The sequence below is a fragment of the Balaenoptera acutorostrata genome, chromosome 1 (assembly GCF_949987535.1).
Source record: "Balaenoptera acutorostrata chromosome 1, mBalAcu1.1, whole genome shotgun sequence".
NCBI lineage: Eukaryota > Metazoa > Chordata > Mammalia > Artiodactyla > Balaenopteridae > Balaenoptera > Balaenoptera acutorostrata.
In genome coordinates, this window is record NC_080064.1 from 28,431,500 (window position 1) to 28,487,317 (window position 55,818).

At 38.0% G+C, this 55,818-nt stretch overlaps 1 protein-coding gene across 13 annotated transcripts; it reads left to right on the forward strand.

Annotated features, from left to right (window-relative positions):
* Positions 1-3,900: 3,900 nt before the first annotated feature.
* On the forward strand, positions 3,901-32,916 carry ZMYM1 (zinc finger MYM-type containing 1). Of its 13 annotated transcripts, XM_057548747.1 has the most exons (12): positions 3,917-3,995; positions 4,640-4,681; positions 16,312-16,481; positions 18,010-18,082; positions 18,287-18,536; positions 24,850-25,024; positions 25,114-25,326; positions 28,011-28,164; positions 29,047-29,184; positions 29,369-29,406; positions 29,766-29,997; positions 31,597-32,916. In XM_057548747.1, the coding sequence occupies exons 3-12, from the start codon at positions 16,386-16,388 to the stop codon at positions 32,070-32,072; spliced, it is 1,845 nt and encodes a 614-aa protein (XP_057404730.1). In that variant the 5' UTR covers positions 3,917-3,995; positions 4,640-4,681; positions 16,312-16,385; the 3' UTR covers positions 32,073-32,916. The 13 variants fall into 13 exon arrangements, with proteins under 13 accessions (XP_057404668.1, XP_057404673.1, XP_057404730.1 ...); XM_057548685.1 differs by having other exon boundaries at positions 3,901-3,982; positions 29,766-32,916; XM_007182495.2 differs by having other exon boundaries at positions 29,766-32,916.
* The last annotated feature ends 22,902 nt before the right edge of the window (positions 32,917-55,818 follow it).

The window sequence follows — 55,818 nt, forward strand, 5'->3', positions numbered from 1 at the left end:
GAGCAAGACTCACACAGAGAGTTTCGTCTGAGTTTATTTGTGTGATAACCAGCAAATAAAATCCAAAATATATTTCAAATAATTGTCCTGAGACACATAATTAAGGTGCTTTTAAAAAAAATTTTTTTTAGCATAAAGAACTTTGAGGAGGGAGAACAGCTCTTCAAGGAGACAAACAGAATTGACGCATTCTTACTCTCCCTGTGGCACATTGTTCCACTTATTGCCAGTTAGCTACGAACTCACAAGCTGGTGAAATCTCACACTACTGTTTTGCATCCTTCTTTGACTCTTGATTTTCTTTCCCAACAAATTTATGAGGAATTTTTTCCCCATTATAAAAGTGATACAAGGTTACGGTTGGGGTGGTGGGGGAGATAAATAAATAAATAAATAAATAAATAATTTAAGTTGTAAGGGAAAAAGAAATCTACCCTCAGTCTCATTGTCTCAAAGACAACAATTCTTTACATTTAGCGTATTTTCCCTTATCTTCTTTCCGTGAGTTATTTTTGAAAATGTATTTGAAATCATGCTACTTATGCTGTCCTCCGTTCCTACTGTCCTCACTGTGTGGTAGCCATGTGCTTCAAATAGGACTGATACTACCACTCAATTCCAAGGGTTGTCCCTGATTGGTATAATCCAGTAACAGTATCCTAGACTCCTTACCACACTAATTGGTTCAAAATCAGCACAAGATCCCAGATAGGCCAGCTGGTTGTGAATGAGAAAGTATACTCCACGGTAATGAGCTTGCTACCATGAAGGAGGCCAGCTTGAAAATAAAGTCAATCAAAGAAGGCAGAGCTATCAGCTTGGTGCTTTGTGACCACATAGAGGGGTGGGATAGGGAGGGTGGGAGGGAGACACAAGAGGGAGGGGATATGGGGATACATGTATATGTATAGTTGATTCACCTTGTTACACAGCAGAAACTAACACAACAATGTAAAGCAATTATACTTCAGTAAAGATGTTTAAAATTTTTTTAAAAGGCAGATCTTCATTATGTAATGCACCTGAAACTAACATATGTAACTCAACTATATTTCAACTAAAAAAAAAAAAGAGGGTAGAGCTGAGAGAATTACAGAAAAATACAACCTAGTCCAGACAAGTATTGAGTTTATCCTCTTTCTATACTGTTCAATTTTATGACTCAGTGCATTCCCTTTATTGTTTAAACCTGTTAAAGTTGAGTTATATAATACTTGCAAACAAGCACGCTAAATGGATATACTACCCAAATGGGATAATCAAATGAAGCAATTTTAACACTAGACTTTAAAAAAATAATGAAGCCTATTTTGGGGGGGGGCATAGAATACAAAGAATAAAGTTGTGCTATTAATTCCCATTCTTTCTGAACTCCTACTCTTGGGCCAAAAGCAGGATACTCTTAATATCTAGGTGTTTTCCTAAGGGTATGAATGTCATTGATTATGGATGAGATCCTGAGGGCTTTTCTTGGACTATGGCTTGACTCCTACTGGGCTTCTCTCTTTAGATACTTATTTAAAAGAGGTAAGTCAAGGAAACAAGTTGGGTTCCCATGCTTCATCCAAAAGTAACAGGTATGAATTTTAGGGCATATGCAGGTATGGAGGAAATAACTTACTTATTTTCTCATAATCAGCTTAAATCTAAATCTGAGACCTCATGCTTCTACACTGGCAGAAAATTTAATCTCAGTCATTATTGGTGTTCCCAAGAAGAATGCCACTAGAGGTATGTATAGGTCTCATGGTGGGTCTTACTCGCCACCAAAGCACCATGGAATCTCTGCAGCTATTAGCTCAGTAGTCCAGACTGGTTACATCAGAGATGACCATTGCCCCAGTCTGCAGGTTCTCATCAGGACCAGTGGCTTGATCATGAGTATCTTCGGCAAGGATGTAAGTCCTTATTCTCAGGGTCCAGCACTCTCCCCATAATGCGGTTGAAGAACATGTTGCAGGTCCCCTAAAATCACAGAACTATAGATCTTCATCCTCTTCCTGTACTTCTGAAATCTTTTCTTCCTTGGTTTCCTCTAAGGCACGTCTCTGCCTCCTGTCTCCCCAAACAACTCTCTCTCTCTCTCTCTCTCTCCCTCCCTCCCTGGATACTTTCATCCTCTTTTCAGTCAGATTTAATTTTTACAAAACACGAGACCAGCTCTTGACTTCCAACAGCTTCTGCTTTTGGTCCTCCTAAAATCCCTGAGATAATGATGCAAGGCAGGAAAAGTGTACAACAAATAACACAAATTAATATCTCAAAAATTAGATAACAAAAAAAAAATTAGATAACTGTCCCATGAACAAGCAGTTTGCACACCCGATGGAAGTCCTCACCCAGAACCAGGATTCAATTTTTTTTATAGTGTTTTTTTTTCTTTTTCCTCAGTCCTGTTATCAGAAGCAGGGGTATGCACTCACTGCTCCAGTTCTCTTAAAGTTGCTACACAAAAGGTAAGGCTTATCTCATGGATATTTTTTACTCGTAAGAGTCATTCATTAGAAACAGGAGCCTATGCATCTTATAGCCTCAACTGCTTTATCTTGCTCAGTGAGACAAACTTTATGAACCTAGAAAGTAAAACACATTTATTGTTAGGAATTGCTCATGAGTACATTTATTAAAAGACAAGATTTTGTGGACTTCCCTGGTGGTACAGTGGTTAAGAATCCGCCTGCCAATGCAGGGGACAGGGGTCCCATCCCTGGTCTGGGAGGATCCCACATGCCACGGAACAACTAAGCCCGTGCACCACAACTACTGAGCCTGTGCTCTAGAGCCCGCAAGCCACAACTACTGAAGCCCGTACTCCATAACTACTGAAGCCTACGTGCCTAGAGCCCGTGCTCCGCAACAAGAGAAGCCACCACAACGAGAAGCCCGCTAGTAGCCCCTGCTCTCCGCAACTAGAGAAAGCCCATGCGCAGCAATGAAGACCCAACGCAGCCAAAAATAATAAATAAATAAATAAATAAATAAATAAATTTATTTTAAAAAAGACAGGACTTTGTGCTGCAAGTGACAGAAAACCAAGTCAACATAGGTTAAGTACAAAAGAAAACCTAATGGCTCACATAATTTGAAAGTTCAAGAGTTGGACATCTGGGACATCCCTGGTGGCGCAGTGGTTAAGAATCCACCTGCCAACGCAAGGGACAGGGGTTCGAGCCCTGGTCCCGAAGATCCCACATGCCTCGGAGCAACTTAGCCCGTGCGCACAACTACTGACCCTGCACTCTAGAGCCTCCCAAGCCACAACTACTGAAGCCCGTGCTCCCCAACAAAGATAAGCCACCACAATGAGAAGCCTGCTCGCTGCAGCTAGAGATATACTGTGCGCAGCAACAAAGACCCAACACAGCCAAAAACACAGTAAATTTAAAAATTTATTTTAGGGCTTCCCTGGTGGTGCAGTGGTTGAGAGTCTGCCTGCCAATGCAGCGGACACGGGTTCGAGCCCTGGTCTGGGAGGATCCCACATGCCGCAGAGCAACTGGGCCCGTGAGCCACAACTACTGAGCCTGCGCGTCTGGAGCCTGTGCTCCACAACAAGAGAGGCCGCGATAGTGAGAGGCCCGCGCACCGTGATGAAGAGTGGCCCCCGCTTGCCGCAACTGGAGAAAGCCCTCGCACAGAAACGAAGACCCAACACAGCGAAAAATAAATAAATAAATAAGTAAATTTAAAAAAAAAAAATTTATTTTAAAAAATAAAAAAAGAAATGTCCAAATCTGGCTGCCACCTATAATAGATAGGGCTTCAGGGCTAAACTCCTAGTCCCTAGTCAGGGATCTAAACAGCCCCCTCACCCACCCCCAAGGTTGCCTTTTCCTATTGACGGAAAAGTGGCCCAGCGCCTGGGTGGGTGGGGCGGATGCACTGCGCATGCTCGGCCGCAGAGCACGACGGGGAGGGGGTGGGGCCTGCGCGACCGTTTCCCGTTGAAGTTCTTTTGAGAAACGTAGCGCGGCGACCGTCGGTGAGAGAAATTAGTAAGCCTTCTTAAGCGCTTGTAGTGTCGGTCTTTATTTCTGTGCTTTACCAGAGACGGGCGGAGAGTTTGGCCAGTCGGAGGAAGGATGAAGTGTTTGGGAGGGTCGGGGTTCTAGGGACTCAGCCCTGCGTGCGGATGCCGCCATGTGGGGGCCGGGAATTCAGCGTCAGGCCCCTGGATAATGTTTGTCGTCTCCTTTAACCTAGTCCGCAGAGAGTCGGGGCGTTTTGCGCCCCCCCCCGCACCCCCCCCCCCGGCTTCCTGCGTTTCTCGCCGCCGACTCTGCTCCTGCGCCGTAACTGCGTTCAGCCTTCGGTCTTTCTCCATGGCCTCCGTTTCTAAAACATTATTTTGATCACACCTGTGGCTCTCCCTCGTTAAGCAGTGATTTTTTTTCAAACTGAAAAAAATATCATGGAACTCCTTTTGCAAATAGAGTTGTACATGGCATCTTAAATAAAAGATATTTTTTAATTATTATAAATGGCTCGTCATGAAATGGGATTTGAAATTTTGATTAGATGAAGGTGCAATCTTTGTCATTTTATGTTAGTATTTAGCTTTTGTGTACAAGATTGAATTGAAAGTATCTTGGTTGCATGGACTAATGTTTACAAACGGTGACTTTTTTAACTTTCTCAGGTTGCAATCTCATACTTTTCAATTAAACTGACTGGAAAGTAGGTAAGTGGAGAATTTTCTCTTTAAGAGTTGAATCACTGATAATATCTGACGATAGCTTGTATTCCTCATCACAAATATATAAAACAAGAAGCCCCCGAAATTTATAACAAGAACTACATTTAGTCCCAACACTTTGCGCATTTAACTCTTAGGTTGAGGCAAGAGTATTAGTTAAAGGAGTAGATGCCCTTGCTAAAACAGTAAATTCACTTCTAGGATTTTCCGTGAGTGGACATACACAGTTCAGAACCCAAAAAGTATAGGTTCAAAGCTGTAAACTTCCTCATCAATGACACAGCTACAAGGCATTGAATTATATTCACCCTGATGGCAGGAAAAGCTATTTTCTGAAGGTCTCTGTTAATCTAGCACAAATTAATGCTTTGGAGGTCACCAAAATACTTCACATTTGGTATGTAACACGCTTAAGTGTATCTCATAATTTTATTAGTTTTTTTAAGTAAATTTTTACTTAAAAGAAATATGAAGTGTTTGCTGAACCCCCAAAGCTACTGATGTACAAGACTTAAGTTCAAGGTCTTTGGTATTTAAGGACTTTCCGGATATGAACCACATCTGCTTTTCCAACTTCATTTCCTTCCACTAACACTCTTGCATTTTATCTTCATCAATAACCCCACTTCTTATAGTTCCCATATGTTTGTGTTTTTCCACATACTGTCCCTATATCTGGAATATCCCCCATCATTGCTTCATAGACATCTACTTGAAAACCTAGCTCAAATTTAACCTTCTAAGACTTCTTTGACCATCTTCTCTTACCTCATTTCTGCTTTGTACCTCATATATGCTTACATTGTGCTAGGCAGAGTGTTATGAGAGTCTGCACATGGTAATTATCTCTATAACCCCAGTACCTATGCACTTCATCAGTAGTGGCTCCCCATTGCCTACAGAACTAAAAATGGACATTTTAGTTTGGTTTGAGAAGCATTTAGCCTTCTGCCTCCAGTCTTCCTATCATTCCAGTAAAAGAGCTTGCAGAACTCAACAAATAATACAAATCTTTGGTAAGTGTAATGTGTAAAGAAGTAGTTATAATGCAAAGAAATAAGAGTATACCTGCTTCTGGACTCCTACATTACTCATTTTATTTTTGCTTGTGTCCATACCATACCATCTTAACTACTGTAGCTTTTTAGTAAGTCCTCAAATTTTTTTCTTTTTTGAGATTGTAGTGCCTATTCGAGGTCATGTATACATTTTATGTACATTATGATCATCTTGCAGGTTCAACAAAAACTGCTGGGATTTTGATCTGTAGCTCAGTTTGGGGAAAACTGACTTAATATTGAGTCAGTCGCTGTCTGTCTCCATTTATTTAGATCTTACTGTATTTCTCTCAGCATTGTTTTGTTTTCAGTCCAGAGATCTTGACGTATTTCATTAGATTTATTCCAATATTTGATGTTTTATGACACTATAGAAAATAGTTATTCTAAATTTTTAAATTTCTAATTGTTCTACAACAAAGAAATATAATTGATTTTTTTTTAATATTGACCTTGCTAAATTTACTTAATAATTTCAATAGTTATTTGGAAATCCTTTTGGATTTTCTGTGTACACAACATGTCATCTATAAGTAATGACGATTTTAGATTTTTTTTCTTGTATTATTAACCTGGCTAGAAACTCTAGTACAATGGTGATGAGAAGTGATGAGAGAGGAAATTTTAAAATATTGACCTTGAATTAACCTATGATCCTGCTGAATTCACTTATTCTAGTAGTTTTTATTGGGGTTGGGGAGAGGAAGAGGAGATTCCTTAGAGATTACTGTATACACAATCATGCTGTCTACAAATAAAGATAATTTGTTTAGTTTTTCCTTTCCAGTCTTTATGCCTGATTTCCATTGAGTATTTCACTTGAGCTTAAAGAATTCCCTTTAGCATTTCTACAGTGTAGTTTGCTAGTGATAAATTCTCACCATTTTCATTTATCTGAAAATGCCCTTATTTCACTTTTATTTTTGAAGGATGTTTTTACTGACTATAGAATTTTAGATAGTTTTTTTTTTCCCCCCAGCATTTTAAAGTTATTCCATTGGCCTGTGGTCTTCATTGTTTCTGACAAGACAGCCTTCATTCTTATTTTTGTTACCCTGTATGTTAATGTCCTTTTTTTCTAGCTGCCGTTAAGATTTTCTTTTTATCTTTGGTTTTCACCAGTGTGATTATGATGTGCAGAGTTGTCTTTTCCTTATGTTTATCTTATTTTTATTCACAGAACTTCTTGAATTTGTGTGGTTTGAAATTTTTGTTCATTTTGGGGAAATTGTCCAACCAGTATTTCTTTAAATGTTGCTCCTGTTTTATTGCCTGTTTTCTCTTATTCTCAGGCTCAGTTTACATGTGTGTCAGACCATTTTGCTATTTCCCACATATTGCTTACATTATTTGTATTTTTATCCTTTTATGTATCAGTCTGACTACTTTCTACTAACCTGTCTTCTAGTTCATTAATTTGATATTAAATTCATCTGTTGAACTCTTTTTTTTTTTTTAATTTATTTATTTATTTATTTATGGCTGTGTTGGGTCTTCGTTTCTGTGCGAGGGTTTTCTCTAGTTGTGGCAAGCGGGGGCCCCTCTTCATCGCAGTGCGCGGGCCTCTCACTATCGCGGTCTCTCCTGTTGCGGAGCACAGGCTCCAGACGCGCAAGCTCAGCAATTGTGGCTCACCGGCCCAGCTGCTCCGCAGCATGTGGGATCTTCCCAGACCAGGGCTCGAACCCGTGTCCCCTGCATTGGCAGGCAGATTCTCGACCACTGCGCCACCAGGGAAGCCCAATCTGTTGAATTCTTAATTTCCCTATTTTACTTTCCAATTCTCAAATTCCCATGACTTTTTAAAAAATTGAATTCCAGGATTCTGCTGAACTTTTCCATTTTTTTTCTGTATTTTCTTAAACACATCAAAGTTCTTGCCTGCTAACATCAATATGAGTCACACTGTGGGTCTGTTTCTGTTGTCTTTTTTCCCCTTGGTTTTTAGTTTTGTTTTGTTTGATTAAATTATTTATTTGGTTGCGCTTGGTCTTAGTTGTGGCAGGCGGGCTCCCTAGTTGCAGCATGCAAACTCTTAGTTGCAGCATGTGAACTCTTAGTTGTGACATGCATGTATGATCTAGTTCCCTGACCAGGGATCAAACCCGGGCCCCCTGCATTAGGAGCATGGAGTCTTAACCACTGTGCCACCAGGGAAGTCCCTTCAGTTTTGTTTGTTGGGGGGAGTTTGCTCATACATTTTTATTCTGGACATTGTGGGTGAAAATTTTGAGAGACTCCTCCAGAGAGGACTGCATTTAGGCGTGCAGATAGTACTAGCAGATTACATTGATCCTGTAGAGGGATTCTGTTAGGCATTAGTACGGGCTGATATATTTAGGTTTGTCCTTTCTTCTAGGAAGTAGTCTTTTCTCCTGGGTTGTGGCCCTTACTCTTAGGGCTTGGCCTCCTGGAGTCTCAACTGAAAGTCCACATCTTTACCAAGTCCCCTCTTCCTTAGCTGGGCTTAAATTTCAACTGTTCTTAGCTTTGCAAAGCTACTGTAATCTCTTTTAGCCTCCCAACTGCTGTTTTCTGCTAGGTTTTTTGGAGTCTTGCTCTGTAGATGTGCAGTTTAGGGGTTAGCTAATAAGTGGAGGAGGGGAATATTTGTGTGCAAATTTGGGGGCTTATTTCTCTGAGGTTCTTTCCTCCCAGATTGTGCCTCTTGAGTTCCAACTACTTAGGCACCCAGAACTCCTATCTCCTTAGCTCACTATGCTGCTATTCTCTGCTTGGGCATTTTCCTTTATTCTGGAAGGTGCCCTCAGAGGTAAAGCCTGTTAATTTTATAATTGTTTCCAGTGGAAGAATTTAGCATACTAAAAGCTATTCTGTTATGCCTAGATTTATCTTATCTAGATATATCTTATTTTTAATTCTTGCCAGTTTGATAAAATCTGGAGCTGAGTTGGTTTAGAAGCTGAGTAGAATTTGAATAGGCAGAAATGACTTTGCAAGTAGAACAGTAAGAGCACAAGTATAGTGGGGAGGGAAATTCTCTCTTTCTTAGATTGACAATTGATTAATTTTTCATCGACAGGTTTATGTGTGCAATATTGTACTAATTTTCCAGGAGGAAAGTGTATACATTCCGTCTGGAGGTCTGTGTGTCTAGAAGTAACTCCTAATAGCTTGCAATTTCTTTGCAGTCTCAAGGGTTTTTGTTTGTTTGTTTTATTGAAGTATAGTTGATTTACAATATGGTGTTAGTTTCAGGTGTACAGAGTGATTCAGTTATATATATATTTCTTCAGATTATTTTCCATTATAGGTTGTTACAAGATATTGAATATATATATATATATATTTACTGTGCTATACAGTAAATCCTTGTTGCTTATCTATTTTATGTATAGAGGTTTATATTTGTTAATCCCATACTGCTAATTTATCCCTCCCCCTCCCCTTTCCTTTTGGTAACTGTAAGTTTGTTTTCTGTGTCTGTTTGTTTCTATTTTGTGTATAGACTTATTTGTATTATTTTTTAGATTCCACATATAAGTGATATTATATAATATTTGTCTTTGAGTGACTTACTTCACTTGGTATGATATTCTCTAGGTACATCCTTGTTGCTGCAAATGGCAATGTTTCATTCTTTTTTATGGCCTAATAATATTCCATTGTATATATATACCAATCTGCTTAACCCAGGCATCTGTTAATGGGCACTTGGGTTGTTTCTATATCTTGGCTATTGTAAATAGTGCTGCTATGAACATTGGGGTGCATGTATGTTTTTGAATCAGAGTTTTCATCTTTTCCTGATATATGCCTGGAAGTGGAATTGCTGGATCATATGGTAGCTCTATTTTTAGCAGTTTTTGGGGTTTTTTTAAAAATTAATTGATTATTTTATTTATTTTTGGCTGTGTTGGGTCTTTGTTGCTCTGCGCCGGCTTTCTCTACTGGCAGCAAGTGGGGGCTACTTTTCGTTGGGTGCACAGGCTTCTCGTTGTGGTGGCTTCTCTTGTTGAGGAGCATGGGCTCTAGGCGCACGAGCTTCAGTAGTTGTGGCTCACAGGCTCAGTAGTTCTGGCTCGTGGGCTCTAGAGTGCAGACTCAGTAGTTGTGGTGCATGGGCTTAGTTGCTCCACGGCATGTGGGATCTTCCCGGACCATGCCTTGAACCTGTGTCCCCTGCATTGGCAGGCGGATTCTTAACCACTGCGCCACCAGGGAAGCCCTATTTTTAGTTTTTTAAGGAACTTCCATACTGTTCTCCATAGTGCCTGCACCAATTTACATTCCCACTGAAGTGTAGGAGAGTTCCCTTTTCTCCACACCGTCTCCTGCATTTATTATTTGTAGACTTTTTGATGATAGCCATTCTGACTGGTGTGAGGTGATACTTCATTGTAGTTTTGATTTACATTTCTCTAATAATGTTGAGCATCTTTTCATATGCCTGTTGGCTATCTGTATGTCTTCTTTGGAGAAATGTCTATTTAGGTCTTCTGCCCATTCTTTGATTGGGTTGTTTGGGGGTTTTGATATTGAGTTGTATGACCTGTTTTTATATGTTGGAAATTAAGGCCTTGTCGGTCACATCATTTGCAAATATTTTCTCCCATTCTGTAGTTTGTCTTTTTGTTTTGTTGATTGTTTCCTCTGCTGTGCCAAAGCTTTTAAGTTTGATGAGGTCCCGTTTATTTTTGCTTTTATTTGTTTTGCCTTGGGAGACTGATCTAAGAAAATACTGTTATGATTTATGTCAGAAAATGTTTTGCCTTTGTTCCTTTCTAGGAGTTTTATGGCGTCTTATCTTATATTTAGGTATTTAAACCATTTTGAGTTTATTTTTGTATGCGGTGTGAGGGAGTGTTCTAATTTCATTGATTTACATGTAACTGTCCAGCTTTCCCAACACCAGTTGTTGAAAAGACTGTCTTTTCTCCATTGTATTTTCTTGCCTCCTTTGTCATAAATTAATTGACCATAGGTGTGTGGGTTTATTTCTGGGCTCTCTATTATGTTCCATTGATCTGTATGTCTGTTTTTGTGCCAATACCATGCTGTTTTGATATAGATTTGTAGTATAGTCTGAAATCTGGAAGCATTATGCCTCTGGCTTTGTTCTTTGTCTTTTATGGTTCCCTGTAAATTTTAGGATTATTTGTTCTACTTCTGTGAAAAGTGTCATGGGTGTTTTGATAGGGATTACATTAAATCTGTAGATTGCTTTAGGTAGTATGGCCATTTTAACAATATTAATTCTTCCAATCTAAGAGTATGGGATATCTTTCCATTTCTTTGAATCATGTTCAGTTTCTTTTATGAATGTTATATCGTTTTCAGTGTATTGGTCTTTTACTTCCTAGTATAAATTTATTCCTTAAGGTTTTGTGGGAGTTTCTGACATGATTTTGAATGAGATTTTTTTTTTAACTTTCTCTTTCTGATACTCATGTTTTCCTTTAAAAACATGTGAATTTTGTTTTCTGCTCCATGATACATCCCTCTTTGGTTTAAATTAAAATGTTTTAAATTACTTATTACCAAGTAGTACTAACTAGCAGAAAGATGTTTATCCTATGACGACTATTAGTCTCCAACATATATAGTTTAGCCCCAGTTTGGGAAGATGGGTGGGACTATGTTAAAAAGAGGTCTCTAGGACTTGTTTTACTCCTTTGTTCATTGTATTGAAAAAGGAAGTAATAAATTTGTTATTCGTATATGTCTTTTGCTCTTTTTGGTTTTTTAGTAGCTAAAGAAATGTTATATACCATTTTCCTCTACCTCAGAAGTATATATACTTTTTTAATATTTAACTGCTCTGCCTTTTTTAATACTTTGTTTATTTATTTATTTATTTGGCTGTGCCAAGTGTTAGTTGCAGCACGCAGGATCTTCATTGCCGGGTGCAGGATCTTCATTATGGCCTGCGGGATCTTTTAGTTGTGGCATGTGGGATGTTTAGTTGCAGCATGTGAACTCTTAGTTGCAGCATGTGAACTCTTAGTTGTGGCATGTGGGATCTAGTTCCCTGACCAGGGATCCAACCCGGCCCCCTGCATTGGGAGTGCAGAGTCTTAGCCACTGGAACACCAGGGAAGTCCCAGAAATATATTTTAGATTAATTACACTTTCAGGGTACTTTCTATTCTTTGCCTGTGTGATGACTGACATGTATGAAGGGGTTCCTAGATGTTTTATTTTTAATTGATCTTTAGACTTACATAGCATATTTACTTTCAGGTGAAGGGAATCTACAGTCTAGTAGTTAATTTCCAGTGAGTTTTGCTTTGCTGGTTGTATGTAACGCTCAAATGGGTTGAGCAGAGACTATATGAGCTTTTATTGCACTTCACAGTCAGGCCTTATTTAATTTTCTGCCTTGGGATAGGAGTATCAACTACAAATTAGCACTTGCCATTGGCACTTGCCAACTACCTTTACAAGGATTAAATCATGTGCTGCTGCAGCTGCTGACTTTCAACACCCCCTGAAAGGAGTTCAGGGTGGAGAGCAGAAATGAGACACTGTGCTCTGGGAGAAACTGGCAGAACAGGTCTTCAGATAGTTAGATATTTTCAGGAGCCGATTTTATGAGCCCAATTCTTGTTATCTCCTCATATCTAGAAAAGCACTAAAATCCTTCACGGTGATGACTGCTCCTCATGACTAGCAGAAATGTACTCCCCCTTCACCAAAGTCACATATATACTGACCTTCCCCCCTACCTCTTTGGAGCAGTTTCTCAGAGCTATCTGAAATGCTGTCTCCCTGGGCTATAGTCCTCATTTTGTCCCAAATAAAACTTAACTTGCAACTCTTACGTTGTGCATTTTATAAGTCGACAGGAGCTTTCAGTAAGAGCTGAGTTAAAGATCAGTGAGTTGAGTGGCCGAGTCCCAACCTCAAAAATAAAAGACAGGGCTTCCCTGGTGGCACAGTCGTTGAGAATCTGCCTGCTAATGCAGGGGACACGGGTTCGAGCCCTGGTCTGGGAAGATCCCACATGCCACGGAGCAACTAGGCCCGTGAGCCACAACTACTGAGCCTGCGCATCTGGAGCCTGTGCTCCGCAACGAGAGAGGCCGCGACAGTGAGAGGCCCGCGCACCGCGATGAAGAGTGGCCCCCGCTTGCCACAACTAGAGAAAGAAAGCCCTCGCACAGAAACGAAGACCCAACACAGCCAAAAATAAATAAGTTAATTAATTAAAAAAAAACAAAACAAAAACAAATAAAAGACAATTACAGAACTTCGGGGTTTTCAACGTACTAACTCAGAATAAAACCACAGACCTGGAGATACTCCAGTAAGAACTTTAACTTAACCATATCTGTTTTACTTATCTGCTACCCTCCATAATCATTAGTTGTAAAGCCCTTTTTTTAAAAAAAGTATCCTTTTCTCTTGGAGGTGATTTAAGAGGAATCCAGGAGACTTGTCCTCTGCAGCCAAGTTAGGATTGCAGGAAGGGAAAGAGTTCCAAAGGATTTAGAATTGGAGGTGGCCGCTACAAGAAAAATGGAAAATAGACCTCAGTTAAGGAGAAAGAAGAACACAAGGAACCAGTCTGTCCTTGGGAAAAGAGGCCTTGGGGCTGAAAAATTGTTACCTGAAAACTGGGTTTGCCTCTTGGTGGGCATCAAGCCAGTAGACACAACCAAGCCAAAGATCTGGAGAAGGAAGGATTGATTTATTATTACTTGCAGCAGATAAGGAGAACACTGGGGATCTTTACCAAAGCAGTATCTCCCCAACAGCAAAATTGGGGAAGTTTTAAGCTAAGGGTACATGCCTGTTCATGAAGGGACTTGAGCAGAGGAGAATTCAGCATAGAATTGGGGGAAAGGTCGACAGAGTCCAAGCTTTAGTTGATTGAAGTCTGGAGGCTCAGCATCATCTTTCCATCCTCCACCTGGGTGGGAGCCTTAGTTCCTGTAGAACTGAAAGCTATATTGTTATTCCCTTGAGGAACCAGGACCCTTGCCCCAAGGCTACACTGTTGTTTCTTGACTGCTCCTCCCTTGTTTCTGCATTCCCTCAAGATCATTAATTACTGAGACCTGTTCAAGGGTAAGCATTGAAGCCAGGCTTAGATCACAAAATGGCTTAGGCCAAAATGGGTTCTCTTATGTCAGGAAAGCCATTCCTGGTTCTCTTTCTCCAGGGACCCCCTGAGCTATCTGCTTACACAATCAAAGGCTCCTGTAGTTCCTCAAAAGTTATAAAATGGAATTCTTTTTTAAGCTTGAATGCACAGCAGTCTTTTATATTGATTTTGGATTTTAGCTATTGGGGTTTTTTTTACAGTTTTTTTTTTGTTTGGCTGCATTGGGTCTTCATTGCGCATGGGCTTTCTCTAGTTGCGGCGGGGTCTACTCTTCGTTGCGGTGCGTGGGCTTCTCATTGCAGTGGCTTCTCTTTGTTGCGGAGCACGGGTTCTAGGCGCACGCGTTTCGGTAGTTGTGGCACACGAGCTCAGTAGTTGTGGCTAGCGGGCTCTAGAGCGCAGGCTCAGTAGTTGTGGCGCACGGGCTTAGTTGCTCTGCAGCATGTGGGATCTTCCCAGCAGGGCTCGAACCCATGTCCCCTGCATTGGCAGGCAGATTCTTAACCACTGCACCACCAGGGAAGTCCTTAGCTGTTGTTTTAAAAAAAAAAAATTCAACCCAGTAAATTTGAAGATCTAACTGACTTTATTCATGAATCTGGCAGTATCCCATCTAGTAAGTAGCAGAGCACTCAAGGAACTGTACAAGATGGAACGTTTTTATAGGCAGAAAGAGGGCAGGACAAGAAAGCTAAAAGAGTGGACTAGTTTAGACAGGGTCACCTTCCCTTAGGGGAAAGCAGGGGGTCTTGGGCAGATTACCTCACTAGTGCTGACCAGGAAATTAAACTGATTGGCTTAAAATTCCACTTCTTGGAGAGGCTGAAACTACAGTTCTGTTAGGTATTATCAATAAGTCTTGGCGGGGCTTAGCACAGTTAAGGCCAGCTTGGGCTTGTTGTTTCTTCTTAACACTATTTACCAAAAAGGAATCCTTGAAGGGGGGGTGGGGGAGGCATTAAGTATAATGGGAAAATAGCTTCAAGACATAATTAGAAGGTATATTTGATCTAATTTGGCAATTAAATGTGGGGACTTTGGGAGAAGAGGCATTTAGGACTATCCCTAGATTTCTGGCTTGGGAAATTGAGTATATACCATAGTGCCATTTCCCAAGAAAGGGAACATGTGTAAAGCAGGTTTATGTGGATAATATAAGAATATGATTTTAAATCTCCTGGATTTGAGGGACCTGTAGAACATACAAGTGGAGATATTTAATAGGCAATTGGGTGTATGGGCTAGAGTTCAGGTATGTAAGAGGAAAAATAGCCTATAGATGATAGTTGAGTCCCAGGTTGTGCCCATAGAGCAAACAAGAAGAGTCCTGAGGAATTGTGCTTTGGAGGAACACAGATATTCAGAAGCAGGTGAAATAAATGTTTGAGAAGAAGACTGGCAAAGAGGTAGGAGGAGAAATAGGTCTTGGAGTCTTAAGAGTCAAGGAAGGAGAGGGACTTCCCTGGTGGTCCATTGGTAAAGAATCTGCCTTCCAATGCAGGAGATGTGGGTTGGATCCCTGGTTGGGGAACTAAGATCCCACATACTGCGGGGCAACTAAGCTCATGCACCACAAGTACTGAGCTCGCGCGCCTCAAGGAGAGAGCCCGCATGCCACAAACGACAGAGCCCATGTGCTCTGGATCCTGTGCGCCACAACAAAGAGCCCGCACCGCAACGAAAGATCCTGCAGCCTCAACGAAGACCCCCGCATGCCACAACTAAGACCTGATGCAGTCAAACAAAGAAAATAAATCCTTTGCCTTTAAAAAAAAAAAAAGTCAAGGAAGGAGAGAATTTCAAAGACAAGTGAAGGAATAGTCAGAGGGAGGGCAGTAGCTTTAGAAATTTTTGAATGTATTTAAATGGTTCTATGAGAGAAACCAATAAGGAGGGGAAGAGGAGACCTGAGGGAATAGAAATACAGACTAGTCTCTATGCAAGAAAAAAGCATAAAGGTTTATCTACTGGAGAAGTGTAGAAAGCAAAGCTATATTGGGGAGTAATGGATGAGGGAAGGAAGCTAGTGTTGTGAAATAACGTTTTGTTCTCCCAGAAAATTACTATATTTGAAGGGGCTAACGTTTAAAAATCAGATTCTTAAGACTTCCCTGGTGGTGCAGTGGTTAAGAATCCACCTGACAATGCAGGGGACACAGGTTCAATCCCTGGTCCAGAAAAATACCACATGCTGCAGAGCAACTAAGCCCGTGCGCCACAACTACTGAGCCTGCTCTCTAGAGCCCTCAAGCCACAACTACTGAGCCCGCGCACCACAACTACTGAAGCCCACACGCCTAGAGCCCGTGATGCGCAACAAGAGAAGCCACCACAACGAGAAGCCCGCGCACCACAACAAAGAGTAGCCCCCGCTCGCCAGAACTAGAGAGAAAGCCTGCGTGCAGCAACAAAGACCCAACGCAGCCAAAATAAATAAATGAATAAAATTAAAATCAGACTCTTTATCAATTCGTATTTTATTTTAGGAATCTGGATACTGTTCTCTAAGAAAAAACCCATTAGTTTGGAACTGGAGGATTTCTTTGCATCAGATAGTAAGATGAAAGAATCAACAACAGATGGTGAATGTGACAAGGCAGTGGCACCACAGCTGAAGAGGCTAGATGAAATTAAGGCAGAACCTGACAATGCTCAGGTAAATATTTTACCTTATTTTCTATTTTCTAGAGTAACATTTAATCATAAATTTTAGTTATGCAGGTGCTGGTTTATCAGTTGAAAATCTTAATTCCTTCCCCAAAGCAGTTGACCAAGTAATAACAGGGTGTGCAGTGAGTGCTGTAGTGAGCATATGCAAGAATATGAGAGAAGGTTGGACTGTTTGGAAGTGGGTTTGGGGGTTGATAAAAGGATTGCTGGGCTTCCCTGGTGGCGCAGTGGTTGAGAATCTGCCTGCCAATGCAGGGGACACGGGTTCAAGCTCTGGTCTGGGAAGATCCCACATGCCGTGGAGCAACTAGGCCCGTGAGCCACAATTACTGAGCCTGCACGTCTGGAGCCTGTGCTACGCAACAAGAGAGGCCGCGATAGTGAGAGGCCCGCACACCGCAATGAAGAGTGGCCCCCACTTGCCACAACTACAGAAAGCCCTCGCACAGAAACGAAGACCCAACACAGCCATAAATAAATAAATAAATAAATAAATAAAATTAAAAAAAAAAAAAGAAATTCCCAAATATTAAGTTCAAAGGAATATAAGCTCACAATAAAAACTCAAAAAACATCCAAGAAAATATGGTTATATAAGCAGAAAAAAAAAAAAAGGATTGCTTAGGGTATTATGGGCCTAACTGAGGTTAACACATTTTTGTTTTCATTTTTCTTAACTTGAAACAATATAAATAACTAGTTATATGTTTTTATGCTGCTGTCTCTATTAAGTAGTAGAATTATTTAGTACATTTTAAATTCTTAGAATTTTTCTTTATTATTTGTTTATCCAAATTAGTTTCATATTTATCCTTAAACTTTTTTAGACATGTCAAATGCTAAAGAACCTATAAAGGAACAACTGAATCAAGCTGTGAGTGTTCTGTAAGTAGGGCCAAATTTCCTTAGAATGTTTATATATGAACCAGCTGAAATTTATAGTGAAATGAAAAGTAATTTAATTTTTAATTAATTTCTAGTATTCTGTTTAGAAATAGCTAAAGTAAATCAGTACCAAGTAAGGATATGACTCCCATTGAGTTGGTGACAATGGGAATATTGTCCATCTAGGAAGTACCCGTTGCTCCTTCAGCCCGTGGACATTCAAAGACATAGATCAAGTTTAGGTAGATTGCCTGCTGCTCTGAAAAAAATCCTCCTTCGTAAGACTCATTCAGCCTAACCTAACAATTTTTGTGTTTAAGGACTAGACTATTAGCTATTAGTGATCAGAACAAGAAGGGCGAATAGGTATCATTACTGAGTATGTCTACTCTCTTTTTGTAGTTGCTAGTGAGGGACTGTGTTAACAATTTATAAAGTCATATCTAGGTACAGTACAAAATATTGTAGTAATTGATGGGTGTTATCAGCCAAAGGTCACCAAAAGGGTAGTGCTTACTTCTGTACCATGGTTCAATTCAATTATGCAATTCACAGAACAGACTTGAGCATAATATATCATTTTCTATTGATTGACTGGTTGTTTTCATTATTTTTCAACTCTTTTTTAGGAGTATTGTCAAGCCCAACAGCCCAGAACTCAGGAGAATGACCTGAAAATAAACACTACGTTTTCAGACAATGGTAATAGAATTAGTTAAGTTAATCATATTTATTCTGACCAATGTGATAGCCAGTTTATTCTGATTTTTTAGAATGCCTTTGAATAGTGCATTGATTGTTCTGGGTTTCAAGTCCAGGAGAAGTAACCTCTATAAGATAATGGAAGAATGCATACTTAATTTTATGTAAATACTAATTTTTTTCCTTCCTGTTTTGTGTTTATAGCTTCTCAGATGACTACAGGCATTCAGCTTTCTCTGGCATCATCTGGCATGAATAAGATGCTTCCCTCAGTTTCAACCACAGCTATTCAGGTTTCCTGTTCTGGCTGTAAAAAAATTCTTCAAAAGGGGCAAACTGCTTATCAGAGGAAAGGGTCTACTCAGCTTTTCTGCTCCACACCGTGCATCACTGAATACATTTCATCTCTCAATTCACCAGCTCTTCCGAAGAGAACTTGTTCAAACTGCTCAAAGTATATAATTTTAAATTATGGCCCCTTTTACTTCCCTACATAGATCTTGATCAGAATCTTGGTTGTAATTTTCTGCGTGGTTTTTTCTTTTTTTTTTTTTTTTTTCTGAAGAAGTAATCACCTTGGTTTAGGTAAAAGAAGCTACTTCTGCTTTTAGTTCCTCTAATAGATTCTTCAGAAATAGTTTTTTTTAATCAAGAGATTTCCAGAAATTAAAATGATAAGAGCTGTGTTTCTCTTCACCTTTAAATAAGGACTTCTGAAACTTATTTTCCTATTCTTTTCATTTGAAATTCTCTGTAAGTGGGGTTATTGCATGCCCATTATATTTTATCGTTTAACTGTATAGTGAGCAACCTACTAAAAATTTAATCATATAACAGTTATTTTTTAGACCTTCCAAGGTGTAAAGTTATATAGTGTTTCTCTTGTAATGGCAAGTGAAGTAGTTTAATTCTTTTGAAAAATTGAATAGCCTTAGATAAACATAGATGTATGTATGTAATCTTTTTACGTTTTCTGTGAACTATTATTGGGGTCTTTTTTGCTAACTTTTTTACATATGTAAAACAATTTAGATGAGAAGAAAGGAAGAAGTAGTGATTTCATAATGTCCAGAACTTTGAACGCTACACTAAGATGTCTAAAGGATCAGTGCTTTGAGGGTCCCATAGTATTATAATTCTGGTTTGTTAGTACTCATTAAATGCTAGTGTTAAGTTTTAAGTGTCTTTGTTTCAGAACAAGAAAACGCATAGGCTACCAATTTTGCCAGTAAATATAAATTCCTTTCAAATAATATCTTGTTTTGGAATCAGATTGCCACAATTTGAATCTTGCTTCCTCAATTTACATTTTGCTACTCTGTGTGATCCCTGAGCAACTATATCAGCATCATCATTTGGGAGCTTGTTAGAAATGCAGAATCTCAGGTGTCACCCAGGCCTATTGAATCAGAACTACATTTATCCCCAAATGATTCATATACATGCTAAAGTTCGAAAAGCATTGAGAACTTCTTTTTTAGTATTCCCATCTATTTTGTTAAATGTACGTAAGAATTTTGATCATTAAATAATATATTTAAGTGATCAGAACAATATTTGCATGTAATAAGAACCCAGTAAATGTTGGCTATTGCTATTACTCCCTTAACAAACTCACATACCCTTTATATTGGTTGCTTCAGCTCCTCATTTGGCTGCTGCTTCAGGAGTTAACCCTTGCTTCAAGTCTTCCTCCCCAGAACTCTACTTACCTTTCTTTTGTGCTTTGTAAACCCTTTAACACTATACTTTGTCCTTTTTCTTTTTCGCTGTGGGCTGTATGGCACTCTCTTCAGCATGCTTTCTTTCTCTGCAGAATCATAAAACTGGAAGGGACCTTAGAGATCATCCAGTCCAAATATTTTCTTTTGGTTTTGAGGAAACTGAGGCTCTGAGAAGTTAAAGTATCATGTTGCTGTGTTTGGAGTTTACCCATTATACATCTTCAGCGGAGCTCCCAGACAGATTGAAAAGGCTGAAGCAGGAAGGATTTAGTGTGTAAGTTTTTCTCTAAGGCAAAGAAATCCAATATGAACAAAACATGAAATAAGTTTTACTTCCTTTGGAATAAAAATGTTTTGATAGAAAATACTATCTTATAGGTTGGTGGAAAGGTGGTACAGTGATGCATAGGCTGCGAGAGGCTGTCCGTTGTTCAGAGTAACCTTTACTGTTTCCAGAACTTTTTACTGTACATTCATTAGCCTCTTGTATTAGTTATGTAGTTCTCAAGATTTTAGCTAATTATCAGTTGAGGTTTTTGATGAGGTTTTTTTTTAATAGCAGTGATTTTAAATCTGTTCTGAGTCGCTATAGGGGTTTTTTTAATTGAAGTATAGTTGATTTACAATGTTGTGCTAGAGTCAATGTAGTTTTTATTCTGTTTCATGAACCAGATGAAAGATAACTTTGAAAATGACATTTTAAATCATGTTAGAAAGATAAGACTGTTCTTTTGAGAGCTATGTATTAAAGTGTATTTCTGTACTTCTGTATCCCAATTGAAGCTAACCAGAGATCCTGAAAGAAATTAGTGGAGTTTAAAATAGGCCCATGCACTAATGATGTAACACTTATTTGTAGGAAAGTTGTTCAGACCTATGCTCAGCCTTTGGTTAAGCTAATTTTAGGCACTTTTAACAAAATTCATTTTTGATTTTTTTTTTTTTTTTAAGTAAGGCCTTAGTAGATTAGAAGCTAGCAATCTAATATGCTAATAGCAGTAAAAGCCAATAGCATTTTCAGACTTCAGTGCTTCTGCCAGTGCTATTTCTTCTGCCTTCCTTCCCATCTGGCTAATTTCTTGCTATCTTAAAGGTCTGCCTCAAATATCTGTACCCTTTGTCTATTCCCATACCATTCCTTCCTCTTATTCCCCCCAGCCACCCAGATAATTGTTCCATGGTCTGTGTTTCCATAGTGTTCATAACTCCCAAAACATTGATTGTAAAATTAATGTTATTAAAGAATTGATAATGCTACAGTTAGACTATGAACCTCTTGATATTAGGGACCAGATTATACTCATTTTTATGTCCCCAAGGCCCAAACACTGTTTGGCACACAGTGAATCCTAGAAAAAATTTTGTCACAACTCAGATACTGCATGTAGAGCTACATCTTAACCAGTAAAATGACTGGTGTTGTGATAATGAAAATTAATCTGTAATTTTGGTGCTGTTTAAGGAGGCAGAAAGATTATAGTACAGATAGTCCCTAACTTACAATTGTTCTACATAATGATTTTTCGACTTTACAGTGGTGCTAAAGTGATACACATTCAGTAGAAACCTACTTCGAATTTTGAATTTTGATCTTTTCCTGGGCTAGTATGATAGTATGCAGTATGATATTCTCATGATGCCGGGCAGCGGCAGTGAGCCCCAGCTCCCAGTCAGCCACGTGATCACAAGGGTAAACAACCCATACACTTAAAATCATTCTGTACAACCATTCTGTTTTTCATGTTCAGTACCATATTCAATAAACCACATGATATGTTCATCACTTTATTGTAAAATAGGCTTTGTGTTAGATGATTTTACCCAAATGTAAGCTAAGGTAAGTGTTCTGAGCACCTTTAAGGTAGACTAGGCTAAGCTATGGTGTTCTATAGGTTAGGTGTATTAAATGCATTTTTGACTTACGATATTTTCAATTTAAGATGGGTTTATCTGGACATAACCCCATTGTAAGTCAAGGAAGATTTGTACACTAAAAATTTGTAAATATTGAGGTATTAAAATAGTGTTGATTTCAGGAGTATTTCATCTGGAAAACTATTATCCTGAAAGATTGATATTTTGAGGGATCTAGGTAGACAGATATCTTGGTATTTCCTGTAGTAGCAGTTCTCAAATTTTCTGGTTTCTGGACCCCTTTACAATCTTGAAAGTTTTTGAAGACCCAAAGAGCTTTAGTTTATGTAGCTTACATCTACCTATACATATATTGTGTTAGAAATTAAAACTGAGGAATTTTTAACTATTAACTCATTTAAAAGTAATAAACTCTGCATGTTGACATAAATTTTGTTTTTTTGAATAATAGCCGTTTTTAAAATTTAGGAGAAATTTTAAGAAAAATTTAGTGAGCACTGTTTTATTAGTTTTGCAAACTGCTTTACTGTCTGGCCAGGTTCTCATATCTGCTTCTGCATTCACTTGGTTATAAAATGTTGTTTTGGTTGAAGTCTGAAGAAAAGCTGACCTTACAAATAAGTATTTGGAAAAGGGAGGAGTGTTTTAATAGCATTTCAGATAATTGTGGATGTTCCTTGATACTACAATTTTCTTAAAGGATACTACAGTTTCTTAAAGGTTAGTTGCAATGTGGAATCTGAAGCCATATCAGTGAATTTTTTGTACTGTGACGTTAAAATTTATTGGTCTATTTGTACTTTGAATGGTTCTTTTACCCACAACTGATTTTTGCTTCATGCTATCATCATTTGGAAAATATTGATTCCCTGAGGTATGCAGATCTTCTAAATGTTGTTTTGCTCCATTATGCAATATTTTAAAAATCACATTTTTTTTAAAAAAAATCACTAATCTCACCAAGAAAGTCTACATATTAGGCAGCTATCAAGCTGGAGGTTTTCCAGAATTCTAATTTTCAGTGAGAGCTCATATTTTATCATTGGCAATAACTACTGCCAGTTGTTTTCCTTGAGGTAACAGTCTTACTTTATTCATTTTTAAGAAAATATCTGCCAGATACCTACTTCTGGTTAATAGTTTCCCTGATAGTCATTCTTTGAAGTAAATAGGTATTCCATGAAAAAAGTAGCTAACTCAGTTATTTGTTTGTTTGTTTGTTTGTTTATGGCTGCGTTGGGTCTTTGTTGCTGCGTGTGGGCTTTCTCTAGTTGTGGCGAGCAGGGGCTACTCGCGGGCTTCTCGTTGCGGTGGCTTCTCTTGTTGCAGAGCACAGGCTCTAGGCACTTGGGCTTCAGTAACTATGGCATGTGGGTTCTAGAGCACAGGCTTAGTAGTTGTGGTGCACGGACTTAGTTGCTCCGCGGCATGTGGGATCTTCCCGGACCAGGGCTCGAACCCATGTCCCCTACATTGGCAGTCAGATTCTTAACCACTATGCCACCAGGGAGGTCCCCTAACTCAGGTTTTAACTCTTAACATTCCTACATGAGATTTTCCTTGAAACAACCATCATACTTTGGTGTGCAGGAGAAATAATTTATGCCTATGTCCCATTTCACCTCACAGAATATTAAAAAGATGTACTGAAGGATTGAGTTTTAATAAAGTAAATAACTTACAGCAAATTCATGGTTGTGAATAGCACAAATACTGGTACCTTTTGGCGTCACTGCCTTGATTTATGCTAAATAAGGCTCTGGCAGTTTACCCACCATCGCTTTTTTTTTTTTCCTCCCAATTTATTTATTTATTTTTTTTTTTTTTAATGAGGATCTTGAATCAGATGCGTATGTTTGATTGATTGATTGATTGATTGATTGATTTTGGCTGTGTTGGGTCTTCGTTTCTGTGCGAGGGCTTTCTCCAGTTGTGGCAAGCGGGGGCCACTCTTCATCGCGATGCGCGGGCCTCTCTCGTTGCGGAGCACAGGCTCCAGACGCGCAGGCTCAGCAGTTGTGGCTCACGGGCCCAGCCGCTCTGCGGCATGTGGGATCTTCCCAGGCCAGGGCTCGAACCCGTGTCCCCTGCATTAGCAGGCAGATTCTCAACCACTGTGCCACCAGGGAAGCCCCTCCCAATTTATTGAGGTGAAATTCATGTAACAAAAACCATTTTAGTACCGTTTAGTACATTCACAGTATTGTACAACTACCACCTCTATCTAGTTCCAAAACATTTTTATCATCCCAAAGTAAAATGCCTTATCTATTAAGGAGTTTCTCCCCATTCCCCTATCTTCACTCCCCTCAACCCCTGGCAACCACCAATCTGCATTCTATCTATGGATTTATCTATTATGAATGTTTTATATAAACGGAATCACAACATGTGACCTTTTGTGTCTGGCTTCTTTCCCTTAGCATAATGTTTTCAAGATTCATTCATGTTGTGGTATGTGTATCAGTACTTCATTGTTTTTTTTTATAGCCGAATAATATACCACAGTTTGTTTATCCATTCATTTGTTGATGAACATTTAGGCTCCTGCTATCTGTTGTAACTGTTAGGAACCCTTGTGTATATGTACTTTTTTGAATACTTTTTTTCAGTTCTTTGGGATATATACCTAGGAGTGGAATTGCAGGGGCCCACCATTGCTTTTGCACCACCCGTTCAAGTGTCAACACAGTGAAAAAGGCAAATAACATGTTAATATTATGAAAATAGTTTTGATCCTGTGGACCTCCTGAAAGTATCTGGAGAATCCCCAGGAATTTGTAGACCAAACTTCTAAATCCTCTGTCTTGTAGATTCCAAAGTTCATCAGGTATGAATATGTGATTTCTCATCATCATTCTAGCACCAACTAATACAGGCAAGGTAATCCTCAAACTGTACTATCAGATGTGTTTATAATCCTTAACGTTATAGATGAAGAAATAAACATTTAGGGAATATAAATGACTTAATCACTGTTACTTAATGTAAGTGATAGAATTAGATACCAAATTCAGGTTTTCTTATTTCAAGGCTGATGTTCCTACTATTTCACAGTTCTTCAGGTAAATGAAACAACAGGGGAGAGGGTTAAGGGAGTGATTTAGCTTATGAAAAGAAATAATTATGGTAAAAGAGTTTAATGGTGCCCTTGTTATTTATTTTTAGAGACATTTTAAATCTAAAGGATGTGATCAGTATCCAGCTGGAAGATACTACCACTAGCAAAACTTTTTGCAGCCAATCTTGTCTTTCATCATATGAAGAAAAAAGAAAACCATTTGATACCATATGTACTAATAGCATTCCAGCCAAGTGCAGCATGTGTCAGAAGACTACTGTTGTAAGTTGCAATATTTCTTAACCTTGAGGGACTCTGATTATTCTGCTTAAATATCAGAGTTTTTACTAAGTCTTTTTTTTAAATCCTAGATTCAGTATGAAGTAAAATACCAGAACATGAAACGTAGTCTTTGCAGTAATGCCTGTTTTTCAAAGTTTCACTCTGCTAACAACCTCATCATGAACTGTTGTGAGAACTGTGGAGCTTACTGTTCCACTAGCTCTAGTCTGTTCCATATACTTCACATGGAAGCACAGTCTCATTACTTTAATAGTTCAAAGAGTATTACAGCACATAAGCAGGTATGAATAAAGATCTGTTGCATAAAGTGAGGACCACTCCATTTGAATTTGATTGCATAAGACTCAAATGAAAAATGGAAGATTGAGTTCCTTCCATTAGTTGGCTTGTGAACGTTTCCACTTTAGGAAACTGGCGGTATACATTTTAGTACCATTGGGAATATTTTTCGTTGGTAAGATGATGAAGGAGATGATATAAAAGACTTCTGACAGTTGTTTTTCACATAACAATTCATGATAAATGCTGCATGGAGATTTTCCTAAAGAATCTCAGGGTGATCATCTTGCCTTGAAGAAAAGGCAATCAGAGGAAAGCTTATTTATAAGTTAGATAGCAAACATAACAATAGTCTATTGGTCAGTAAGACTCAACCACAGAAGTGTTTTTTATTTTTAATTCCATGTATTTAATTCTTACACCTAAGCAAGGTTAAGATGAATCAAGAATGTCACATGCTTTTTTCTGAATCAGGAGTCCTATTAGACAATAAACCAATGAGAAATAATCGCCTATTTCTGATAGGAGAGCCTTGGATGGGTGGCTCTGAGAGCAGAGAAGCTGGCCCTGCTTTGCAGGACTAAGTGAGCTGAACACAATAGTGGTCTGAGCCCCTTTCATGAGGTGGACTGTTGCATGTCTTGCTCGTTCAGGTGATACTTTGAGACCCAATTGTATCCCTATAAATTCTTCCTTAAAAACAAGCAACTGAAGATGGGAGTCTTAACAAGCCACAGTTCAAATAGGTCATTTGTGAGCCACAGCTTTTCTATGACAGAATGCCCACACCATGAGAGTACCCTGCCTTGGGACCAGAAATGGGAGAATGGAGAGCATAGAACCCTTTGTCTGAAAGCAGTTAATGCCGTTCCTTCTTTTCTTTCTTTACCCCTCACACTCAATAAATAGACCTTCTCCTGTTTTTAAGAGCCTGTATATGAGTACTCAGTTATTCAGCATGTGTGATGGGACACGGCTTATTTGGCTAGATGAGTTAAAAAGCACCACCTAACACTGTGCCCTGCTGCATTTAAGATATCGTGTGATTGTGATAATGTAGAAAATCCATATTGTTAGTGAACTGTAATCAAGAATTAGATTCCCCGGTGGTCCAGTGGTTGGGACTCTGCGCTTTTACTGACAAGGGCCCGGGTTCAATCCCTGGTGAGGGAACTAGGATCCTGCAAGCCGCACAGCGTGGCCAAAAAAAAAAAAAAATCAGTAAAGCACTCAAACCTGTGAATCCAAAAATGCAAAAATGGGGTGGCTATTCTAAAAAGTTGATTGGTATAATTGTAATTATTTTGGCCACATCTTTTTTAAAATTAATTAATTAACTTATTTATTTATTGCTGTGTTGCGTCTTCGTTACCACCTGTGGGCTTTCTCTAGTTACGGCGAGCGGGGGCTACTCACTGCACGTTGCAGCGTGCAGGCTTCTCACTGCGGTGGCTTCTCTTGTTGCGGAGCATGGGCTCTAGGCATGTGGGCTTCAGTAGTTGTGGCACGCGGGCTCAGTAGTTGTGGTGTATGGGCTTAGTTGCTCTGCGGCATGTGGGATCTTCCCAGACCAGGGCTCGAACTGTGTCCCCTGCATTGGCAAGCGGATTCTTAACCACTGCACCACCAGGGAAGCCCCAAAAATTCTTAAAAGTATAAATTTCTGTGTCAACATACAGGGATACTTTAAATATTGTTAGATATTAATGTTTTGTGAATCTTCTCAACCACTGTGCCACCAGGGAAGTCCCTGGCCACATCTTCTTACTAGAGTACATTAGTTAAGTATTAGCTTTCCCACATGAGTAATAAATTAGTTATAAATTATACCACTATTGTTGGTTAATGTAAATATTGGTGAGTTGTTATATTTCATAAAATATGAAAATTCCTACTAATAAGGGACAAAAATAGTAATTTTCAAAATTACACTCTGCTTTTTGTTTCATTGCTCCTTTGCCAATATCCCATTCTTTCACAGAAAAAATCTGTGTAAGATATTTTCATTTGTCTTTGTACTTTGTACCCCTAAAAGCAGTTCCATTTCATCATTGTCATTAGTGTTAACTTAGTATTAAGTCCAGGAATGATGGCTCCTGTTTCACCAGAAAGAGTAGGTGGTGAACCTCCCCATTTTCTATCCTTTTCCTTTGCAACCTTACTGCTTACAGAATGCACTATGTTCTGTACCTCTTACTGCTTGTGTGCTGCTTTCTTACAACATGCTTGAATTTTCACCATGAAGTTAGGCTAGAAAAACAGTGTTTCCCACAGTATCTTGTAATGTGTGTTAGGCATCCTTTTCTGGCTCCTCCTTAGCACCAGTAAAAGGCTTTCCTTAGTTGATGCCCAAGTTGGCATTAAAGACCTGTAATTATAAGACTTTTGTTCATTTGTCCATTTTGTTTAGTTGCCTGGGATGATGAACATCTTTTATGACCACTTTCTTCATTGCTTGCATATGTATTGTTATAGCTATTAATATACCCGACAAATAATACAAATAGTTATCTAATAGATTAATCAGTTTCCTTCATTTTAGTCATTGCAATCTATAAGTGCCTTTTTTCTGGTTTTTAAGAAAGTGCAAAAATATGACTTCATTGTTACTATAATATTTCAACTAAGCAATGGTTGTGGGCATGTCATATACCAGGAATATGAATATTATTTTACTCTCTAACAGAAACCAGCCAAAACACTTACATCTGTTCTTTGCAAATCATTGAAACCCTCAGACGAAATGATTGAGACTACCAATGACTCGGGGAAGACAGAGCTTTTCTGCTCTGTTCATTGTTTCTCTGCTTACAGTAAAGCTAAGATGGAATCTTCTACAGGTACTATTTTTTTAGCAGTTACCAGAGATTTAGTAACTGTTGAAGAATATTACTGCTTTCCTTTAATTTATAACCTTGATTCATTTCTAAATTAAACTGACTTAAAAGTCAAAACAATCTAAAACTTGTTTCAAAGAACGGTTTCCAGTATTTTTGCATAAAAGGAAGGCTACTTCATCACCGGAGATTTAATACTTATTTGTAAAGATTGTCATATTAGAATATAGAATCTTGTAGTTAGCCCTGCGTTGTAAAAACAAGGCTATTAGTTAACATATTTCACATGGAGTAGAGCTAGTCGGAAATACTTTGATGTTCACTAATAGAAAGGGACAGAGAATCCAGAGCCAACTGTGTATCAAAGAGCCTCATATAGGACCAGTGGTGCTAATTTCATAGACGGTGGAATGAATGATTCCCCTGGGGCTTGTGCATCATGCAGACTGGCTTATTATAGAAATCTCTTTAATACTAGCTTAGACACCAACTCAGCTCCATTCATATTGAGTTTATGAATCCTGGAATGGTTAGAAATGATACCCATTAGGAGATTCTATAGCAATGTTCTTCATGGGTAATTTCACAGTAAAGATTTGCTTGACAGTTCAAGCAAATAGTATGAAAGGACTGATAAACTGCGTGCAAAGGTAAAAGATATAAAATGAAGGGAAATGTAAATTATCTGTCTAATGTTGATATTAATCTTATCCTAAAGAACCTGGATATTCCTAAGCCCTAATAAAAATTACTTCAGTACCCACTAATACTTAAAGCAATTATTGATAGATATTTGCGTTATTCGTTGAAACACTTGTAATTAAACAGTGCTTTCTGATTGATTGATTCTGCCTGGTTTATAAGATATCTTTTAATTTTTATCAGTAAATGTTTCCATGGTGCATGATGCTTCAACAGATCTCCTTTCTCCGAAGAAAGATACAACTCCAGTTATAAGCAATATAGTGTCATTGGCAGATACTCATGAAGCCCTGCCCGTCATGAACTCTGATGAATTACAAGGTAAAAATTGATGTGAAGTTGTTTGACATATACACTGTTTTGCCATACTTGATTAGAATATAGAATCTGTCTTTATTCTAAGTTTTCTTTTGGTTGCCTAATATGAAATAAGCAATTATATAGTTAATGATGCTATTTTATAGATTATGGTATAAGATCTAGAATTTATGCTTTATTTTAACAGGTACAGTTTCTTCAGTAACAGCAAATGTCGTTGAGGATGTAAGTTTTATTCTTAATTGTTTTTGCTACTGTCTTTTCCTTTTTAAGCTTTCTTTTTTTAAACATATTGTGCATGTGTGTATTTGAGCATATTCATTCCTGATTTGATCATAGAGCTCAAAAATGTAGAGCAATAAACACCTTTTGTTATTCACGTTCAGTTTCCCAAATCTCAAGTTTGACTTGAAATTATTAATAAGAAAACTAAGTTATAAATAATTGTTAATGTTTCCCCCTAGTGGAGCTCATACTGTAACTCACCCATTGATTTTTTTGTTATTAGAATGGATATGTTCAATATTTTAATTGATTATTTGAAAACTGTTCAAAGAAATGTTATTTTGTCATTTTCTCCCAAGATTTCTAAGACTTCACCCAGTGAATCAAGTAATGGTGTTGCTAATAGTAATGTGGAACAGCCAAGCCTTTCACCATCTTCATCAGTACTCAGTCAGCATACAACTGGCTCCAGTATAGAAGTACAAAAAGATCATGTGTCAAACCAAGATGCTACAAACAGTATGAAATCCATGAAAATAAGCGATGGACTACGTCACCCAAAATTTACATCCAAAGTACAAAAAGTTAAAGGTAAATCACGAAGTATTAAAAAATCTTGGTGTTCAAATTTTCAGCAATTAGAAAACAGTATTAAAAAGGATGTGATATTCTGTTATTCGTGTCAGTTGTTCTGCCAAAAAAAATTTAGCTATGGAGGAGAGTCATTTGCAGCCCAAGGGATTTCCAATTGGAAAAAAACTCTGGAAAAATTCAGAAAGCATGAAAAAAGTGAAATGCATTCAAAGTCATTGCAGTTTTGGAGGGAATACCAGTTTTGTGATGAAGCTGTTAATGACAGTTTATCTAATCATTCAAAACAGATTGAGGGTAATAAAAAGTACCTAAAGCTTATAATTGAAAATATTTTATTTCTTGGAAAGCAGTGTTTACTCTTAAGAGGAAATGACCAGTCTGTTTCACCTGTGAATAAAGGCAATTTTTTAGAATTGTTAGAAATCCGAGCAAAAGATAAAGGAGAAGAAATATTTCGACTTACGAATTCACAAGTTGACTTCTACAATAGTACACAAATTCAAAATGATATTATTGAAATAATAAAGACTGAAATGTTACAAGATATTGTAAATGAGATCAATGTCTCCTCAGCTTTTTCAATAATATGTGAAGAAACAACTGATAGTGCCACTAAAGGACAATTCTCAATTTGTGTAAGATACCCACAGAAAACATCAAAGGCTATATTAATTAAAGAAAGATTTTTGGGTTTCATAGATGTTGAAGAGATGACTGGGACCAACTTACACAGGAGTATTAAAACTTACCTGCAGCAAATTGGAGTTGATTTGGATAAAATACGAGGCCAGGCCTATGATAGCACCAGTAATTGGAGGGGAAATTTTAATAAAATTGCAGCAGAATTCAAGAAGGAAGAGCCAAGAGCTTTATACCTGCATTGTTACGCACATTTTTTGGATTTAGCAGTGATTAGGTTTTGCAAAGAAGTAAAAGAGCTCCGAAGTGCTCTAAATACTCTCAGTTCTTTGTTCAGCACTATTCATGGGGAAATGTCTGTAAATTTTCAAAACATTTATAAGCTAAGTCAAAATAAAACATGCAAGAAACATACATCACAATCATGTTGGACAGTCCATGATCGTACGTTACTATCTGTGATTGAGGGTCTTCCAGAGGTTATTGAAACACTGGAAGTTCTATCAAGCCATTCCTCAAACACAAGTTTAGCTGATGAATTGAGTGATTTGTTGGCATTGGTTTCCAAATTTGAGTTTATCTTTTGTTTGAAATTTCTTTATCGAGTACTAAGTGTTACAGGAATTCTTTCCAAAGAGCTTCAAAGTGAAACCATAGACATTTTTTCTTTGTCTTCAAAAATAGAAGCAATTTTGGAATGTTTATCATCTGAAAGAAATGATATTTATTTCAAAACTATCTGGGATGGAGCAGAGGAAGTATGTCAAAAAATAACCTGTAAAGGTTTTGAAGTTGAAAGGCCTTCATTTCAGAAAAGAAGAAAAATTCAGAAAACAATAGATCCTAGCAATTCAGACAGTATGTTTTTTCCTACCTCAACAGAAGAACAATATAAAATTAATATTTATTACCAAGGCTTGGATACTATATTACAAAATTTAAAATTGTGTTTTTCAGAGTTTGATTATTGTAAAATGAAGCAGATTTCAGAACTGTTACTTAAATGGAATGAACCGTTAAATGAAGCAACAGCTAAAGATGTCCAAGAATTTTATAAACTTGATGCAGACATCATCCCAGAACTTAGATTTTATCGGCAATATGCAAAGCTCAACTTTGTCCTAGATTATGATTGCATCAGCTTCAGCAATCTTGGCCATTTGTTTATTCAGCATGGTCTTCACAATAATATTCCTTGCATATTAATGCTATTATATATTGCTTTGTCTTGGCCAGTTACTTCAGCAAGTGTTGAAAATTCATTTTCTACACTGTCTCGTCTTAAAACATATTTATGTCATACCAGGGGACAAGAAAAGCTTAGTGGCTTAGCCCTAATGGCTGTTGAGCAGGAATTGGTAAATAAACTGATGGAACCTGAAAGACTCAGTGGAACTGTGGAAAAGTTTATCCTACAGGTGAAAGAAATATAATGCTTGCTAACTTGAATTTACCTGAAAGAATTTTGTATTTCTGTTGGATATCAGTTTTTATTTCAAATTTTTGTCTTTTAAGAAAAAAAGTTTTTTCATCCGAACATGTAACATTCACTTGGTTCAGAATTCATGACACAGGATGATATACAGTGAAAAGTCTCCTTCCCTTTTTTAGTACCCAGTTTCCCCTCCCAGAAGTATTATCTGTTTTTAAAATATCCTTCTGGAGATACTTAATCATAAATGTACTGTGCAGTGTACATTGTTCTTCAGCCTGCCGTTTTCAGTTAACATGATTTTTTGAGATTGTCCCATATCAGTACATAGAGTTTCTTGATTCTTTTTTTAATAACTGCGTAAGATTTAATTGTATGGATGTACCATAATATATTGGAGCAGTCCCTACTGACAAACATTTTCTTTCCAGTCTCTTACTATTGCAAATAATGCTGCATTTAATAACCTTGTACATAGATAATGTTGCACATTAGTGAGTTGTTGTGAGATAAAATTTTAAACTGAAGTTATTAGGTCAGAAGATTTGTACATTTTTATTTTTCATAGATATTGGCAAATTGCTTTCTATAAGGATTGTATCATTTTATACTCCCACCAACAATGTGTGAGAGTTCCTATTTCCTCGAATCTTTATAAAGTATTAACAAACATTTTGATCTTTGCCAGTCTGTTAGTTGAATAATGATATGTTAATCTCCGTGGAGATTAAATCTCAATAGAATTTTTTATTTTCACTTAAGAATAAGGTTGCGTATCTGCTTGAGCCATTTGTATTTCCTTTTCTGTGAAATCTCATATATTAAACATTAAAACTCTAAATATTGCTGTGGTTTTGGTTGACTTAGCTGGATGACACAATAGGAATTCCTAATCTACTTTATGAAAATATGACTATTTTTCACATAATTCTGAAAGAAAGAACTCTTTCTGTCTTAACACTTCAGAAAAGTTTAGATAACAAGGGAAATGTGTTCCTCAAAGATTTGAAAGAATTTAGTGGTAGATATATCTGAGGCTGGTTTTCTTTTATAACTTGTAATTTTTCTAGAAAGAACATCTATTTCATTGAGTCCTTCTTTCAAATGAATTCGCTTAGAGTTGTAGAAAGTATTCTCTTAATTTCTTCTATATACCTATACTTGCTTTCTTCATTGATCTTCTATACACATTTTCCTTCTTGATTAGGCCAAAACTAGTGATTTATTTTATTTAGTTGTTTTCCATACACATTCTTAGGTTTATTTATCAATCCTACTCTACTTTTTAATTATGGTTGATTTTTAACATATAAAAATAAAAGAACATAACAATTAACATTTAGTCCTATTAAATCCTAACATTTTGCCATGCTCCAGATTTTTATTTCAGAAATAAAATATTATAGATTGGGTTAAAGCTCCCTTGCAAATATTTTCCTGATAATATTTGTTTTTCCCCAGAGGCAGTGATTATTTGGTGTGCATCATTCCATGCATATATAATTTTATACTTAATACATAGCCGTGTTGCACATGATTGTAAACTTTATATAAAACTTTAAGTTGCATTGTGCTTATCTTTCTGCAGTTTGCTTTCTTTCACTCAGTGTTGTTTGAGATTTATATGTGGATTTCTAGTTCATTTATTCTAGTTGCTGAGTACCATTCCATTATATGAGTATACAAGTTCATCCTTTATTTATTTATTTATTTATTTTGTGTGTGTGCTGAAATTTTTTTTTTTAACATCTTTGTTGGAGTATAATTGCTTTACAATGGTGTGTTTCTTTTGTATAACAAAGTAAATCAGCTATACATATACATATATCCCCATATCTCCTCCCTCTTGCATCTCCCTCCCACCCTCTCTATCCCACCCCTCTAGGGTGGACATCCTTTATTTAAATGGATATTTTATATGTCTGATTTTGCGTTTTTATAATACTCCAGTGATCTTTTTTTTTATGTGGTATGCACATTCAACAAATATTTATTGAGCAAGTACAATATACCAGATGCTATTCTAGCTGCTGGAGATCCAGCAGAGAATAAAATAAGGCCTTGACTCCAATGAAACTTGGCTTTCTAATGTGGAAATCCAAGAAAGATATTAGAAGAGGTTGCTTACCAACTCTTCATGTAGATAAATAGATGATAATACAGAAAAGTATTTGTATGCTTCATAGGATAAAAGATGAGGCTTTGAGAGCTGTGGCTACCTGAGGCTTTACCCTACTGGCCCACAAGTTGGGAAGGTCTGTTCTAAGGTACTTACTTAGAGGTGGACTTGATGGGCCAAGGCTATGTGCATCTTCCACTTTAATTAGACTTCTCAGTTATACCGTTTTTCTACTCCCACCCACAATATCTGTGTCTGTTGTTCCACATCCTTGCCAACATTTAATATTGTCATTTTACTCTTTTTTAAAAATTCATTGATTTCTACTTTAATAGAGGGCAGTTAATCTTTAGTATTCAATGCTTATTGCGTACATTTTCATTCTTTTCTGTCTGGTAATGAAAGTGCTTAACACTATGAACTTTCCTCAGAGGTGACATTTGCCTACCATGTGTTCTTCTCATTTTCATTATTTTCTAGCTATTTGCATTTGTGATTTCTATCTTACTGTGGAAGCAAGAGTTAATTTCAAGAGGTTGGGTGGTTTTTTTCCCTTTTTTTTTTTTTACTTTTTTAATAGTCTACTATAAAGCCAGTAAAATAAGAGCTAGACCTGAAAAAGAAAAAAATGAGAACTACAGTAATTAAAACAGCTTTCCTGGGAATTCCCTGGTGGTCCAGTGATTAGCATTCAGCGCTTCCACTGCTGGGGGCCTGGGTTCAATCCCTGGTCAGGGAACTAAGATCCTGCAAGTGTGGCCAAAAAAAAAAAAAAAAAGCTTTCTTTGTTGAATACCTACTATGCAACCTAGTACTTTTCTCAGTGCTTTATGTTATTTCACTTCTCATAACCTATTATTTTATGGAAGAAACTCAGACACAGAGGTTAAAGGTCACATAATTAGTAAACAGTGAATCTAGGATTTGTACCCAGGCAGTGTGACTCCAAAGCTCATGCTTCTAATCACTGTGCTCTACTACCTTTTATATAAACTGTTATCACAGATATTCCTAAATAAAAAATTAACTACCAGAAGTACATTGAAGAATAGAAGATGACAGAAATAGCAGTGTATTTTTTTGATCTCCCAAATCCCTTCATAAAAGCAAAAACCCATGCATGGCATCTATAGCAAGTCTTGGTGACAAGGTATCCCCGCAATCCCTAAATAAAATGAGATAGTGACAAACTCAAAAGCAACTGTAAAACCTGAGTAGTGCCATTTATCTGTATGGAAGGTCATGGATGAAAATCAGTGGGACGTCTGATGGCCTTGAGAATAGATCTCCCAAATCAACAGGTTTCCACTGGAAAGCATGGCCAGCCAATTTGAAAACTGCAGCCAAAAAGTGAAGGTTCCTGGAGATGCCAATTTGCAGGTGAGTTTAAGGGGACTGTGCTAAATTCCAAATTTGTTGGAGTAGTCTAGGTCCTTATGAGCTCTTGAAACTAACAAATGTAAGCTTCATTCCAAAACAAAACCCTTTCAAGGAGAAACTGCTGGCTGTATACACCAAATTCTGCAGGACAGGGGTGATAGGGTCAAAGGAAAGACAATGTATAGTGTGAAGTGAGGGAGAGAAGCAAAGGAAGCAGATCTCAGAACTAGGTCATTTATTTTAGTCACTTTGTGAAAATAATAGTATTTCATGAACCTTGAAGACGGAAAAGTTAATTCTGTCTCCTCAAAAGTACAGGTAAATGTTTCACTTAAAACTTAGCAACAGAAAAGAATTGTGAAATATGATACAAAATTATAAGAATATAGAACAGAGTAGATCCTTACAAAAACCTGTTTCAAACCAAGCTAAAAGAAATGATAAAAGCCATAAAAGAACTATAAACAAGAATTAGAAAAACTCAGATGAGTGGATAAAAGAAAGGTTTAAAAAGATAAGTGACAAGAATTCAGGAAAGCATTAGAAATTAAAAGAAAAAGTCACCATAAAAGTGAAAACTAATCTAGAAGGAACTCAAAAGTGAATAAACACAATTGATAATCCCTAAGAGAAATAGAGGGTGGAAATGGAAAGAAGGAAAATGTTTTAAATCAAGAGAAGAGTGATATCACATACGGAAAACCTGATATCCATATAAATAGAGTCTGCGAAGAAATCCAAAGCAATGGAAAAGAGCAAATACTAAAAACTATGTGCCAGTTACGCTATTATCTATTCACCCACCCCTCTATGCTCCGCTTTGTGGTGATGAAGCTGGAATGCTGCACATTTCTGCTTTAGCTGGATTTATGTTAGCCTCTGCCAATAGGGGTCACTAGGGGGAGACTGCAAGTCTGAAGGAAAGGATTTGTTCCATCCTGTCTACTTTCTGTGAGCTTTATGTCTGCTTGTGGTTCTTGTGAGCATTATGCCAGCAATGCTGTTTTCATCCAGCACTTCCTTCCCTAGCAGCAGCTGAATCTGGTTGCAGTTTCTATTACACTTGCAGAAGCCCTATCATCATGCCTCCTCCTGTCAGAGACACCCGCAGCCCCTCTTCAGGGATCTAGGTCTTAGGCCCAAACTCAGAGACCAGCACCAGCATCATCCCTCCTCAGAGCTGTAACTTCCAGCTCCATGAGACCCCTCTAAATGTAAATTCCTGTCTCCTTTCTTTGTTCTCTCATCTCAGGATATTAGCTGCTACCTCCATGACATCTTGATGTTCTCTTTATCCTTTCAGTAGCTTAGTTAACTTTATACTTAATATGTTTTTACATTCTCTCTGTTCAGATAAGTAGTATGGCTTCTGCTTCCTGACTGAACCCTGGCCGATACACTGAATTCAAGAGAACTTGCCTGAAATTAGAAAGACTTTATGTATTGAAAAGACACACTGTGCACCTAGGAACACTGACCCAGAATGGTCAGTACTGAGTAATGGCCTAAAAAAAGAATGAAAAAATTTATAAAGGGTTTTTTGAAGAAAAAGTCCTGAGAGTCCATGCCAAAAAAAAAAAGCATGTATAGGGAAGGTAAATCCAGTTATTTTCACACTTTTCCATAATGACACTCTATGCCAAAAGACAATGAAGTAATATGAACTTACTCAGGATTTTATATCCAACCAAATGGACTTTCAAGCATAAAAGTCACAGGCTATCATCAATATGCAAATTCATGGAACATTGTTTCCATGACCCCTACCTGAGGAATGTATTAGAATAAGGTTCAGGTAACCAGATTGAGAGGCATTGATGTAAAGCATGGTAAAGTTTTGCAAGTATTAAATGAATAAAATTAAAATATTACCTTGTTTAATTAATGCATCTAGGCAGTGATCATCAGTGGCTGCTAACATCACTAATACAGCCAGACACTGTGTACTTCCTAATGGACATATTCACCAGCTGAGATATGCATCCTTCTCAGAGGTCTGAATTTCAGTTCAACAGGACTATTCTTCCAGGCTTCTAAGTATTAATAATTCCAACTTCTCTTTTTTCTCCCAGTCCTAGCAGCTTCCTACAGTTGCTGCTGCTGTAATACCTTAGTGCTCTAGCCTTTCTAGTTCTGTAGTTCAAATAACATGTGGTTCCAGTCTCCTTACGGGACTTTGACTGATATACCTATGAAGTAATCTTCCCAAATAATTTGATCTTGAATCTTATCAAGACCCTAGCTCTAGCTGCTTGTTTACTGGAAATACAGGGGGTCAGAGGAACATATTAAACATCAATGGGATTAACCAGCAAAATCCAAATCCTAGGAGACTGCACAGGATAAACAAAAAACTTGAACAAAAACTTACAAGGAAAAAATAAGATGGCAGAGCATCCTATAGATTAAAGGAGAAGTAGGAGTCATGTCAGTGAATTGCAGTGTGTAAACCATGTTTAGATCTTTAAGCAACTGTGAACAATGGATATTTGTAATGACATTGTGGTTATGTGTTTTTTTTTTTTTTTTTTTTTTAAAGGATTTTCTTATTTATTTATTATTTATTTATTTATTTATTTATTTATTTTTGGCTGTGTTGGGTCTTCGGTTCGTGCGAGGGCTTTCTCCAGTTGCGGCAAGCGGGGGCCACTCTTCATCGCGGTGCGGGGACCGCTCTTCATCGCGGTGCGCGGGCCTTTCTCTATCGCGGCCCCTCCCGTCACGGGGCACAGGCTCCAGACGCGCAGGCTCAGCAATTGTGGCTCACGGGCCCAGCTGCTCCGTGGCATGTGGTATCTTCCCAGACCAGGGCTCGAACCCGTGTCCCCTGCATTAGCAGGCAGATTCTCAACCGCTGCGCCACCAGGGAAGCCCGGTTATGTGTTTTTTAAAAGTCACTTTTAGGGACTTCCCTGGTGGTGCAGTGGTTAAGAATCTGCCTGCCGATGCAGGGGACACAGTTTCGAGCCCTGGTCCGGGAAGATACCACATGCCGCGGAGCAACTAAGCCCATGCGCCACAACTAATGAGCCTGCGTTCTAGAGCCTGCGTGCCACAGCTACTGAAGTCCGCGTGCCTAGAGCCCATGCTCTGCACCAAAGAGAAACCACTGCAATGAGAAGCCCACACACCGCAACGAAGAGTAGCCCCCTCGCCACAACTAGAGAAAGCCCGGGTGCAGCAATGAAGACCCAATGCAGCCAATAAATAAAAAGTCACTTTTAGACAAAAATACTTCAGGCATTAGTGGATGAAATTACATGAAATTTGGGGCTTCAAAATAATAACGGGAGAGGGGGAGTACATGAGGGTCAGGATGAAACAAGATTGGCCATGATTTCATAGTTGTTGAATCAAGGTGATAGGTACATAGGGATTCATTGTATTGTTACTCAGCTTTTTTTTTGGCTGCAGTGGGTCTTCATTGCTGCGCACGGGCTTTCTCTAATTGTGGTGAGCGGGGGCTACTCTTCATTGCGGTGAGCGGGCTTCTCCTTGCAGTGGCTTCTTTTGTTACGGAGCATGGGGTTTTGGTGCACGGGCTTCAGTAGTTTTGGCTCACGGGCTCTAGGGCACAGGCTCAGTAGTTGTGGTGCACAGGCTTAGTTGCTCTGCGGCACGTGGGATCTTCCCGGACCAAGGCTCGAACCCGTGTCCCCTGCATTGGCAGGCGGATTCTTAACCACTGCGCCACCAGGGAAGTCCCTGTTACTCAGCTTTTACATGTGAAGTTTTCTATTATAAAAAATTTTTTAAATGATGAACTATTACCCGTTGCAGTTCATGTCAAGAATGTAAAGGTGTTTCAATATTAGGAAATTTATTTATGAAATGCAACAAAATATATCAAATTAAGAAAATGATATCAGTATATACAATAAAAGCATTGATAAAGCTTTAACTTTTGTGCCTGATTTTTAAAACCTTGGTAAAATTAGAATAAAAGGTTTTTTCTGTTAACAATAAAATGTTGGTAATATGTTTATTAATGTGTATGTATAGACCTAGCCAATAGTACGTATAACATCATGCTTAAAGGTGAAATATTAGGAGCACTACCACAAAAGTATCAGAAACAAGCCATAGATACTATCAACCATCTTACATAACACTTTTAAATTAAGATATTTTTAGATAATTGTAGGTTTATATAACGTAGCAAGAAATAATACAGAAAGATGTCATATATCGCTCACCCAGCTTCCCCCTATGGTAACATCTTGCATAACTATAATACAGTATCACAACAGGAATTTAAACATTGATACAATCCACTGATCTTATTCAGATTCACCAGTTTTACATGTACTCATGTGTACTTGTATTTACTTTTATGCAGTTTTATCATGTATGGATTTATGTAATCACCACTATAGTCGAGATACAAAACAATTCCATCAACACAGTGATCCCTTGTGATACTTTTATAAGTACACCAACCTTCCTCTCTCCCTTCTATCCTTAACCATTGGCAACTACTAATCTATACTCCATCTCTATAATTTTGTCTTTTCAAGAATGAATGGAATCATACAGCATATAGTCTTTTGGGACTGCTTTTTTCACTCAGCATAATACCCTTAAAATCTACCTAAGTTGTTAACGTGTCTCAATAGTCCATTCCTGTTTGTCCCTGAGTAATGTTATTGATGTACTTGTTTAACAGTTCATGCTTTGAAGGACATTTGGATTGTTGCCAGTTTTAGGCTATTACAAATAAAGCTGCTATGAACATTTGTATACATGATTTTTGTGTAAACATAAATTTTCATTTTTCTAGTCTAAATGCCCAAGAGTACCATTGCTGGATTGAATGGTAATTACATGTTTAGTTTTCTATAAAACAAAAAAAACCTGCCAAACTATTTTCCAAAGTGGCTGTACCATTTTACATTCCACCAGCAATGTATGAGCAATCCAGATTCTCTGCATCCCTTGCAACATTTGATGTTGTCACTACTTTTTATTTTAGCCATTCTGATAGGTGTGTAGTTATATCCCACTGGAGATTAGATAGATAGATAGATAGATAGATATAGATAGATATACCCCCATTAATTTGCATTTCTCTTAAGGTAATGATGTTGGGAATATTTCCATGTGGTTATTTGCCATCCTCTTTGGTGGAGGAGTTGGCCTCAGCTAGAAATATGGACAGTTCATCCATTATAATAGAAGAAAAGGAATATGTAGGTACAGGGACTTCCCTGGTGGTCCAGTGGGTAAGACTCTGCACTCCTAATGCAGGGGGCTGGGGTTCAATCCCTGGTCAGGGAACTGGATCCCACATGCATGCCGCAACTAAGAGTCCTCATGCTGCAACTGTGAGCCCAAATGCCACAACTAAAGATCCTGCATGCCGCAATGAAGATCCCGCATGATGCAACTGAGACCCGGCACAGCCAAAATGAATAAGTAAATAAATAATTTTTTTTTCAAAAAAGGAATATGTAGGTACAGATGTAGGTAGGTGGGGAGATATGACTGTAGAAGCTTGTGAAAGTTCTGAGTGTTTCTATTTTCTCAATGAAACAGAAAAGGTCATCTTCTGAAAATGAAGATGAAAGAAGAGGCATTGGAGCTTTGAAGAAAGAGGATATGGCATGAAACAGAATTTAATAAAATAAAGACGAAAATCATGTGATTGCTGGGCAGCAAAAAGGGATCCCTAGAGATCAGTAAGCAGACTTTAAAGACAGTCAATGTATATGGATTAGACAGAATTGGATTTTATCATGATTTTGATTTTTGCCAGATGAGTTCAATTAAGCAAAAGTAAGGCAGAGGAGTTAGAATGTATGCAATGCCAAATTAAACTTATCAGTATTAAGTATCTACCATTTTATTGAGTGCTTACCATCTACTAGGAACATTAAAAAGTAGCAAAGTATTGAAAGTAAACTTATCTCATCCATTCTTATATCTAGGAAATGGTGTTAACTCTTCATTCTGCTCCCTCTTTAGGCAGGCCAAATCTTCTAGGGAGATGGCAAGGGCAATAAGCACACTGAAAAATGTTTCTAGATTACTACAATCCCAGGCCAGCTCACATGGGACAGTGGTAGAGTGAGCCTCCCTTGAGCCTCCTTGCCCCTTTTCTTTAGTTCAAGGTTTTCTTCATGCAGTGATATCTACAAAATAGCAAACAGTCAAAACAAGGTGGGTATACAATTACGTGCTTTATTAATTACAATGACATTACTTGAGTCCTCAGGAGAAGCAACACAGCTCCAGTACCCTGAAAGTTCTCCAACACGCATGTTTAAATTTATATATGCATACAAAACCAAAAGCCCTCTCTTCTTGTTCTCTTGTTTGACTCCACCTGAGTTTCCACCAGTATGTCTCTTGATAGAAGTCTATACCAGCTCCATGGACTACCCACTTTCATGCCCCAAAGAGACCTTTGCTTTTACACCCATCTTGTTTTATAACCTTTATTAGTATCTGCTCAGTTCTTCCTTAATACTAGTTATGATGTTAGTTGGTTTTCCTCCAAATATGTGGAAGCTATATTTTGCTTTTTAATCAAAAGTATGCCCCCCCAAAAATATATATATATGTGTGTGTGTGTGTATAATCTATTGCTTCTGTTTCTCTGAAGAACCCTAAGATGTATATACTTATTCCACTAAAGAAAATGAGTCCATAGAAAACCAAAGATAATCTTTTCTTTAGAAAAAAAAAAACTACTTGAACTCATATAAAGCAATGAAATTTAAAATATGACATCTATGTAGGAATGGATAGTTCACTGGGCCAGATATATAAAGAAATCTAGTATATGATGAAGACAGCTGAACTAGTGAAGGCAATTTTGATTATCAAGTGACCAAAGCAATTCAAACTAGCTTAAGCAAACAGATTACTTAAGTGAATTGTGAAGTTAAAGTCAGGTAGAACTGGAAGCCATGCAAATGATGTCACCACAGCTCTTTCTTTTTATCATTAAGCTTTGCTCTTCTATATTGGTTTCATTTTCAAAGAGTTCTCTCTGAGGTAGAAAAAGATGATCAAAGCGAAGCCTGGCCTTTTGCCTTTCTCCATGGTGCCCATTACTTAGCCAATAAGGCTGATAGTCCCAGAGGAATATGAACTCAGGAAAAGATTAGATAGCTGAGGAGCATAAACTATTGAAGAAATGCAATAAATTGACTAAACTACAGAACAAGAAGATATAAAGAAATATCCAGAACAAAAATTTTAAATATACATAATGAATAGCCTTAAAAAGATAAGGGATAATATTGAAAACATGAAGCAAGAATAAGAGTTATAGAGGGAAACTAAATGCTGGTATAAAAGAATAACTGAAATAACATCAATAAAAATTTTAAAAAGAAATAAAGAACAGAAAAGGTAAGGTGAAGAAAACAAGAGAATATACGAAAAAAAGGAGGGGCTTCCCTGGTGGCACAGTGGTTGAGAATCTGCCTGCCAATGCAGGGGACACGGGTTCGAGCCCTGGTCTGGGAAGATCCCACATGCCACGGAGCAACTGGGCCCGTGAGCCACAACTACTGAACCTGCAAGTCTGGAGCCTGTGCTCTGCAACAAGAGAGGCCATGACAGTGAGAGGCCCACACACTGCGATGAAGAGTGGCCCCCGCTTGCAGCAACTAGAGAAAGCCCTCGCACAGAAACGAAGACCCAACACAGCCAAAAATAAATAAATTAAATAAATAAATAAATAAATAAATAAAAATTAAAAAAAAAAAAAAAGAAAAGAATCTAAACGTTTAACTACAAAAAAATCAACACAAAAGAAGACAGTAATGGGAACTCCCTGGCAGTCCAGTGGTTAAGACTTGGTGCTTTCACTCTGGTGGGCCCAGGTTCAATCCCACAAGCCAGCCATGTGGCGAGGCAGAAAAAAAAAGACAGTAATTCAGGAAATGAGGGATGAAAAAGCTATAAGGCATACAGAAAACAAATAACAAAATGACAGAAGTAGGTCCCTCCTTATCAGTAACTACTTTAAATATAAATAGTTTAAACTCTCCAATCAAAAGACGGATTGACAGAATGAATTTTAAAAACTATGATCCAACAAACAAGGACAGCACTACTGTATAATAAAGGAAACTCTACTCAATATCTTGTAATGACCTATAATGGAAGAAAATGTAAAACAAGCATATATACATATATATATATATATATAACTGAATCACTTTGCTGTACACCTGAAACTAACACAGCATTGTAAATCAACTATATTTCAATAAAAAAATTTTTTTAATGATCCAGACTCAGAGAATAGGCATGTGGTTGCCAAGGGGGAGAGGGGTAGGGAAAGGAAGGATTGGGAGCTTGGGATTAATAGATGCAAACTATTATATATAAGATGGATAAACAACAAGGTCCTACCGTATAGTACAGGGAACTATATTCAATATCCTGTGATAAACCATAATGGAAAAGAATATGAAAAAGCGTATATATGTAAAACTGAGTTACTTTGCTGTACATCAGAAATTGACACAATGTAAATTGACTATACTTTAATAAAAATTTTAAAAATAATAAAAATAAAAATAAACATGATCCAACTATATGCTGTCTATGAAAGACTCACTTTATTTTATTTTATTTTATTTATTTTTTTATTTTTGGTTGCGTTGGGTCTTCGTTGCTGTCCACGGGATTTCTCTGGTTACGGCGAGCGGGGGCCACTCTTCGTTGCGGTGCAAGGGCTTCCCATTGCAGTGGCTTCTCCTGTTGGGAGCACGGGCTCTAGGCGCACGGACCTCAGTAGCTGTGGCATGCGGGCTCAGTAGTTGTGGCACACGGGCTTAGTTACACCGCGGCATGTGGAATCTTCCTGGGCCAGGGCTCGAACCCTTGTCCCCTGCATTGGAAGGCAGAGTCTTAACCACTGCACCAGCAGGGGAGCCCAAGACTCACTTTAGATCCAAAGAGACAAAAAGGCTGAAGTGGAAGAATGGAAAGAGATATTCCACAGAAATAGTAACCAAAAGAGAACAAGTGATTATATATTATCAGACAAAATAGACTAATTTTTTTAAAAGGTTACAAGAGACAAGGACATTATACATTAATAAAAAGGTCAAATATAGGTGACTTCCCTGGCAGTGCAGGGGTTAAGACTCCACACTTCCATTGCAGGGGGCACAGGTTCCATCCCTGGCCAGGGAAATAAGATCCAACATGCTGCAAAGCATGGCCAAAAAAAAAAAAAAAAAAAGGTCAAATATAGCAAGAAGATAACAATTATCAAAATTATGCATATTATAATAGATTATCAAACTATATGAAGCAAAAAATTGGCAGAATTAAAGGGAGGAGTAGACAGTTCTATAATAATAGTTGGAGAGAGAAACTGTTAGCCCGGAAACCCAGGCATGGAGACATCCTGCCAGGAGAAAGGGGTTCATTGTGGCGGATGAGCTAAAACAATTCCTGTCTAAAAAATTACCAAGTGTTGAGGGGCTCCATGCTGTTGTTGTGTCAGATAGAGTGCCTGTCATTAAAGTGGCCAATGATAATGCCCCAGAGCATGCTCTGAGACCTGGTTATCTACTTTTGCCCTTGCAACACACCATGGGAGCAAACTCGGACTTTCAAAAAATAAAATTGTCATCTGTTACTATTGGGTTGGCCAAAATTTCGATCAGGTTTTTCCATAACATCTTATGGAAAAATCCGAACTAACTTTTTGGCCAATCCAATGTAACACCTACCAGGCAGCTCAATTCAATCATCTACCTTTGGTGATGAGTTTCATAGCCAGCAGCAATGCCAATATAGGACTAATTGTCAGCCTAGAAAAAGAACTTGCTCCATTATTTGAAGAACTGAGACAAGTTGTGGAGGTTTCTTAATCTGACAGTGGTTTCAATGTATATCTTATCTTCATTATATCAGACACAATATCAATCCAGCAATCTGTAGACCACAAGAATACTTGTATCCATGTACTCAAGAAAGGGCCCCTTTTTCCACCTTACACTAAAGAAAGAGCCTATAGATAGAATTCATGGACAGATTGATATCTTTTCTTGCGTAGGGTCTTTTCTTATTTAGTGAGATCTGGGGATACCACAGAAGTAGTTCAATCTATTACAGCTCCCAGGGAGTTAGTCCAGTCACCAAATATGTATGAGATTCTATTCAGTGGGTCAGAATCAAAATGATAATTTGGGGACTTCCCTGGCAGTCCAGTGGTTAAGAGTCTGCTCTTCCAGACACAGCAACAGTCAGCTCTACCCACCACCAGAGCCTTCCATCAAGCCTCTTAGATAGCCTCAACCACCAGAGGGCAGACAACAGAAGCAAGAAAAACTACAATCGTGCAGCCTGTGGTCCAAAAACCACAGTTACAGAAAGACAGAGAAGATGAAAAGGCAGAGGGCTATGTACCAGATGAAGGAACAAGAAAAAACCCCAGAAAAACAACTAAATGAAGTGGAGATAGGCAACCTTCCAGAAAAAGAATTCAGAATAATGATAGTGAAGATGATCCAGGACCTCGGAATAAGAATGGAGGCAAAGATTGAGAAGATGCAAGAAATGATTAACAAAGACCTAGAAGAATTAAAGAACAAACAAACAGAGATGACCAATACAATAACTGAAATGAAAACTACACTAGAAGGAATCAATAGCAGAATAACTGAGGCAGAAGAACGGATAAGTGACCTGGAAGACAGAATGGTGGAATTCACTGCTGCAGAACAGACTAAAGAAAAAAGAATGAAAAGAAATGAAGACAGCCTAAGAGACCTCTGGGACAACATTAAACGCAACAACATTCGCATTATAGGGGTCCCAGAAGGAGAAGAGAGAGAGAAAGGACCAGAGAAAATATTTGAAGAGATTATAGTCGAAAACTTCCCTAACATGGGAAAGGAAATAGCCACCCAAGTCCAGGAAGCGCAGAGAGTCCCATACAGAATAAACCCAAGGAGAAACACGCCGAGACACATAGTAATCAAAGTGGCAAAAATTAAAGACAAAGAAAAATTACTGAAAGCAGCAAGGGAAAAACGACAAATAACATACAAGGGAACTCCCATAAGGTTAACAGCTGATTTCTCAGCAGAAACTCTGCAAGCCAGAAGGGAGTGGCATGATATACTTCAAGTGATGAAAGGGAAGAACCTACAACCAAGATTACTCTACCCGGCAAGGATCTCATTCAGATTCGATGGAGAAATCAAAAGCTTTACAGACAAGCAAAAGCTAAGAGAATTCAGCACCACCAAACCAGCTCTACAACAAATGCTAAAGGAACTTCTCTAAGTGGGAAACACAAGAGAAGAAAAGGACCTACAAAAACAAACCCAAAACAATTAAGAAAATGGTCATAGGAACATACATATCGATAATTACCTTAAATGTGAATGGATTAAATGCCCCAACCAAAAGACATAGACTGGCTGAATGGATACAAAAACAAGACCCATATATATGCTGTCTACAAGAGACCCACTTCAGACCTAGGGACACATACAGACTGAAAGTGAGGGGATGGAAAAAGATATTCCATGCAAATGGAAATCAAAAGAAAGCTGGAGTAGCTATACTCATATCAGATAAAATAGACTTTAAAATAAAGAATGTTACAAGAGACAAGGAAGGACACTACATAATGATCCAGGGATCAATCCAAGAAGAAGATATAACAATTATAAATATATATGCACCCAACATAGGAGCACCTCAATACATAAGGCAACTGCTAACAGCTATAAAAGAGGAAATCGACAGTAACACAATAATAGTGGGGGACTTTAACACCTCACTTACACCAATGGACAGATCATCCAAAATGAAAATAAATAAGGAAACAGAAGCTTTAAATGACACAATAGACCAGATAGATTTAATTGATATATATAGGACATTCCATCCAAAAACGGCAGATTACACGTTCTTCTCAAGTGCGCATGGAACATTCTCCAGGATAGATCACATCTTGGGTCACAAATCAAGCCTCAGTAAATTTAAGAAAATTGAAATCATATCAAGCATCTTTTCTGACCACAACGCTATGAGATTAGAAATGAATTACAGGGAAAAAAACGTAAAAAAGACAAACACATGGAGGCTAAACAATATGTTACTAAATAACCAAGAGATCACTGAAGAAATCAAACAGGAAATCAAAAAATACCTAGAGACAAATGACAATGAAAACACGACGACCCAAAACCTATGGGATGCAGCAAAAGCGGTTCTAAGAGGGAAGTTTATAGCTATACAAGCCTACCTAAAGAAACAAGAAAAATCTCAAGTAAACAATCTAACCTTACACCTAAAGAAACTAGAGAAAGAAGAACAAACAAAACCCAAAGTTAGCAGAAGGAAAGAAATCATAAAGATCAGAGCAGAAATAAATGAACTAGAAACAAAGAAAACAATAGCAAAGATCAATAAAACTAAAAGTTGGTTCTTTGAGAAGATAAACAAAATTGATAAGCCATTAGCCAGACTCATCAAGAAAAAGAGGGAGAGGACTCAAATCAATAAAATCAGAAACGAAAAAGGAGAAGTTACAACAGACACCGCAGAAATACAAAACATCCTAAGAGACTACTACAAGCAACTTTATGCCAATAAAATGGACAACCTGGAAGAAATGGACAAATTCTTAGAAAGGTATAACCTTCCAAGACTGAATCAGGAAGAAACAGAAAATATGAACAGACCAATCACAAGTAATGAAATTGAAACTGTGATTAAAAATCTTCCAAGAAACAAAAGTCCAGGACCAGATGGCTTCACAGGTGAATTCTATCAAACATTTAGAGAAGAGCTAACACCCATCCTTCTCAAACTCTTCCAAAAAATTGCAGAAGAAGGAACACTCCCAAACTCATTCTATGAGGCCACCATCACCCTGATACCAAAACCAGACAAAGACACTACAAAAAAAGAAAATTACAGACCAATATCACTGATGAATATAGATGCAAAAATCCTCAACAAAATACTAGCAAACAGAATCCAACAACACATTAAAAGGATCATACACCACGATCAAGTGGGATTTATCCCAGGGATGCAAGGATTCTTCAATATACGCAAATCAATCAATGTGATACACCATATTAACAAATTGAAGAATAAAAACCATATGATCATCTCAATAGATGCAGAAAAAGCTTTTGACAAAATTCAACACCCATTTCTGATAAAAACTCTCCAGAAAGTGGGCATAGAGGGAACCTACCTCAACATAATAAAGGCCATATATGACAAACCCACAGCAAACATCATTCTCAATGGTGAAAAACTGAAAGCATTTCCTCTAAGATCAGGAACGAGACAAGGATGTCCACTCTCACCACTATTATTCAACATAGTTCTGGAAGTCCTAGCCACGGCAATCAGAGAAGAAAAAGAAATAAAAGGAATACAAATTGGAAAAGAAGAAGTAAAACTGTCACTGTTTGCGGATGACATGATACTATACATAGAGAATCCTAAAACTGCCACCAGAAAACTGCTAGAGCTAATTAATGAATATGGTAAAGTTGCAGGTTACAAAATTAATGCACAGAAATCTCTTGCATTCCTATACACTAATGATGAAAAATCTGAAAGAGAAATTATGGAAACACTCCCATTTACCATTGCAACAAAAAGAATAAAATACCTAGGAATAAACCTACCTAGGGAGACAAAAGACCTGTATGCAGAAAACTATAAGACACTGATGAAAGAAATTAAAGATGATACAAATAGATGGAGAGATATACCATGTTCTTGGATTGGAAGAATCAACATTGTGAAAATGAGTATACTACCCAAAGCAATCTACAGATTCAATGCAATCCCTATCAAATTACCAATGGCATTTTTTACGGAGCTAGAACAAGTCATCTTAAAATTTGTATGGAGACACAAAAGACCCCGAATAGCCAAAGCAGTCTTGAGGCAAAAAAATGGAGCTGGAGGAATCAGACTTCCTGACTTCAGACTATACTACAAAGCTACAGTAATCAAGACAATATGGTACTGGCACAAAAACAGAAACATAGATCAATGGAACAAGATAGAAAGCCCAGAGATTAACCCACGCACCTATGGTCAACTAATCTATGACAAAGGAGGCAAAGATATACAATGGAGAAAAGACAGTCTCTTCAATAAGTGGTGCTGGGAAAACTGGACAGCTACATGTAAAAGAATGAAATTAGAATACTCCCTAACACCATACACAAAAATAAACTCAAAATGGATTAGAGACCTAAATATAAGACTGGACACTATAAAACTCTTAGAGGAAAACATAGGAAGAACACTCTTTGACATAAATCACAGCAAGATCTTTTTTGATCCACCTCCTAGAGTAATGGAAATAAAAACAAAAATAAACAAGTGGGACCTAATGAAACTTCAAAGCTTTTGCACAGCAAAGGAAACCATAAACAAGACAAAAAGACAACCCTCAGAATGGGAGAAAATATTTGCAAATGAATCAACTGACAAAGGATTAATCTCCAAAATATATAAACAGCTCATTCAGCTCAATATCAAAGAAACAAACACCCCAATCCAAAAATGGGCAGAAGACCTAAATAGACATTTCTCCAAAGAAGACATACAGACGGCCACGAAGCACATGAAAAGATGCTCAACATCACTAATTATTAGAGAAATGCAAATCAAAACTACAATGAGGTATCACCTCACTCCTGTTAGAATGGGCATCATCAGAAAATCTACAAACAACAAATGCTGGAGAGGGTGTGGAGAAAAGGGAACCCTCTTGCACTGTTGGTGGGAATGTAAATTGATACAGCCACTATGGAGAACAATATGGAGGTTCCTTAAAAAACTAAAAATAGAATTACCATATGACCCAGCAATCCCACTACTGGGCATATACCCAGAGAAAACCGTAATTCAAAAGGACACATGCACCCGAATGTTCATTGCAGCACTATTTACAATAGCCAGGTCATGGAAGCAACCTAAATGCCCATCAACAGACGAATGGATAAAGAAGTTGTGGTACATATATACAATGGAATATTACTCAGCCATAAAAAGGAACGAAATTGAGTCATTTGTTGAGACGTGGATGGATCTAGAGACTGTCATACAGAGTGAAGTAAGTCAGAAAGAGAAAAACAAATATCGTATATTAATGCATGTATGTGGAACCTAGAAAAATGGTACAGATGAGCCAGTTTGCAGGGCAGAAGTTGAGACACAGATGTAGAGAATGGACATATGGACCCCAAGGGGGGAAAACTGCGGTGAGGTGGGGATGGTGGTGTGCTGAATTGGGTGATTGGGATTGACATGTATACACTGATGTGTATAAAACTGATGCCTAATAAGAACCTGCAGTATAAAAAAACAAACAAAACAACTAATACTAAACTTTCATTAGGTTATTTGTATGGAAATATGTTAATATAAATGTTTCAGACATTACATGAAATTTCTAAAAATCTTATATTTGTATTTGTATGGAAATATGTATGGAAATATGTTAATATAAATGTTTCAGACATTACATGAAATTTCTAAAAATCTTGTATTTGTATGGAAATATGTATGGAAATATGTTAATATAAATGTTTCAGACATTACAGGAAACTTCTAAAAATCTTATATGTTCTGGTATAGGGTTATAAGTAATAATCCTAGTTACTACTTTAAAAAAAAAAAAAAAAAAAGAGTCTGCTCTTCCAATGCAGGGGGTGCAGGTTCTATCCCTGGTCGGGGAACTAAGATCCCACATGCCTCAGGGTGCAGCCAAAAAATTTAAAAATGATACTTTGATCCACGTGAACCATGAAGTGTTCCCTATTGTACAATACACCAGGCCTGCAGAATGAAGCAGACTCTTTTTCTTATTGTGAATAATGAAGACATATTTTTCTTCATATTATTTTCTTTGTGTTGAATGTGAGGAAGATAAAATGGCTTAGTAAAAGTAATAAAATCAGTACAAACCTAACTTTCTTTGTATATATTATTTTGCAGTATAGGTGAATATTACTAATTGATATGATTCTTCTCAGAGGGTGCTATTCTTTAATGGAAATGAGAATGATAGCTAATAGTTTTTTCTTCCACTCTGCTTTCTATAACCAATCAGTGTTTTTTTAATGTTTTTGTATTCTTTATAAAATTTAGATGTAATTCATTATTGAATTCTGTTTCCGATGTCGGTATGTATGTAAACATGATAGTATAGTCCTTTTTTTCATACATGAATATAAATCAAATAGTATTTTTAAAAGTACAGTTTGAGCACTATATAGGTTTTTCCCCTCAGATTGTTTTCAAAAGTTTAAAGACTTGGGGCTTCCCTGGTGGCGCAGTGGTTGAGAGTCTGCCTGCCGGTGCAGGGGACATGGGTTCGAGCCCGGGTCTGGGAGGATCCCACATGCCGCGGAGCAACTGGGCCCGTGAGCCACAATTACTGAGCCTGCACGTCTGGAGCCTGTGCTCCGCAACGGGAGAGGCCGCGATGGTGAGAGGCCCGCGCACTGCAGTGAGGAGTGGCCCCCGCTTGCCACAACTAGAGAAAGCCCTCGCGCAGAAACGAAGACCCAACACAGCCATAAAAATAAAAAAATAAAAAAATAAAAAATGTTTAAAGACTATAATTAACTTAATTTCCTTTTCAACCACATGAATGGGTAGTGAATGTTTCTTGTCAGGTTTGGAGACTGTATTTCCTAGCATAAACTGTCAATTGGAAAATAAACCTCATCCATGAGCTTAAAAATAATAATAATAATAATAATGTTGGAGACTTCAATACCCTACTCGCAATAATGGATAGAACAACCACAAAGAAGATAATAAGGAAATAGAAGACTTGAACAACACAATAAATCAACTAGAGCTAACAGACATAAACAGAACACTTTATGCCACAATAAAATACACATTCTTCTCAAGTTCAGGTGGGACACTCTCCAGGACAGACCATGTGTTAGGCCACAAAATTAAGTCTCAGTAGATCTAAGAAGATAGATATCTTCTCTGACCACCATGGGATGGAGTTAGAAATCAATAACAGAAGGAAACCTGGAAAATACACAAAGCTACAGTAATCAAAACGTGTGGTATTAGCATAAAGACAAACATATAAAACAATGAAATTGAATAGGGAGTCCAGAAATAAACTCTCACTTATATGGAAAAATGATTTGCAGCAAGAGTTTTAAGACCATTCAAAGGGGAAAAGACAGTAGTGTCAATAAATGGTGCTAAGAAAACTGGATATCTACGTGTAAAATAATGAAGTTGGACTCTTACCTAGCACCAACAAAAAAAATTATAACAAAATGGGGGGAACTTCCCTAGTGGCGCAGTGGTTAAGAATCCACCTGCCAGTGCAGGGGACACAGGTTCAATACCTATTCCGGGAAGATCCCACATGCATCAGAGAAACTAAGCCTGTGTGCCACAACTACAGAGCCTATGCACCACAACTACTGAAGCCCGTGCACTCTAGGGCCCAAGTGTTGCAACTACTAAGCCCGCGTGCTGCAACTACTGAAGGCCGCATGCCTAGAGCCCATGTTCTGCAACAAGAGAAGCCACCACAATGAGAAGCCCGAGCACCACAATGAAAAGTAGCCCCCGCTCGCCACAACTAGAGAAAGCCCACACCCAGCAACAAAGACCCAACACAGCCAATAAGTAAATAAATAAATAAAAATGAAAAAAAAATGGGGACTTCCCTGGTGGACCAGTGGGTAAGACTCCGCACTCCCAATGCATGGGGCACAGGTTCGATCCCTAGTTGGGGAACTAGATCCCACATGCATGCTGCAACTAAGAGTCCACATGCTGCAACTAAAGGTCTCACATGCTGCAACTAAACATGCCACAACAAAGATCCCACATGCCACAACTAAGACCCAGTGCGGCCTAAATAAATAAATAAGTATTAAAAAAATGAAAATGAATCCATGACCTAAATGTAAGACTTAAAACTTTAGAACTCTTAGAAGAAAACATTGGGCACAACTTTAAGACACTGGATTTGGCGATAATTTCTTGGATATGACACCAAATGTACAGGTTAAAAAAAAAGAAATAGGCAAATTGGACTTCACAAAAATTTTTAAATCTTGTGTATCAAAAGACATTATCAACAGGGACTTCCCCGGTGGCGCAGTGGTTGGGAGTCCGCCTGCCAATGCAGGGGACACGGGTTCGAGCCCTGGTCCGGGAGGATCCCACGTGCTGTGGAGCAACTAAGCCCGTGCGCCACAACTGCTGAGCCTGCGCTCTAGAGCCTGCAAGCCACAACCGCTGAGCCCGCCTACCTAGGCCTGTGCTCCCCAACGGGAGAGGTCACCGCAATGGGAAGCCAGCACACTGCAACAGGGAGTAGCCCCCGCTCACTGCAACTGGAGAGAGCCCGCGCACAGCAGCGAAGACCCAATGCAGCCAAAAAATAAAATAAATAAATAAATTTATTAAAAAAAAAAAAAGACATTATCAACAGAATAAAATAGCAATAAAGAGTGGGAAAAATATTTGCAATTCATATATCTGATAAAAGATTAATATTCAGAATATAGAGAACTCCTAAAACTCAACAACAACAACAACAAAAAACAACCAAATTTTAAAATGAGCAAAGGTCTTGAATAGACATTTCTTTAAGAAGGTACACAAATGGCCCATAAGCACATGAAAAGATGCTCAATATCACTAATCATTAAGGAAATGCACACCAAAACTACAATGAGGGCTTCCTTGGTGGCACAGTGGTTAAGAATCCTCCTGCCAATGCAGGGGACACAGGTTCAAGCCCTGGTCCGGGAAGGTCCCACATGCCGCAGAGCAACTAAGCTCGTGTGCCACAACTACTGAGCCTGCGTGCCACAACTACTGAAGCCCGTGGGCCTAGAGCCCGTGCTCCTCAACAAGAGAAGCCACCGCAATGAGAAGCCCATGTGAGTACCGCAACGAAGAGTAGCCCCTGCTTGCCGCAACTAGAGAAAGCCCGCGTGCAGCAACGAAGACCCAACGGAACCAAAAATAAATAAATTAAATAAATTTAAAAACAAAACAAAAAACTACAATGAGAGGGAATTCCCTGGGGGTCCAGTGCTTAGGACTCTGCGCTTTCACTGCCGAGAGCCCAGCTTCAATCCCTGGTCAGGGAACTAAGATCCTGCAAGCTGTGCAGGGTGGCCAGAAACAAAAACAAAAACCTACAATGAGTCTAGCTTATACCTATTAGGATGGCTACTTTAAACAAACAGAAAGTAACAAATGTTGGCAAAGATGTGGAGAAACTGAAACCTTTGTGCACTGTTGGTGGGAAGGTAAAATTGTACAGCCGTTATGAAAAACAGTATGACAGTTCCTCAAAAAGTTAAAAATAGAATTTCCATATGGTGCAGCAGTTCCACTTCTGGGTCGATATTCAAAAGAATCGAAAGCAGGACCTTGAGGAAATTCCCTGGCAGTCCAGTGGTTAGGACTCCGCACTTTCACTGCCAAGGGCCCAGTTTCAGTCCCTGATTGGAGAACTAAGATCCCACAAGCCATGAGGGACAGCCAAAAAGATAAAAAAACAAACAAAAATACAACAAAAAAAGCTCTACAAATGACAAATGCTGGAGAAGATGTGGAGAAAAGGGAAACCTCCTATACTGTTGGTGGGAATGTAAGTTGGTACAGCCACTATGGAAAACAGTAGGGTGGTTCCTCAGAAAACTAATAATAGAACTACCATATGATCCAGCAATACCACTTCTGGGCATATATCCAGAAAAAACTCTAATCCAAAAAGATACATGCACCCCAATGTTCATAGCAGCACTGTTTACAATAGCCAAGACATGGAAACAGCATAAATGTCCATTGACAGATGAATGGGTAAAGAAGATGTGGTACATATATACAATGGAATATTACTCAGCCATAAAAAAGAACAAAATAATGCCATTTGCAGCAACATGGATGAAACTACAGATTATCATACTAAGTGAAGTAAGTCAGAAAGAGAAAGACAAATATCATATGATATCACTTATATGTAGCACCTAAAATATGACACAAATGAACCTATTTATGAAACGGAAACAGACTCACAGATGTAGAGAACAGACTTGTGGTTGCCAAGGGGAAAGGGGTTGGGGGAAGGATGTAGTGGGAGGTTGGGGTTAGGAGATGTAAGCTATTATATATGGAATGGATAAACAACAAGGTCCTACTGTATAGCACAGAGAACTATATTCAGTATCCTATGATAAACCATATGGAAAAGAATATTTTTTAAAAA

Excerpts from the sequence above, each read along its gene's own strand:
- ZMYM1 (XM_057548685.1), top strand. The coding sequence starts at position 16,386 with ATGAAAGAATCAACAACAGATGGTGAATGTGACAAGGCAGTGGCACCA. Across the intron at positions 29,185-29,368 it reads GAACTCTGATGAATTACAAG|GTACAGTTTCTTCAGTAACA; the intron begins GTAAAAATTGAT and ends TTATTTTAACAG. Across the intron at positions 29,407-29,765 it reads CAGCAAATGTCGTTGAGGAT|ATTTCTAAGACTTCACCCAG; the intron begins GTAAGTTTTATT and ends TTTTCTCCCAAG.